The sequence below is a fragment of the Trachurus japonicus genome, chromosome 8 (genome assembly GCF_045865225.1).
Source record: "Trachurus japonicus isolate A0001 chromosome 8, Traja_1.0".
Lineage (NCBI taxonomy): Eukaryota > Metazoa > Chordata > Actinopteri > Carangiformes > Carangidae > Trachurus > Trachurus japonicus.
Genome location: NC_140914.1, coordinates 19,578,401 through 19,643,905, shown reverse-complemented (window position 1 = coordinate 19,643,905; position 65,505 = coordinate 19,578,401). Strand labels below are relative to the sequence as shown.

Sequence of the window (65,505 nt, the reverse complement as noted above, 5' to 3'; positions counted from 1 at the left end):
AGCCCTCTCTTCCTGTCCTGGTCCCCCTTTCCTAGCCACACCTCCACATCAATTTCTGTATCCATCAGGAAAGATTATACAAAGATCCTGAGAGGGATAACCCTTGGGAGGCATTCACACCCGTTCACTCCTCCACATCACATCCTCGGCCATAGCACAGTGCGCTCTCTCTCAGCCTACCAGCTGTTGCAGTGCTCTGTGCAATCAATACGACAGTCATGTTTCACAACAACCTTCATTCCTTCACTGCTAGGAAACCTGTAGGAGGTCCCCTTGGGCAAGAGGCTGAGACAAAGCAGACAAGTGATTTGCTGACAGAAAGTTTCAGAAATGTAACGGCAATGACAGGTTTGAGAATTCCAGATACAGTTTCACGCGTTGTATTTTTGTGTGGTAATGGGTGTGGTACTGTAGTTTTGACAGTGGGAAACCACAAAGTGAAGACAGACAGAGGCAAGGAAACAGGAGAAGGAGAATAATAAGAGGAAAAATCATGCAAATAAAAGAAACAAAAATATTACAGTGTATAGGAAAGAAGAAATGCAATAAATAGGGATAATGAAAAGTTAGTGAACCTTCAGCACCAACTCAATGCCTTAAATGACAAGGAGTGTAGTTTGAAGGTTCAGGCATGTCTCATACCTGTCGGCTTGACTATAATGGAGAAGAGTGATGGAAAATCTGTAGAAACTAGTGTAATTCAGTGTTTTCAGCCCAATTTTGAGCATAACATACCATGGAGTAGAATGGCATGAGCCAAATATGAGCTGCCTGAATTCAGCAGGAGTCTAACTTTGTGAACAATTCTCTTGTCACTTCAGAGCCCCACTTGGATGTAGGAAAAATAGTCAGCCGGCAATGTGGGGGTTGACAGCTTTATGGAAAGACTGTGTTCAGGAAACCCACAGCAGTCTACAGTTTACAGTAAGTCAAGGCCAGTCATCCAATGAGATTGTGTTCTTTCTCTACTGTTAATAGATTCACAGCTCTGTGCTTTATGGCTATAATTGAAGTGACAAAGTGGTGCAATGTGATATTGACACAATGTTTTTGATGGGGGGAAGCTGTTAAGCAGAAAGAGACGGGCAGAGTGATGCGTGCCTGTTGGTAGGAAGGTGTTGCTTCTCCTCTAGTGACATGTTGTAGAAACGTGCTTTGATGTGTTCATGGACGTCCACGTTAGTGCAGAAAGTCATGCATGAAAATCTGTGGTATGTGTAATTAGCCACTAACAAATGCATACAGGATAGACACTTGACAGACTTGTTAACCAAGTCTGGAATACATAGAAGGCTTACTTGATTTCTTTTGGACAACTTGCTTTGAGTATTTGGAGAAGAACCACACAGTTTTGCACTTTGTCAGCACTGTACTACACATCAGACCTCCCAAATTTTCTGGCCCAAACATTAGACTGATTGGGTTGACTGAGGTGTGACTCACTGACTGACTAAGTTATCCCTTTCTGTTCTTTTAAAATGACCTGATTGGTTGTGTCTAGATTAACTGACTTACAGACTTTTATGCAGTAAAAGCATCTATAGTGGCACATTTATAGCAACTGTGTGGACAAACTACTTTTACAACTAACTACCAGCTACTCCACATAGAAGAGTCACCTATTGCACAGCAGTTGACATCAATTAGCATCAGTTTCTGTCAATATACAAAATCACAGCACATCTTTGGTTAGGTGCAATTCTAATTCTGTCAGACAATGTTTTGATCATAAAATCAGAATTTTGGCTGCAGCTTGGAAATGGTTTGGAAGTGAACATGTAGTTAGGATGGGTTGTATTTCACTCGCCATTTCGAACTTGGTTGTTTGGCAACAGAAACAGAAAAATGTGTTAAAAAGGAGGATCTTAATTGGCCAGCTGCATTAAAGTGCTGTATATGAGCTCAGAGAGTAGGAGAGTAGCTAGTGGACTGAAGCCTCCTGACCAGGTTTTTACCTAGTCTTGTTAAAAGCCTTGTCGCAACTTCACTTTTCAGTAAAACCTCAGTTGTTAATGGTTTTGTGATCCCATAAGCCACTTCTCGCTCTCTGGAGGGGGTACACACTGCTGCAGGATTGCTTTTGATGCTCCAGGTACCGCAAACCAGGATTTGAAACAGACACTGAACAACTGGCCTCTTACACTCATAAAAATACATACCATTTACATACCAGTTTCACTGGGACCTTGAATGCCCCCCCCCTCAATTTGCATGTTGGACATATCAAATCATGTTGGACAGTATCAAACCAATGTCCTGAGAACTTCCAAGCAGTGCTCTCAAATCATTTCGTCTGAGACACCTATATGTAAGGTCCAGAGTCCTAAATTTCAAAACTGTCCTGTTTTAAACCCAATTTACATACATTTGCATATACTAATGTAAAAAGCTGATAACATAATTGAACTGATGGAACTGTAAGGCCAAAATGTGTTTATGAGGCCTAATTTGGTAACATCTTGTTTCTAAAAAGCTGCTTGTTTTGCATGACTGAAACACAACCTAAAAACTGTCAACTTCAATGTGATTTTTTTTGGTTTTTTTTGTTTTATATTTTTTGGCCCTTTTCTGTAAAAATGTCATCTTTGATAACCACCAGTAGGATAGCATTTTATAGCCAGAAAGATAACGGTAACAAAGACTGCCGCTGATGCAGCAAAAAAGAAAACATGAAACGAGAGTGAGAGAAAGCTGGCTCAGATTAAACAATAGCTGAGTAGTCTGTTGTGGATCCTCATGACAATAATCCTAACTCAGAGTACATTTATTTATTAAAGGAAAAAAAAGAAAAAAAAGGTGATCTATACAAATGTTTAAGTGTTCAGAACCTTAAAATGGTCCTGTGCATGGGCTGGTGAGTGGCGCGTGTCTTTCATTTTTCCTGTCATGTGATGAGTTTGTTATGACCGCAAGAAAATGTCACAGCTGAGAAGATTCAATAAAGCATCAAATGATTTTATCTACAAATAATTTCAAAACAAATCTAAAATCAAGAGAAAGTCAGAACAAAAGGATAGAGAGAGTCTGGGCTGCAGGACAAAACCAACAAAACAAAAAACAAAAACTGGACTAACAGACCTCCACCATCAGAAAACAAAAGAACAGCAGGTAGGCTAGTTGGTTGGCTGCAATGCCTGAGTGAGAGAGAAAGGGCTCCCTCTCCTCCAGCCTCTGTTAAATAGGCTATATGGTGGGCAGGGCGATTCACTCACTACATATTGGGAGCACCTGAGGAGAGGAAAGAGGGAGTGCATAACAGAGCCTAATAAAGATCGAACCCATGTCCTCAAAACTTCCAAGGACTCCTCTAACACCCTGAGCGAGTTATAAAAAGACACTTCACCAATATTCTCTGTCTCTTTAAGCTGTTTGATTAGGACTCAATGTTTGAGCAGTGTTTGTCAGACCTGTTGTGCCTGTCGCACCTCGAAAGTCACTCGTTTACATTAGAAGTGAACCCACAGCACTGACAGATAGAAAGATTATTATTATGCCATGGAAAATAATGAGTGGCTTACATACTTGCTGCAACATAGGTGGAATAGTTTTGTAGGAGTGAGTATTTGTGTACAGTGTATATATATATATATAGTAATGTACATGTCTGTATTGGCCCTACACCGTGCTGACACAGTGCCACTGCTGATGCAGACACGGGGGCCTGCATCGGCGGTGCTACTCTGTTGCACTACAACATAGATGGAGCTTTGTATTTATGTGACGCTACAAAAGAAGGAAAATTAATTCAACTACTCTGATCTTCAATGAAGCTGAGCGTTTGGACGCATTTTCGGATTTAATAATCTCCCGAGGAAGAAGGAGCTTGACATGACTCATACAATATGCAGCTGTTACTGTTAGGGGTGCTATTTTCAGACTCTTACTGCAGTGAACTATGCACTAATACTGAGTGGATTTACTCGTATTTTCAGTGAACTGTAATATGAAATAGTTAACACTGATTTGAGTTGTGTTAGTTAAACAATCAGACAAATAAAGCAAATACAAATCTTTTTTTCTTTTCTTTTTTTTATTCTTATGTTGTTTAGATACAAATTTCTTAAATTGGTATGTATTTTTACGATGAGTCAAATGTACTCAGGACACGGTAATTCATTATACATTAAAGTGGTGGCAGCTTGTTTACTGTAATTTGGAAGCAAACACAAGTCAGATTCATCAAATGTATCTAGTACAGTGCATTGCATGTTACTTATTTGCTTATTTTCCCTGTAGAAGGGTGCATCTGTTTAGTTAGCATTTACTGTGAGTACTGTATGTGTGTTAAGTAAGGGCACCATCTGCCATCATCTTTGCTTGGTGCCAACCCCCCACCCCTATTAACCCACGCCCATGCTCTCACACGCACACACACACACACAATCCTCCAGTCTGAGGTCTGATGAAGAAAAGAGATATTTTGCTGAGAATGAGAGAGATAGACACTGAGATAGAGAGAAAGAGAGAGAGAGAGAGAGCTGGCGGAGGGGATGGTGTGATGGTGAGAGTACTGTAATTGTTAAAGGCTGATGAATAGAAAAAGGAAAGTTGCAGCATTTCTACTTGAAATACTTACATTTCAGCCTCTGGCATGTTACATTCACATTAGATGAATGCTTACACATTTACTTGTACTTCACATATACACACCCATGCACATTACACACACTCACACAAATATAGAAATACAATTACACACACATACTTGAACACACGTACAAAGTGGATTTTGGAATAATGCCTTGTTTTTTTCTGAACTGCCCTAGATTCATTTGGCATCTGTGCTGCACACTCATCTCTCTCTCTCTCTCTTTCCCTCTCCGTTGTTATCACTCTGCTTCTCACACACACACACACATTGACACTTTCCATTGCCCTCTTTCTTGTACCCTGCCTCTCGTCTTGGATCTCTCCATCTTCCCCTTTCTTTATCCATCTTTCTCTCCATCTCTCTCCCCCTCTCTTTGTACAGGCCGTGAAGATCTGGGTATAAATATTTTAGCTCTGTCACCCACTCTGCATCTGCAGTTTCACAGAGATACAGTATCTCTATTCCCTCTGTGTATGTGCCAGTGTGTGTATGTGTGTACGTCTAGGCACACTTTACTTGGACGAGTATGTGGCGGCATGTTCTACTGAAGCATCTGTTTGCAGTCTAATTTGTGCCATGGCTTACAGAAACTGCATGTTTTAAGGGCTTGGCTTGCAAAATGTGCCCAAAATCTGATTTTGGATTTATTGTCATTCCTCCACAAATGTGGATTTCAAATAACATCCTTCAAAGCCTTAATTTAAGCATAATACAAGCAGTTAACAGATCAAACAACACAATAAACATTTTCTAAACCTAATAGTCAATACATGTGGATTACACAGCGGGTCTTTATGGAGATAATGATAATGTCTGGCTGCTACATTGAGTGAAGGATGTTGACACAATGGTCACATGTACCATTTGTTGTTACATATTAAATTACTGTAAAGAGGCCACAGCTTTATTGGCTAGAAAGTTGAATATTTCATTTGTTTGATAGTCTCAGATCTGTATCTGTGAAGAATGTCTTGTCGGTCACTACTCAGGATTGAAATGAGCGGGCTCTTTATGGGAGTTTGTGCATGTGTATCTGTGTGTGTGAGAGAGAGTGAGAGAGTAGGATTCACATTGTAGTGAACATCACAGTCATTTTGATGTTACTTTGCCCATATCAAGTACCCAAGGCAGTCTTATAATATCATGTTATAAAATTGACATTTACATTTTCTCTAATTTGTCTGGGGTCCATCTCTGGTTCTCTGGAGCTGATGATTTGGTTGTATTTTTCTGATGCACTAAAAGCAGGCATGTTTTTTGAAAAAGATCCCTTGTCTTGCTTTCCTAATTAAGTGTTTTTGATGGTGGGAAGAGTAAGAAAGTGTCCATTTTTGTTTCTTACTATGAACTTTTGAATTGTCATTGATATCAGGCCAGGAATGTCCACCACATCATTGTTAGTCATTGTGACTGAATTAACATGTGAATTACTGAAAGGTTCTTCCATAATTGTATTTCACTGATCTTTAACTTCTTACTCAGAGAGGGATGGGTTCAGTTTACACTTTAAAGATATAACCACCCCCATTCAGTGTATTAGAGTTGTCATTCCTTTTACTCTGATGTCTATCCTCTAATCTATTTTTAGAATGTATAATACTGCAGATTCACTAATTCACAAAGCTTGCCTGGCTGTGATGCAAAAGGACTCATGTTTGAATGAGAGATAGAAACAAAAAGCAAAACAGAAAATCCTGGAAGCCCCCCTGAGCTCTGAAAGCTTTTTTTCCCAAAGCTATTGTATCTCAAAATAGAGTGTTTTTTTCTGTCTGATTCATCCATTCTGTCTGTCTGTCCTCTCAATTTTAGATGAATTCTGCTTTGGTTGCAAGTTGCAGATATTAATTGAAAATGATAAACTGAGAGGAAAAGGAAAAGAGAGAAGGATGCATGGTTTAGTCAAGTGCAAGCAGGATGGGAAAGACAGGAGGAAAACCAATGCACACACACACAGCTCAGCAGGCTGACTGAAAATGCAGGCCAGAAGCATTGGGTACACAGACAGACAGGTGTTTAGAGGGCAGAATAATTCTAGTTTATTCCAGGGGATTAGAGATTAGAAACGCATCTCTCACCCTAACCTGGAGCCTGCAGAAACACATCTGCACTCAGAAGCTGCTTTTAGTATGCCCACTGATTCCTCAATATGAACTGACTAAACCATGACAGTGTGAAAATGTGTGTACTCACATTCTTGTCCAAAAAATATATAAATATTCCATATTCAGATTCCTTCAGATGCTCTGTGATGCTGCTTAGTCAACTTCTCAGACAGAGAGTCTGGAGTCACACAGGATAAAATGTAGAAAAGAGTTGCTTGAAGTAATCAATAGTCAAACAAATGCTACCTCTCCCCTTGGTCAATAATAATATTGATTGCTGCAGATCCTCTGTTAAAACAAGCCAAGGGAACTTTATTTGTTCTTCTTTTTCATTTTCTAGTCTCTTTTAAAGTATTTTACTTCACTTTCACTGATGTATAGTCACGGCAGAATTGAATCATGCAGACAGAAGGCCCAAAACACAAGCAGACATACGCTGGTAAAATGTGCACAAACCTAAGCCCAACGCACACCACACACCACACGGCACACAGCAGCAACACACACATACATATGTATGCATACACACACTGTGTCTGCCTACACTCCTCTCTGCACCCCTAGGGGTTCAAATGATTTCACAAATGCTCACACTTAATCCACTAGCCAGGCGACAAAAGCTTAGACAAGTGTGTGAAAATGTGTGTGTGTATGTGGCACTACTGGGCTGTGGTTCATACGCAAAAAAAAGCGTGTGTGTGCTGGGGTCGACTTTATTTACTTATCTGTAGTGTACCTTTAACTGAAGATCTCACAAAATAAAAATGGTAATTGTGGAGGTTTCACAGTCAAGACACTCTTGGAATCTTTTTTTATTTCACAGTCCTCTACTAGAGTGATTGTTAGCAGTTCTGAGTGTTCTTGTTTTTTTCTTGTTTTTGTTTTTTTTTGTCCCCATAAACAATCCACTGCATGCATGAGTTGGTGAGGATAATGAGCACATATCTGTTGCCTGAAAAAAAGAATCCATCATTCTGTCTGCTACTCAGTTTACATATCTGAAACCCCTTTAGCCTATGTAGTGCTGTACGTGACAGCTTTAATTCAGTGGATAACCCGACCACTGAATGCATCAGCAAACCACCCACACTGTAAAAATAGTTGAAGTCGCACATTAAATTAATGTTGGCACAAGATACATTTTTAGACTTATTATGGCCAATTTAAGTGGTTTTATTTTTTGCGATGTCCGCTAAATCGATTTATCTACTTAAGTGGACCAAATATATCTTTCTTCTTCTGTGCATCTTGCACTGTAATCTATTTACCTGCTGTCTGATTGGTCAGCTGCAATTGAGGTATAGATTTAAACAAAAACATGCAGATCAAGCTGAATGCTATCATTAACAAGCATAGTTGGCTTCAGAAAGACTTTGCTGCCATGCTTGTTTATGATGATGATGAATCTGAATTTAATTCAATTTAATGTGCATAGTTCCTTAAAGGAGATATGTTATGCCCCTTTTCCACTAATTAAAATAGTTCCAAGGTGTCTTAAAGACATGTCTGTGACATGCCTCAATCAAAATCAAACATCACAGCTCTTTTTTCATTCGCTCAAAACAGCCCTGTTCAGAACAGCTTGTTTCAGTGCCCTTTAAAGGAACATTGCAGAGTTTATCAGCCTTAAAATAATGTTTCCAGACTCATTGCAATGGTAGAAAAATGGTTAATAGTGGTGGTGCCGCTGCAGCCTGAGCCGGGTCGCGTCGGCTGAAACTGCACTATGTAACTTCCCTGTGCGGGTAGGATCACAGCCGCCCCCCCCCCACACACACACACACACAGATAAGCAATTTCTAAAAGACTTACAACATAGGTCTGTGAGGGTGAAAAATCATTTAGTGTAAAACTGATATAAGTTTCCCAGCAACATAGACAATTGTATGCTTGCAAAAATATAGCACACGTTTAATCTATTTTTTCCTGCGTTCTGGTTTGAAACAATAACTAGAAAAACAATGAAACGTTGTCATGACAGTGCCCATTATTCTGACGGCATCCCCACCCCACAGAGAGTTGTCATTCACAGAGAGAGAGAGAGAGAGAGAGAAAGAGAAAGAGAAAGAGAAAGAGAGAGAGAGAGAGATTATCAAAGTCCCCATTCTCCCTCTAATCCACACTGTTCTACCAGTGAGAGAGGCAACTCAAACAGTCACTCCAAAACCTAAACCTTTCTGCTAAAGGTTTGGTTAAAACATCAGCCTTTTACTGTGGCTGCTGACAGGCGTAGTCAACCATCATGAAAGGTTACAGCTTATTTCTGCTGCTTGGATACTGGAGTGAGCTTATGCTGAAAGTGGATGATTGAACTTGGTTTACCTTATGAATTATTATATTTATTATTGATGATGGGCTGAAAATACCAATTTACTCCACATGGCACTGACAAAATAGCAACATGTTGAAATGAGACAAGGCCAAAGAGCTGACACGGATATCTCCACAGGGGAAATAGCTCATCAGGGATTACACTCCTAGTCTGTGTGTCAGTGTGTATGTAAGTGAGCAGTAAATATGTGTGTCACATGTAAATCTGGCTGCTATAGAAGGTGAAATCGTGCCCTCTATGTACCAAAATATCCCAGCATGCAATGCACCTCAGCTGCCTTAGCCCGGCAGAATTAAACACGTGGTTGCACATACATGCACATCAACGTTGACACATGCTCTATTTTTCTTTTCTTCCTTGTACCATCAACTCTAAAGTCTGACGCAAAACCTTCAAAGGTTATCTCATGAATCACGCTCATGATTCATCATACTACCTTGAGGACAGGTTCCTGCAAAAACACACACACACACACACACACACACACACACACACACACACACACACACACACACATAAATGCACAAAGCCAGGGAGTCTGTGACAAGCATTCAAAAGAAAAACAAAAAAAACAAAACAAGGTCTATAGGCAAGTTTTTAAAAAATCTTTTGTCTAACTTCTATCACCAATGCGCTCGTCCTCCTATTCTCACTCTGTCTGTCTCTGCCACTCCGTCTCTCTCACTCTCTCCGTCTCACCCGCCTCAGGGTCTGCAAGTTAGGAGCCTTGGTGGCAGATTTTGCCTGGCAGTACTAAGGACACATGAGCCTTGAAGGAAAGACAGAAAGACAGATGGGTGGGCAATGGAGATAGACAGTGTTTGTTAGAAGCTCAATTTCAGTCCTCCCTCCTTTGCAATCCTCACGCTCCGTCAGTGGTGTAGTGAAGTAGGACCGAGTGGGCATACTGTCAGTTTCACCAGCAGCCTACTCCCGAATTCTAATTAAGTGGGGAAACTTCCTTTGAGGGTTAGCTCATTTTCTGGTGTTGCAGTGTTGTTTAATGGGGATCTTGAGATTGGTGCTCTGTTCCACTAACACCAGTCATACAGACTCTTTTCTGAGGTTTCCTATGACCAAATTTTATTTCAGTTTTACTTGAATTTAAAGGGTTGAGTTTGTTTTATGCTCACTTCAGCCTCTGGCAATGTGATCTAACCAACAGTGACACATTTACCAGATGTGGGCTCCTTCTCGAGCTCAATCACCCTGGTTTTTGACTCACACACCTGCTCTCCTCAGATTATTAAACCTGAGCTGGCAGCCTCAGTTTCTCGCCTCACAGGGTGTTTATTAAAACATTTAAGATGTGTGTGGTGTTTTTGCATCACAGCTGCTAGTTATAATCCTGGGTGTGTGTACACACAATGACTGATAAAACTTGTTGAGCTGGAAGAGTGTATTTCTTATTTTTCAAGTCATTTTATGCCTTGGCTTGATAGGACAGTGAAGAGAGACAGGAAGAGACAGGGGAATGACAAGCAGTAAGGACCATCTTGGTCCGGAGTCGAATAGGCGATCACTGCTTCGGGGTATGCCACATGGAATGTGCTCTAATGATTCAACCATGAGCACTCCGGTCGGAGCTGGTAGAATGTATTTCTGACATGTGGAACCATAGTTAGATATAAGCTGTGTACCAATTTAGGGGCTAATTCCTTCGAAGGCTGTGCTTGAAGACTGTGGCTTCACACCGTCCTGAATCTGAGGCTCCAACAAATGCAGCCTTCTTTTCCTGGATAACAAAGGAAAAGGTGGATCCTTCACAACCCAAACTGTCCAAGATTCATTTCGCACCTGAAATGAAAGCAACAACACGGACAGAGATCTAGTATAAGTGTTTTAATCCAAGGGTTTTTGTGAAAAAGTCTGTAGACCACCAGACTCTAATTTTCACACCTTTGCAGACCATGTTCACCAATGGATGCAGTCCCTGAACTGGGCCACAGTTGTTGTCAGGTTTCTTGGGGAACACTGCAAGGAATCATGTGGCATTGTGGATTCGTGGCATCATGAAATGTATAAACTAAACTGCTTTTGCTAAATAGTATGTGTTTATTTTCCTTGCATAATATCCTAATGTCCTCTGTGGTAGTCTGGGATAATAATGCACAGTAGTTTGCTAACCACCAAGAAGAAGAAGATTTACTGTCAAAAGAGAGACATCATGTTCCTACAGTAATTTACAGTGTCAACTCATTTGATTTGAGTTTATAAAAAGCACAATTATATATGACTTCTCTCGATTTAGTTATAGCTGGGCACATGGGAGATCTAATGTATAGGCATAGAGCCAGTGAATTCAGGCGTTCATGACATGTTCTAATAAGAAGCATATACAAAATGGTTCAAATATATGATTCAGTCTGAACTGGCTTCTTAATGATCTCATAAAGATCATGCAGCGTGAGGCATGATAATTGGATGTTTGCATAATCAAATTACGAATGGGATTTGTCCAGATGAACACCACACAACTGACTGATTTGGTTATTTATTTAAAGGAGTTTTCCTCGAGCATTATTTGCTTGTCGAGTATGAATGGTATTGTAAATGTGTATGTATGAAAGCACTAGAAATCATTTCAAGCATAATTAGATATCCTTTATTGCTCTTTCAACGCACCAAGGAATCTCATACAGTGCGATCACCAGCCTGAATATAGCTCTCATCATATAGGTATTGTATCAAGATAATTATGTTTTCATACGAAGATACAGAAGGGGGGTCAAGACATTCTCATGCTCAAGAGCTTATTTGTCTTAAATTAGAAACTTGAGTGCAGTAAAGCTTAACATACAGAAAACAATAGGTTGAAAACCCATACATGCAGGCTGGGAAGGAAAGGACTCGCTGCAAAGAAAACCTGCTAACATTTCATGGATGAAACTTTAAATCATTGTGAATTTACAAGCACAGAGGCCTTTCACTACTTAACATTTTACAATCCCTTCATGTTCATTGTACTGTAATACGGAGGCACATGGGAAGTCAGACACAAGTAATGCTTGTAAGACTTAGGCCTAATGACCATTGTGTAACCATTTACAGAGAGAAATACTGGCACTGCTAGTGATGTTAGCGGCTGGTTATAGAGGAACTGTAACAGCAGAACCTGGAGTACACTAGTGCTCAATTTTGGAGACACTTTTGTAATTAAGACTCTGCAGAGTGAATTGGAGGGGATGGGAGTTTTCACTAGCTCAACTCCGACTCACCCCCAAGATGGTGCATTAGAATAAAATTAAAGTAGACAAGCAGATGCCTACTTTTTTTTACATTTATTTTTATATTAATCCAATCACCCTAGTCGTGCAAAGTACATCTCTAAGACTCACACACACTTCAAGTGATGAATATCGGTCGGCCTTGACACCACACACCAACTACAACAGTGCATTGACTCAATTCCACTGGATGTTGTACAGTACAAAAAGCATATGTCCTGAATCTGACCTTCACTATTTCAAATCTTTTTTCTTTTCTTCTGATCTACCTGCATTGACCTGTTCCCCCCTTTCCTAGTTTGCTTTCTGGTTCTTCATCACCCTTCGCCCCCTTCCTTCATCTCGTCTCTCTCCATTCCTGTGCTTGTGGTTAGTTCCCACTGAATGCCTTGATGAAATGGTTTAGGTAAAAGTATGAAATAACTCATGTGCAAAACACAGCCACCTCCACACATGAGATTCTGTAACCCATTTGTGTAACCCACCCATGGACCCATGAGAGAGTGCGGAAGCTATAAAAATGCTGACTGTATCTATGAGTGTGTGTGTTTGTGTGTGTATGTAGCTGAACAGAAGAAAAATGACTGATTCATTTCCAACCCTCTCATTGTGTCAACAGCTGCTTCTCTTTGATGTGAATATGAGTGGGAGAGGTAGAGAAAGATTGAGAGGGAGTGAGAGAGTGAAGTTCTGTAGGAAAGAGACATAAGAAGGCAGAACATTAACAGGTATCACCTCTGAACATGTTAGCAACTAACAGTCAACCACCCTCAGGCCCCGTGGGTGCCATCCATGTGTTTCTGATGCTAGTGTTGGACTCAAAGTGTATATGTGGTGTGTTTTGGTGACTTTCAGAAATGATTTGCCCACATCATTTTAGGCCGTTCTATATACGAAGCTTAAAGGGGAACTATGCAAGTCCAGTCGCTTTCCACTGTTTTGCTAACCCTCCTTCCGGCCATGTGTATTTGTTTTCAACAGAGCCAGCGAGAAAGCAATCCATGCAGAGGTGGATAATGTTACATGTCATATACATGTTACGATGTGCATATACAGTATGTGTAGTCTTATCTGTCATAAACAAGAGATTACGGGTTACAGGGCGTGTTTGTGTCACGGTGCCGCCGAGACAAGCGCTGGAGGCTCTGATCTTGCATGGTTGGTTTTCATCCAAGAGTCACTAGGTTGAAGGGAGAGAGCCTCCATTTTCCCTGGAACAAGTTACAGGTCATTTATTTAACAATCAGAATTACTCTGAAGCTGTTTAATTAAGGTAAAAATGTTGCATAGTTAAAGTGAAAAACCTTCCTCTTTAAACTGGGAGCTTAGAGAGTGTTCACAGTTTCAACTTATAGTAAGATTGCTCTTGCCCTCACAAGTAGTCCCAACCTGCAGCACACTGTACTGTCCTTCACATATGAGTAATGTCTACAGCACACACCTCTCCTCGCTCTTCTTCTGTCCACTACAAACAGTGACGCACCCTCTTGTTGCATGACTAGTCCTATTCAAACAAGCAAGGGATTGTTTAACCTTAATTTAAATTTGCCATGTACATACTGTAGTCCGATCCTAACCTCTTCTTGCTGTGGTGCAAATGCTAATAATTAAATTAAATGTTGAGCACACTTCCATGAGTAAGCCCATTGTGGTTGTGGTTAAAAAACTTGTGAGCTGAGGAGGAGACAATCACCGGGACTTCAGAAGTGTTTATTGTAAGCCTGGCAGCACAGAGCCAGCATGTGAATCAGAGTAGTACTATTTCAATTTCTTAGGATGTCTTGTCCAGCAGGGCAAACATAATCCAGATGTCACATGTTATTATCTAACTGTCGTTATGTGCATCTTTCCTTTTGTTTGTCCTCACTCACAACTGTCTGGAACTGGATTTGGGTAGACTCCTCTTAGATACGCTTCTAGTTACCCATCTAGACACTTTCACTCATAGAAGCTAAAGAGAAACATTTTCTTAGCTCTTGCGAAATGAGAAAATAACAAAGAGAAAAAAAAACACAAGAAGGAAGAAAATTCCCATAGGTCATCCTCTTTCATTATATCTAAGAGTATTTAAGGATTCCTTCACAACACAATATGACAGTGATTGTGTAATTATTGGTCCCCCAAGGCCTAATCTGAGGGATTGTGGAAAAACAACCCTAATGAATTTGATCTTCTGCTATAGAGCAATAATAAAATAATGATCTGGGTATCATCATTGCTTACGCTTGCACGCTTATCTCAGAAACACAAAACTGACTTTCCCTGCACTTCATTTATTCCGGATGTCGAACTATTGCAGGATTATTTCAAGAGGTCGTTCTTCAAACATTCACCTTTTTTTTAAAAGAAAAAAGTCCTTTGTTACCCCCCTCTTCTCAGCTCTGTTTAAGGAAAGGGATGAAGCCTGGTCATTAGCCAGAGTCGTACAGGGATCAAATCCATTGGATGTCATTTAGACGAGTAAGAAACAATTGTGCAGCTGCAGTTAGGGCTGCCAAGTCAACACACTATTTGGACTTAATTACAAACCTGCCAAATGGACCCTACCAAATTCTGGAAGACAGTCAAAATGAACAAAGCCACTACTCCTCTTGCCCCAAATCTGGCAGTTACTTAGTGTCAGAACCAAATTATGTCTGTTCAGCTTTTAAACATTTGGCTGCTCTTCTTCTGATTTGAGGAATAGACCTATATCGACATTTTCACAATGAATGATTGTGTGCATATGGGCAGCGCAGATTACTCTCCATTTAGCTTTTCCATATTGATCTTGTTCAAGCTACAGTCATAACAGGGAGTCAGTTAGTTATATTGTGGATCCTTTTTCGTATGTCTTTTTTTTAACCACTTATTAAGGAATACATTGTATACTGTATATATCAGTCTTCCTCATCCAGCAGACCAGTGTATGGAAATTGGGCTATGTGGCCCATGGGCAAAAAGGTGGTGATAGTATTTATTTTATCTGACAGGTGTCATTCATGTGTGAGAATGGATGGGGAGCCCAGAGTGGATTCCTGATGGTTACAATGGTCTTGCTGCGGATATCCTGTCCTGTTCACCCTTTATATTGATGAAATCATCCATTCCTTGGGCATTTTTGCCTTTATTAGATAGGACAGTGGAAGTAGGACAGGAAACGGGGAGAAAGAACACAGTAAATGATCAGCCCAGTCAGGAGACGAACGGGCGATCTCCTGCATAAGGGCCAGAGCCCATATGGGACCTGCTCTCTATCCACTCACCCACCCACTGGCAATATAACTTTGAACTGCTGACTCCCTTCAGTCATCAAGAAACTACCACTCTCCCTTTGTGCATTGCCACATTCCTTAACGTAATACAAATAAAATGAAATTCATGGTTTTCTTTAGACCCCAAAACACAGACCACTTCCATACAAATCTCCTCTGTCAATTGTTAAAATCTAACATCTCTAGATGTAAGTATCTTGGCATCTGACGTGACAACAAATTTGCATTTAAATAACACATAAGGAACCTTTTTGGCAAACTACAACAAAAGGCTGGCTCTTTTTGTACAGATACTAAAGCAGCTTTCCTTTGATCTGTTGGAAGAAGAGTGGTGAATAGATTTTTTCTACCAGTTCTGGACTATGGGGATAAGATTTACAGATGCACTGACGTCTACTCACTTAGGTCCTGAAATACTGTGTTTACCATTCAGTCCTGAAGAACCCTGGTCCGCTTTCAACTCTCTCCAGCGGTTGGCTGGTACCTTGTGCCAGGACTAGTCTTGGAGTGACTGCTTTTATGGTAATGTTACTGCAGCAGAACCAAGAAATCTCTTGCAACATGACCTACAATTGAACACTCTTGTACTTAATTAGCTGCCTATGGCTGGTTTTGTGTTCAACTACATTGGCATTGTTGTAAAGGAGGGGCTTTTAATGATTTCTCCAAGAATATAAAATAAAGGACAGAGATGGAATAGGCAGACTAACACTCTTCACTGGAGAAATACATGATATCCACCCACTGCCGGATTAGTTTGGACTATTTGGTTTTTGGCCCCTGTCACATCACACACTCAACCTCAATTAAGCTGTTTGATGTGACAATTTCTGATATTATCTAAACTTTTTACATAGCAAGTCGCAGAATTTGCTGGTAGGTTGTCTAATGGGGAAAAAAAGGAAAAAAATGGACTGGACTGAATGAACAACATAGCAATTATTTTTTTCTGTTCTTAGAGCTGTATCACAGGGGTTTAAATATTTAAGTTTATCCTGAATCAAAGCAGAGTGTCTTCGGAGCCTCTGGAGTCTTTTGAGTACACGCTCAGTAAAGGTTTTGCAGATTTCTTGTACACAGCTGGAAATTGCTGCCTCGACATGAAAAGTCAGAGGGTTCACCCAGAGAACCCATCCTCAGGGACTATAAATATCTTCAGTAAATTTAATGGAAATTTTGCTATTAGTTTTTGACATCTTGGGCAGAAAGTTGACAATTTGACCTGCGGGTATCCCGAGAGGAAAACTCTTCAAGTTCCCAAAATTGAAATGCTTCAAGCATGAATATACAGTACATCTAGGCAATGTCTCCTCTGAGCCCAAGTGACAGTCCTAGTATGGCCCTTTACAGTGAGACTAAATTCCCCTCTGAGATTTTGACCCCTGTTATGTAAAAACAGAGCAGGCCAACTAGGAAAAAAAAACTGTCCCAAAACATGACATTTAAGGAGGATTATGGAGCTATGCAAAATTTTAGGGATTAGATTAGTTTTGTATATTTATAGCATGAAACTGGGAAGACTTCAATACTTCATAAGAAAATAATTTTTCTGAGCAAGAACACAACATTGGAACATGCACATTTTTAATGAGATCTGTTTTTCAGTCCTCTTTAGTTTGAATCTTTCTGTGAGAGGAGACTCTTTGAATACCTTGTGTGTCTTCTTCACTGTATGTGCATATGTGTTTGTTTTAGTGTGTGTGGGCTGCATGCAAATGATATAGGATGTGTGTTTTCCTCTGGGTGTGTGTTTTAGTTTTGTTGTGGGACCTGTTCTCTTGTCTTCTCACATGCACCTGCCCGCACAATGTGCCTAGTTATGATCATATGTAATTCTTTGCTCTGTCTCCATTTAAACTTGCAAGAGGAGGAGCGGGATTATTGCCCAGTATTACTGCTGAAAATGAGATGTCACGCTCAGCTCACTTTCAGGCAGCCGGCTGGACTCTTGCTAACTGATTTAGACTTTCTGTGTGGGTACGTGTGTGCACGTGTGCGTGTGTGTGTGTGTGTCAGGGTGAGGGTGAAAAGTGCCGGCGGGAGAGAGATAGGGAGAGAAAGAGGGAAAAAGACAGATAAAGAGAGTCGGAGAGGAAAGTGAGAAACCAAAAGAGAAAGAGAGTGCCAAAAAAAGGGGGGGGGGCATGTGTGTCAGTTTCTCTGACAGTTATTTGCACAAATTATTCATAGATATTCAGTGTGCTGTGTGCTGAAGGCTTGAGGTGTGTTGTGACAGGTGTCCTGCTCTGTGACTGAAACAGGAAGATAGGTAGCATCTCATTATATATATAGCACCACTTACAGATCGAGCCATCTGTCACCTCGTACCCTTCTGATGCATCATCAGCCATTATTGTCATCATTATTGTTATAGTGCTTGTCTGCCACAGTGGAGTTAATTTAAGTGAACTACGGCAGCTGAAACAAAGGGAGAGACAGTGGGCAGGATAGATAGATAGATAGATAGATAGATAGATAGATAGATAGATAGATAGATAGATAGATAGATAGATAGATAGATAGATAGATAGATAGATAGATAGATAGATAGATAGATAGATAGATAGATAGATAGATAGATAGATAGATAGATAGATAGATAGATAGATAGATAGATAGATAGACTGCACACCGTCAGGGTCTGGATGTAGAGGAAAATCTGTATGCTTCTAAAAAACCCTCCCCTCCTCTCATCGCTGTTCCTTTCTCACCTTTTTCGCTCGGCCTGTATTCTCACTTCACGTCTTTTATTCCACATCGTCACTCTGCCATTCCATTTTCTTTTGAAATCTTTTAGTGCTGAATGATGCATTATTTACTGTTATTTTTTTCTCCCCTGTTCTTCTCCATTAAAGATTGATACATTTTGCCAGACGGCATGTCTTTGTAACACTAAATATGCTGTTCTCATCCTTAGAAGTCTGAGCAGCATGCTGGATGTTATTATTAGCATGGCTGACATGTAAATGAAACTTGAATTCCATTTAGTAACACTCACTTTGCTAATGAAGAAATTGCACGTCAATGAAATAAAGTGACTGCACTTTAAATGGATTTAAATTGCCGCCGTACAAGTGATTTGAAATGCAAGCTACTGTAAACAGTAGGGACTGTTTTGAAGGGTATTTATTTTCATTGCAAAATACCCAGTGATGTTTAATTCTTTCAAATCTTTTTCACTCCAACTTTTCAGACTAACTTTTGTCTCCTGGAACATCGGGAAGAACCGTTTAGGACCCGCAACAAATCCAAGAGGAGCAAAAGAACCAGCTGATTTTGGTGTACAACATCAACCACCTGCCATCCAGGGCAACAGCTTCCCTCACTGGAAAGTCTTCATAAAGGATAGGATACATGGTGCTTTTTCATCTTAATAGAAACAACTGAGGATTGAGAGGCAGCAAGTAAGAGAGAAAACAGGTATGTTATTCCTACTTTTGTCAGAAATTCCTGTTATGTGTCAAGCAAAATTGATTCCTTTGATTGATTGATACACAGCAACACACATTGAAACAGCCTCAGTCATTACAATAGCCTGTATCTTCTCGTCAGTGTGTGTGTGTGTGTGTCTTTGTGGACATTGCGAGTTCAAATGGTTGTCTGACTTGGTGTCAGGGTTAGGCATTTAGTTCTGAAAGTAAATGTTAGGTTAAGAGGCTAGGGAGTGCATAATGTCAAGGACGGGTCTTCACACAGACAAGTGTGCACGTGCATATGTGTCATGCGTGTTACTTTACACAATAGTGTGTGCAGTGCACGAGTGTGTGTGTGTGTGAGAGACATTTGGCATAGTTTAACACTGGGGTGAAAGCATTAGTTAATGTCTTCACAGGCATATATTATACCATCTTCTCTGCTTTTATTGCACTTACTTTACTTGCAACACTGTCATTAGTGCTGACAGTGCTTCACTTGCCACAGCTATTATATTGTGTGTGTGTGTGTGTGTGTGTGTGTGTGTGTGTGTGTGTGTGTGTGTGTGTGTGTGTGTGTGTGTGTGTGTGTGTGTGTGCGCGCGCGTGTGTGTGTGTGTCAGCCAGAGATAAAGTAAAAGAAGTAATTGTTGTAATTATTTCTCGGCTTCCCGCCTGCTGTGCTCGTGCTGAAAAAAATCTCAGTATGTAATGTCACTCAGTCCTCCTTCATACACATGAAATTATGTTTCTGCATCATTTTATTGTGATCCTATGTCATTATGTCAATTATTATTATGGAATAGACTTGTTGTTCCACTAAGAGGGATGGTACGCATGTAATCGTCGTAGTGGAATTGATTTCTACCAATCAAAGGTACACAAGGAGAATGATCAGTGGTTCAAGTGGGCATGAAAAATAAAATCACACCAACAATACCACATACAAGCACTGACAATATAAAAATCTTGTTGAGACTGCAGTGTAAAATTCATTGAAGAGCATCTATGTTTGTTCAATGTAATATGAAAAATGACTTATCACCTGTATGGAGGTTGAACATTTGTTACAAAACTAAACACATGGAAATAAAGGGAGGGGAAACAAAGACATGAGGCAAAGATAAGTAGGTGGGAAAGGGCGCCGCTATTTACACAAATAATCAGTATGAAAACAGTACACTCAGATGAAAACAGATCTCTAGCGTATATTGTACGTGATAATTTCTTATGCTGACTGTAACTCACACCGCATTGCTGCTGACCTACAATTATATTCGTGACAATAATTACCCAAAACAGTAAATGCCAGCACAATAAAGTGTAAAAAGTGCTTTTTTCTATCAGTCTGTTTTAATATTGTGTGTGCGTTTATGTACATTAGCCTCTTCAGCATAATAAATACTGTTTTGCAATCTGAAGTATAAAAAGCAATTACCGTATTCATGCAGGGCTGGGTTTGAATTTTATCTTCCTTTTCTTGGAAATAATAATTTAAAAAAAAAGATCTTCATTTGCTCTCACTGCTCAGCCTGCTCTCTTTTGGGCTCAATTCCCAATCAATGAATGAGACATACAGCATGAGCACTAGATGTATTTTGTGGAAGGTGGCTGCAAAAGAAACATGATTTTCTTCAGTGTAATTTAGACATTTAGCTTCTCAACCTGTTTATTTTTGTTGCGCAGAGGAAATTTCAAAAACATAATGATGTGTGCACACGATGATCTCTTCTTCAATGCCAGACATGGTTTCAAGCAAAGACAGTGCGTGGTGTTCTTTGGTTTTCAGCGTACACTCTCTGTCTCCGTGGGCAAGACTACAGCGTCCTCACATGCACCACCAGTCAGTGTGCGCTTCAGCCTCTCGGTTGGACCCAGTGTCTCATCGCAGGGAAGACCCTTGAAATCTCAGCAGCCACAGCCCGTTCTTCTCTCGTTTGAACAGTCCTCAGCAGTGGATGCAATGAGTTCACTAACTAAAGAGGCCACCTGGCTACTCTGTGCTCCCACTTAACAAAACAGTACAGTCATAAGTGAAAAGGAAAACCCAAAACTGGCACCAGCCTTGACATTTTAATTTTAAAAATTAAAGCGACATGACAGTGACGTTGTGAAAGCCACACCCAGAGAGACAGAAATAAAACAAGCAGCCTTCATGAAGAAATTCAATGTTTCTGAGTAAACATGGATGTGCAATGTCGTGTGCATGCTTGTTTCTTATATAATCAGCTGTGACCTGCTTAATCAGTAGCTGTAACCCTGTGAAAGTTCATATGGTTGGTCGCACAGTTACATCCGTCAGCGATATAATCGCCTATATGAGTAAATCTCCTTTCCTTTTATGTTTGAAAGGCCTTTTACCCCACAACTCTCAGTGGACTCTGAGGATGGCATTGTCAGTTAGTCACTCATTTCAAATCAGTTTGGTCCACTTGGTTATAAAAGCAGAATGGCCTCAAGAGACCCCTTACAGGGCTTTCTGAGTCTGACAAGGAAAGTAATAAAACTTGGTGGTGCGTTTGTGGAGTTAAAGTACAGTACAACAAAACATAAAAAAGACTCTGATACACAAACCAACAACAGTGGGTGGAAATTCAAAGCAGAGCTGCCAAGAAAAAAAAGTTCTGAATTTTAAATTAGGTTATTAGTTTCAACTTTCGTAAAGAACTGATCTCGTTTGCACACTTCACAGCATAAGAACATTCTTTAGAAAAGCCTAAATCATTGTACTTCCCATAAAGGTGGTATGGGGGAATGAAAGAGATATGTTTTATTACAGGAAAGACTGAAGTGAGCAAAATGAGGTCATTGTTAGTTTATTTAAAGAGAATGGGGGGAAAATTTAAGTCTGCCACTTGATGATCTCAGTCATTATCTTAAGTTAAAATTCTGTTAACACCTCAGGTGTTCGCATCGGCTCCATCCAGTCACTCTTTTGGCTGTGCCTCTGGGCCGATGTGCCAATTTTCTATTGACACGGCAGGAAATTGAGGAGGCTGGGAGAAAGTTTTGAATGTTGCAGGCTGTCACTTGTTGAAGGTGCTATCGATGAAAACATTTTAATAGACAGCAATGTCTGAACAGATGGAAAGGATATGGAGAGGCATATATATATATATATATAGAAGAAAGAAATCTGCACATGTCAAGTGATGAGGTCTTTAGGTTTAGCCACGAATAATGAGTCCATTACAAAACTGATGGAACTCATACACATACATGATGTAACACCTTGGTCACTGGCTGCTGTTGATTTCTGTTCCTGTGTACCATTGTTTTTGACTTGTTTTGACTTTTCACCATGTTCTTTTTGAACCAAGAAAGAAAGATGATAATTGTAAACCTTGTAACCCTCAAGTAGATACATATCATCCATGATGACTGCAACATATCCTAATTTTTGTGCACTAACAAACATAACAATCTATGATACCACACTTGGCAAACAAGTACAGATACAGTTATTCCTGTATTGTGGTTGCCATCGGTGTAAATGCCAATGACAGCAAGGTTGTTACAACAGCAGCCTGAGGAAACTGCTGTACTGGGACACAATGTAGCACACAATACTCACATGATAGACTTATTATCCTAAGGGCTGTCCAGGATAACCACACTAAGCCAATTAGTTATTAGGGGAAAGCTGCATTTGGGTTTTAGGCAAATTCAAACAATCAAATGTATACAGAGCTAGTTAAGTAATTATATGAAGAGGATGAACTTTCTTTGTGCACACACTCAAATTGTGTGCACTCTGTGCAAGTCATGTGTGTAATGGTGTGTGCACTTGTGAAACTATTGTTGGCCCAAGTACTTTGACAGCCAAGCTTGTGACCCTTGTTCATGTAGTCTTTTTCATTGAAACCGGATACTGAGGCACCCTTCTTCACTACAAAACATCTTCACACTGTTGACGTGAAGAGGGATGCCACGAGTGAGGGACAGAGAGAAAGGGAGAACAAGAAAGGCAAATTTTAAACCGGTGTCTAGGGGTGGATGCTTTCACGTAATGTTTTCATACGTGCCACAGCCCAAGTGTCTGCTCACATTCTGATCCACCCCATTTAATCATCAATCTAGCAAATCCCGCTTTAATTATGAGCCAGTCCTCCTCCTCCACCCAGACTCAATCAGAACAAATAAAAGAGCCTTTTCAGCTATAATGGGATTATCGATTGGGTGGCAGCCTAGAACTGAGACTTTGTGTATGTTTGCGTCTGGCTGTGTGTGTGTGTGTGTGTGTGTGTCTGTGACACATCTATGCTCTGGGTGCATGTATTTTTGTGTGTGCGTGAGTGTAGAGCAGTCCGGAAGTGATAAATGGACTTGTGGTTTCTGTGTGTGTGTGTATGCATGTGCATGCCCATATGTGTTCAGCCATTGTCTTGAGTCTTATCTGTGTATGTGGGTGTTTTTGCCAGTAAGGAGGCTGAAGGAACGAAGCATTAAATTACTTCACAGTTTGAGTCTCATCAAGTGTGTGACATGTTTCACTGATGAGTTCTGAGCTTATTTTGACTCATAACCACAGAGAGTTTCATTACTTAGCTTTACCCATTATCTCAGACTTCAAAGTGTCTGTAAATTGTCTTTTGTTGTTGACTTGAAAAAGCAGATGGGTAAGACATACTGCATATAGCTTTAGACTTTATTGCTGCCAGTAAAATTGTAAAAACACACTCCAGGTAGCCAGAAAAGACAATGGTAGCTGTCAATTAATATTTTGATACCGAGTTTATTTTGTGTCTCTTTGTTTTCCATATAATTTGCATACAGAGATTTGTGTTCTTTTTTGAGAGCTTTGTGACAGTCTCGCAATTTTTCTGACAAAGCAAACCGATGATGAATAATGTCAGACCATTAAAATGTGCTCCCCTTATTTGAGAGCTTTAAAAGATTGTATCTAATTGCAGTGTGAGCAGCCTGTGTGTTGCCCACTGGGGCTGCAATTTACACATAGCAGAGCAACAAGTGCACAAAATGTTTTTTTAATAAACATGGGCAATCTAGATTCAGTTTACTGTCCTGCATTCGCTCATGCTCAATATGTATTTGTCACTCTGTACATATATGAGCAATGTGTGATACTCATGTTGATGAGTAAGATGCTGTTGTCTCTTTGTTTTTTAAGATATATTTAAACTTTTAAAAAAAATGATATCACAGTGTGAGAGACAGGAAATCAGGGGAGAGAGAGTGACAGCGGTGACATGCTGCGAGTTGGAATCAAACCCAGGCCGATGCGCTTTGAACAAAGCCTGTGGGATGCACTCTGCAGGGTGAGCCATCGGAGCGTCCAGGATGCTGTTGTCTCTGTTGCCACTGTCACTTTGAACATTTTAAATCATGACGTGATTCATCAGTTATAAGCCCATGTGTTAAGCCCATTTGCTGCCCATGAAGTGTCATGGACGGTGGTGATATTATTAGACCTTGGCAGAGTTCTGCACTTCTCGTTGTCTGTTTGTCAGAATTTGCAAAATGTATTTTCCCATCTCATTGCCCCTGTCTGCTGCTCTCCTCTCTCATTCGCTATCTACACATGCTGGTAGGTCTGATTAAGTCCACAGTAATGGAGGAGAACAAGATAAAGAGCAGAAAACATACAGAAACATCTACTCTGTCTGACATATTCTAAACATGACATTTTTATCCTGCATTTATTTTTACTCTCCTACACCTGATCTTTTATTTCACACAAAATATAATCTGTTAAATACTGTTTTCACTCCCTCCGTCTCTCTCTCTCGCACACACTTTGTCTCACTTATTACACATTCTGTCTTACTGTTACTGCATCATCCTCTCTTTTTTCTTTTTTTTTAAAACCGTGACAGTCAGTGTGCCAGTATGCCATGTCTAGCATTTACTAATTCTGCTCACATTTGGTTACATCACTGCCCTTTTCCCATGTTGGAAGAGTATTTACACCATATCCTGTTTTATAATGCAGAGAGAGGGAAAGTTAAATGATCCAAATACTCTGTTGGTATGTCGTTTCGTTCTCGTCTCTTTCAGTCCTGTTGCACCGTTTCTGCATCTATAGCTTCTCTCATGCTGCAGCACATTCATTCTTGCATGGGTGCATTCAAAAACACAGAACAGACGGTACACAGATGCATGCATATACAGATCTGCCCAGTGAAACAGAGGCTAAAGGCACACACACACATACACAATGCAAGTTTAATGAAAGAGGTAAAGAGAAGGTCTGATGAAGTGGTGCATACAGCACATTCCTCATATGCCATGTTATGTCATGGTTTAACCTAGTTCTCTCTCTCCTGCAACTAACTCAACTTTTTTAACATTACCTCATATTTTCCTTTCCTGCCGTCCTCCTCCCTTATTCTTTCTTTGAAGTGTTAATCTGCTCGCCAGGTCTGTTTCCTAATGAAGCTCCAACCTTGAAGTAATTATCAGTGCCTCCTGTGTGTAAGAGTGCCAGTGACACACAAAGAACTGCAATTTGATGAAAATGGCAATTATAACTGCAATTATCCTTCTGTGTATAGTTACTGTTTGTGTGTGTGTGTGAGGGAGAGAGACAGTCAAATGTGGTTCTTAAGTTATAGTATCCTGAGTATACTTTGTCCGTTGTAGCATATCCTCAATTACAGAGGAGAAGAAAAGGAAAGGGAAAGGAACGCAATGGAAAGGAAAGGGGGTGGGGAGAGGGAGGAATTAGGACGATCTGAGAGGAGAGAGAGGAGACACCACCTTGGCAGCATCGTATTGTTCATGGCATACAAATGGGAAACAGTTAAGTTTGAGGAAAAGCGAGCAAGACAATGTGTCTTGTCTTGGAGAGGCATAGGAAACCACATGGTCCTCCTTTCATCCAGACTAATCTATGCTGACACTCACATTATGGCTCTTTTCTAGTCAGAGGTGCATATAGAAAATGGTCTTTGGTGAATTATTATCTTTTTGTTAGTTTGTTACAATACAATACAATACAATAGATTTTCTTCAGGCTACTTAGAGTAACTGTCCACCTATTCTGTTTATTTTGACCAGGGGGATCTTACAGTATTTTATTATTGAATTGTACGTCATTATTGTATTCTCTATTGCTGCTGTGTTTTTTGCCTGACAGGCTGAAGCAGACACAGCAGGTTGTTTGTAATTGAAAAAAAAAAAACATAATATAAATATTTCTTTTGTCCAAAAAAACAATTAACAAAGGGACAATAGAACCATTTTTAAAATAACTAAACAAGGCTAAGTCCTATAATTAACAGTAGGAGGAGAACACAGGAGAAGCAACAGTGTGAGCGAGAAAGAAACGAATCCTCCATATACAGCTAACCATACATGTTGCATAAGCTGACCTATCTAGTGCTATAATCAGATCAGTATGCTTGCAAAAAAAAAAAAACCCTAATCCAGAAGCGACTGCTTAACAACAGCAGTCGGGCTAAAAAACATAATGACTGACAGGCAGCGGTTGAGGCAGAGAAAGACAGAAATATGATCAAAGGAAGAGTGAAGCATCACTCAGACAATTCTCCCATGACGACTGTGTGCATCCACACCCAGCTCCAGCTTTCCTTTGAGTGCGTTTGTTTCATGGGCAGGACGCAGCAGGGAACAGCGCCTCGCGCGCGAGCGAGTCTTTTTACAGTGTATATACCATGTATATTTTATGACTGCTATGATATTGCTTGGTCCGTGTAATCTCTAATGTTCACTGTTCTCAAAGAAAGAGGGAGGTAAGCGGGGGAGGGGGCGGCGTCCGCTTGGAGATCAGAGAACGACCATATACATATATAACCGCTAGCGCCTTGTTCTCGCTGAATGCGGACTGCAGGCATCACAGGATTTCGCAGAATGGTTGCAGGGGTGTTCAGACCAGCAGCTTCCATGACACATAAATCCATTATAAGGATGAGAACCCCTTGAAAATCCAGCTGTACAGCAAGCGTCTTCTATTCCAGTGATATCTTCACTTTCTCCAGACAGTCTTGGGCGCCGTGTATCACTGCACCAAACCCAAAGGACCAGCATCTGTACAGAAGATAAATGTGTATTAGAGTGGAGAGACGAGGCCACTTTAAATAGTCCATTATTAACTGCCCTGTGGAAGGATGTGAAACCTGTCTGAAATTAATCAAATACGTGGGTATTAATAAGATATCAACTGAGAGGCCACTTTCAGTCTGCTTCAAACTGCTGCTGCAATAAAAAGGCAGTTTGCAGGGAGGAGTAACACTGATAACTGCAAAAGAAACCGAATGCTTTAAAGTCTGTGGACGCTGCAGTTTTAGAAACCCTCCAACATTAAACAAGCAACTTTGACATCACTCCAAATTCCTTCATCCACCCATAAACGCTCTTCTCCATCATCCATATTCACCCTTATCTGCTCCTCTCAGTGCAATGACAGCAGTGGCACTGTGGCATCATGACACTGCAGTTGAAGCGGTTCCGTTCCAACAACACATTTGTTGTATTTTGTATTTGTTTGGCCCGGTCGCACTCTGGGATTTGATTATGCATGTGTTTGAACAGAAGCCACTGTGTGTTGTCACAGGGAGTTGTTTTTTCTTTCTTTCTTCATCCTGTTTATAAAACAAGTGACAGGAAATAAGAGAGTGAGACTTCAATCTCAGATGTATAGTATTTAGTTTTTATTTATTCATGTTATTTCATTTTGATCCCATCTGTCCATACAAATAAACAGCAGCTTTGTCCATAATTCACAATGCGATTAGTTTTTCACAACCAGTTGTAGCCTACAGTACATGAGCGGAGAGAACTCCTTTGAACCACTGGATGTCTGATCACATTATTTCTGTAAAGGATTACACTTGATACTTGCATGATATTAAATAATACAAGATGCAGGCCTGCTGTACTGATGTGTTTAGTAAACAAACAAGTGAGTCAGCTTAGTGTACACATTTCAGATTCATGGATGTTGATAAGAAAATCTGTGAAGAGCTGAACTGAGGCGCCACTTTTTGATTTCGAGTTCAGCCCTTGAGCGATTCCGCATTTCATCCAGCCTTTTGCTTCGTGCTGTTTTTCATGTCACTCTCGGTCGCAGCCTGAACTCAAATAAGCAAATGTGCTATTAAAAAGTTTGGGTATACAATATTTTTTTAGCATAGTTACAGGAACTTACTGGGCCATAATGTGTGTCTGTGTGTATGTGTGTGTGCGCATCTTAAGTGAGACATGCACACACACAAACCTAATGACCATCACACACACATACATTGCCAAGAAGATGAAACTGGGGCACTAAATGAGGAACAGTGTCGTCTGAGACCTAGCCCTGTGTTATTTTAAACCTGGGAAGCATGTCAGGGTTATACTATCTAGGTAGCCTAGAATGAGACTGACCTGTTAGCCCATGCTGCACATTGTATGGATTGTAACAGGTGTGAAGCAGTAAAGGTTGCTTCAAAGACAACCCAGTGAAAAAACTATAACTAAAAAGAAAAACCTAAAAAAAAAAAAAAAGTTATTAAAATAATTCTCAATAACAATCTATTACATTGAAAGTGTCATATTTTACTCTTTTGTCAGTTCTGGGTGGCTTCATTAGCATCAGTTCCGAGGCCTGCACTTACATTAAGAGTATATTATTTTTATTATAGACTGATCGGCCCTAATATCATTCTCCAGTTAATTTTGATGTCCCTGATAGTATAAAATGAGGCTTTCACTGTCTTACTTCCTGAATGGATGTGTCAAAGACTGTACTGATGGTTTCTTTAGTGTGCAAGCATCAACTGTTGCTGGCACTATGCACAATGTTAAATGAACAGAGCAATGCTCTTTCTTCACCCTGGTATAGCTTCTCTTTCATTCATACGGTCAAAATCCATTATTAGCATTGGCCTGATTGTGCTGTTTTCTTTAAAGATACTGTTTATGGTGGGATGACTGGGTCAGCAACATATAGTCATTATGGTACTGAGTATTTACTGTATAAAGCTTTGAGTTTTAGAAAGAGAGATAACTCTGGTGCTGATGCAACTCAATGCTGCCTCTGAATTTGTGTTGCGCTTCAGGAAAAATCACTCTCCTCCTTGTCCCACAGTCAGTGTTCAGTTTGTGTGATGATAGTTTTATACTATCTCCTTTATGTAACTCCACTTTGTTGTTTTTGTATGTATAATGACAGTTGGTGATGCCTTGTCTTTGTGACTCATCAGGGGTCAACAAAGTCATAGTTTTCTGCCCTTGGGCTAATTAACCTCCGCAAGATCACATCTTATTCAAATTAAAGGCAAAATATTTCGCACTGCAGGTTTCCTACAGTACATATTGAGAAATGCATCAACGTTAATTATGCCAAACGTGCTCCTTGTCGTTGCTGTGTGGTTTTAACTAAAACTGTGAACCGCAGATCTATTTCTGAGCGTGCAACCGAGGCAGACTTGGCTCCAGAACAGCAAGAATGTGGCAGCAATCATTAGTGTTGCACTCAGTGGTGTAAGAAACCATTGTTATCACAACCGAAAGCCATTGTTCTTCCAATCTTCTGTTTCTGTATGATCACAGGCAATATGTTGATATGCCTACATACACGTATCAAGAAATACTGTCGCCCACGGACAGAGGTATAGAGGAAGAGTGAGAAGAGGAAACATTTATGAGAGTATAGTCGTACAAGGCTGTCAATACGAGAGAGAGAGAGAGAGAGAGAGGGGGAGATTGTGAATAGCAGGTAAACTGATAATGATGAAGCCCCTGGGGGGAGATACAAGTTTACTTTCCCTAACATTGTTCTTTGTCGTCTCTGTCCCCCTCACTCCCTGTTCCTCCATCTCTTTTCCTCTTTCTCACTTCCTCGGCCAATCTCTGTCTCTGTTTTTTCCTCTAGCGCCTTTTTTTTCCCTAATCACAGGTTTTTTACTTCACTCCCACATTTGTTTAACCGTTCGCTATCTGTTCTCTTTCACTGCTTCCTCTCTAGGTTCTTCCCCACCCACTCACTTTTGGCCAGCTAACCTGATCATCTCAGTGATGCAAGGTCTTCAACTACCTTCCATCCACTTTTGATCTATAATTCATTTCAACACCCTTTCTGTAGGTGTTCGCACTTGAACACAGCATCGCTGCTGCCCTTCATTCTCTGACCCTTCCTTTCATACTTTCTTTGAGTCAAAGAAGACTGACCAACATCTGAGGGGAAAAAAAGAAAAGGAAATGAGAAGGATAGACCATCCTCTAAATGTAACTTTTGATGGGCAAAGAAAATGTCACAAAAAGTTTCAAACATGGTTTAAGAATCCAGTGCTATACATCTCCATTAACAGGGATGATTGTACTACGCGAACTGTCAGATTCTAAATAGATTCTCCTCATTGGTCTTCTCCTCTTGTCAGGTATCTTTATATAATAATACTGTCCCACATGGACTAAAGGGTGGATATACAACCCTAACCCAACAGGTTACGCCAGGTTCAAACAAGCATTTAGAAATCATGTTTGGGATCAGGTTGTTTGGTTGTTGACGGTCATGCAGGTCACGCATATGTCAGAGTAAATGGAGTTTTTCTCAGTCTATGTGAGGGTCTAAGAGCAGAGGATGTTGTTATGATGCTATGTAAAGCCCTTTGAGACAAACTGTTTGTAAAAATGGGCTATACAAATAAAATTGCCTTGCCTCGCCTAAACAGACAAACTGGGACCAGTAACCTAACTAACTACAACACAGGATAACTTGAATGCAGTGCTTTAGCTTACATGAACTTTGTTAAACTTGTATCAGGTATCATGCGTACAGTAGAACTACTCTTTCCATGAGTAGGGATTGGACAGAAATACAGTATGCCACTTGAGCCTCACTCTGATCTGGACCAGAGTCTTCAAGGCATTTCTGGGTATATCTTACTCAATTTCAGAAAAGGTGCACATATTAGCCTGAGCTTATGTGACTTCAAAGTGCTGGCCCTCATAAACTCATTGGGATTGTGTCAATCTGACATGGGGACCTGTGAGTAACTGGAGGTGGATCAACGTGTCTCACAGGGTTGAGACACTGGTTTGATCCAAAAACTCTTCCTGCCCACATGTCAAAACGCCCTCAGGCAGGACACTGAACCCCAAATTGCTCCCTGGTCAGACCATCACCTTGCACCGCTGCCACCTGAGAAAGAAGGAAATTATGAAGACCTTTCAATAAAAAAAAATCTAGAAAATCTGTACTGTTGACCTGTCTCCATGTCTTTATGCCTCCATGCTAGTGACAGCCAGATCCAGGTGCATATTGTTTTCAGGTTGTCTGTTCGTCCCATTCTCATGGACAACCTCAGTAGTGCCTTGAACTTCTACAAATTTGCCATAATCATTCACTTGGCCTCAAGGATGTACTGCTTAGATTAAAGGGAGTTAAGGGAGGACGGATGTATCAGAGAGTGGAATTGAGGAGGTAGGGAATAGAGGAGTGTGAATAAAAACACTGGAGAAATGTTTTACTGCACAAACAGAGGAGTGAGTGAACAGCAGACTGGGGCGAGGGAGTCACAGGACGGGGGTGAAATGATAATAAATCTTGTGAATCTAGTCACAGGCTCAAGTATTTGCTTAACTCAACCCTTGGAGCGAAGACAGCAGGGTGAATATTGGCACTTTCTTCTAAAACTGGTTAATGCTTGTAGGTTTGGCTTGTTTCATAAAAACTGCTATAAATCTGTAAGCACAAGAATAGAATATGGAAGACTAAGAACCATGAATACTCAGAGAGCAAAATCAATATTTCCATTCTCACTGCTCCTAATCCTATTGATATATATTTGCAATTTAAACTTAGGGTCATTGGGTCAGTCTTAGTAGGAATGTAGAGATATAACATAAACACAGTGAAATGGAAGTGAAGGGCTGAATAGTTTTAAAGTGTAAGCAGTAACTGAGTTTACGAAGAATTTGTCTTCATTAAAAAAAACAAGACAGAAGTAAGAGGAGAAATAAGCAGAGTTGAGCAAGGAGAATTATGTGTTCCCATTTTGACTTAAACCCAGGGACCCACTTAGAGGCAAGTAGGCCTACTGCAGCTAACGGCTGCAAGGTTGTGGTTTCAAATAGAGACAGTTTGTATAGCACAAGTACTGTAATTACCAGTGACTTCCATCTGAGGTAAAAGAAGAAAAAACTATCAACTAAGTAACTTCACACATACAGTTAGTGTTAAATGAATTATGGTAATTACCTGATGTAACTCCATCAAATATATGACTCATTGATGCACTGAACTGGGAGTCCACTTAGATGATAATAAGGGTATACTGTACTGTATGTTTTGATTTACTGGTTATGAAGGTTTTGCCACTCACTTGTGATGCCTTCTCTCTTGACCTACACTCTTGAGACCAGCAGGACAACATGATGTGTTTATATGCATGTGACCGTATACAAGATGTACAGTAAATAAGTCTGCCTAAGTTTAAGGTAATAACACAGCACCCAAAATGAGAACTCAGACTAAAAGCAACAGAGGCAATGCAGGCAGGGTTGTGATTCACTGATCTGACAGCAGAGCGGGTATGTGGCTGGAACCTAGAGGAAACTCTGGAGACAAATGAGGGAAAGCAGCAGACAGAGCAGGAAAGCAGGAGGCAGTGGACCTGAGGCCTGTACTGTGATTCGAGGTTGTTTGGGTAATTTCAAGTTTAACTCTGGGTTTTTAAGTTCTACGACGGTGGCAATTGGGTAAATCATCTGGATAAATGGCCATGGTAATCAACATCAATCTCCTAACGTGCTCTGGAGCAGGTTCAGAGGAGCAGCTCAAAAAGTTGTTTAAAAGAACAATTCTGAACAAATCTGCTGCATTTTGACAGGTAACATTGTAGCCTATTATAATTTAAGTAAAGCGTGAAATTGTGAAGTTTTTAATTGATATTTGAGTTCATTCACGTCTGTTTAATGTGTAGTTGCAACTTTGATTTTATACCTTATCAGACATGCCAACATTTTTTATAACCCCATAAATCTCCAGGCAGGCTCACAAAAGACACATTTTCCTTGATACTCTTGTTCTTGTCACAGATTACTGACACAGAAGATAACTGAGTTGGTTAAATAGATAGTCGGCAGACAATCAGCATGTACTGAGGGGGATAGATGTAAACCTTAAGGGCTACGAATGTGCAATAGATCACAAACATTACATGAAGCACGATATGCAATCTGTGCTATGGAAAGCCATTATGATAATAATTCCCTTGATCTACGTCTTCTTTCATAAATATTAAAAGCCTTGGGATGTGCCAACTTGACCTGTGCTCGGTTCTTCTGTCACATTAGATGTCTGTCCAGAATGTGATGCTTATATCAAGGGAGGGATAAAATAAATCATTAACTTGTGCAAAACTACCAACAGAATTAAATATTGTCGAAGCTCATACAAGGTGTAAGATGTGGTCAGATGAAACTTTAATGAGGCCCGTGGGGAAAGTAGATGGTGACAGCAGCAAGTAGCAACACGAGAGCAACGCGAACGAATAGAGGGAGAGGGGGGGGGGAGAGAGAGACGTTCAGTGGAGATCCTGAGCACTTCCAATGAGGAGAGATCAAATGTCAGAGGTGAGTAGTTGGCAGAAGGGCATCGGAGAGCACAATACCCACCGGACCTTTTAGTCAAGACGCGGCAGTGGGAGCAGTGCATGTCAGGATTAGTTGCCGTCAGCTCGCCGTAACAAGAAGAGGTATAGCTATAATCACTGTAATTAGACAGACAGAGAAAGACAAACATTGTGGTCTGATAACTTGCAGTTTCTGTTGTGACTGAAATGCCCTTTACATATTTGCTGACTTACAAAAGCCATATAAATTGTTTTCAAATGGAACTGGCAAAAAATGCAAACCATGCATTTCTTTTTTTTTCTTTTTTTTTGTTGGTTGTTTTTATTTATGTGCCATGCAAACGAATGGTTTGAGCTTCCCGGCACAATTCGACTGAGGCTGAGATCGGATGAGAAGAAAGTGTTGAGCAGACTTGGCTCTTGACATGAGAGAGCAAATGAAGCACTGCTTGTTGTTCCTTGGGGGGAGACAGGTGCTAAAAGAGCACTGATGCATGTAGAGTCTCAGATACGTCTAATCTTGGCCTCGTTCCAGTCCATGCCTGCAATCTTCCGAGGACTGCAATTGTGGTTGACAAATCTTGTCGTTTTACGAATGCTAATTGGGGGAAGTGGCAGTTAGTTAAAACTCCCAGTGTGCGATAATACACTTCACGGTAGGTGGTAGTGTAGGGTGGGGTGGGGGTGGTTCTTCAGGGACATCAGGAAAGACAGCGGGAGGAGGAAGAGCGAGCTGGGATTCAGGGTTTGGGAGAGAAAGATGGTGTGTGTGTAACTTTTAAGAGGTAGCTGTGACACAAAGTGTTCTCACCTTCATGGATGGATGAAACTGGTTATGTTACACGTAATACCTGCAACACAATACTTTATGTCCAACAAATCCTTCAAACTAGAAGACTATGAAAGTCCTTTCCCTATGATATAACCCTTAGGGGCATCTCCTGAAATATTGCAGCAGGTATGCAGTACCTTTATCATCATGATAACTCATGTATCAAACTTCTGTATTTTGTTGAGCCTCCAATCCTCCTCCTCCCACTCCCACTCTACATCGCCTATCTTCCTCCTTCGCTGACCTAATAATTACTGTGGCCACTAAAGGTCACCTACTGATAAAGCATACTGTAGCTCTGTAATAAACTGATAGCATAGGACAGCCTATTTGTGTGCTATATCCTGGATGACATACTGAGTTTCCTGGAGAGTTATGGGGCCATAATCTGGCTCACCAGATGTAGGCTGTACTGTAGGTACAAGGCATCATTTGTCTTCCTCTCCACCACCACCACCCTGTTTGCTACCATTCAGGAAGTGACAACCTCGAACACACTGACTTGATGAAGATCTGGATCATAAGTGTGTGTGTGTGTGTGTGCTGTTGTTTATTTGTGGCCTTTTTGCTTGCAGGGGAATCAGGCATTTGAAAGACCATGTTCCCCTCCACACTAGTAAATAATCCACAGAGACATGTTACCCTCTGACTCTGTTTTGCAAGGGCACCTTTTCCCCAATGCAGCCAGTCCATTCTCCACAGCATTGTGTCAGTGCTGCTGTGAGACTGTGGGGCCGGCTACAGAGCCCACTGTGTCACTGATTTCAAACATGTCATCCAGAGTTTGTCTTGCACAACTGGTTATGCAGGTGTGTAACAGTTGTTAAAGAGATAGTTCACTCAAAATTGAAATTTCTCTATCTACTCACCCTCGTGTCGACTAAGGGTTGGGAGAAGAGTCCTCCGTGCCTTATCGGAGTTACAGGGGGGCTCGGCGCAGCACTGCATGTCCATGGTAGCAAACGGAGCTCACTTTTCTTCGTCCAAAAAGACACACCAAAAAACATCCAAATACCTCCATAGTGCTCGTCTGTAATGTCCCTCTTGTATTGAAGCCCCAACAGGAGATATCCCAGTGTTGCTCTGCCGGAATCTTGCGCGATTTGCGGAGCCGTGAACCGGGTGTCAATGCAAATCGCGCAAGATTTGCACTGACACAGGCAAAGCATTGAACTGAGACCCTGGGAGCTTCCGCTACAAACAAGCTTAAAATATAGACTTATTTAATTTTTTTCAGAATGTTGGGGCTTCAATGCAATGGGGACATTACAGACGAGCACTCTGAAGGTATTTGGATGTTTTTTGGTGTGTCTTTTTGGACGAAGAAAAGTGAGCCCCGTTTACTACCGTCATATGGACATGCAGTGCTGCGCCGAGCCCCCCTGTAACTCAGAGAAGGCACGGAGGACTCTGAAACTTCTCCCAACCCTTAGTCGACATGAGGGTGGGTAGATAATGAGTGAAATTTCAATTTTACGACACAGTTTCAACAGGAACAAATAACACGAGAAAAAAAAACAGACACAAGACATGCTACATTTTTGATATCACAAACAAATCAATAAATCTTTTGCCACCTTTGTTGAAATCATTATAGAGTCCTGAGTCCACACAGCTCAGGTTGCCACCCAGGATGATTTACTCACAGGTTCAGGTGAGAATGTCGTTGATGGTGCCTGGTTGCTTGTGAAAACCTTTCGCACACTGCACAAGGTGTTTTCAGTCTGCGTGCATGCGTGTGAAACTTGAAAATGTATTTGCGTGCTACTGAAGAACACACTGTTCCCTTTTTTGCTTGGATGGAAATAGGATAGTGTTGCATACGTCTAATTTCTCTACTCTCTTTTTTTCCCTTTCTTCTTTTTCCAAAAATGTTTGTAAATGACTGTGTGTGTGGTTGTGAATCAGGCTGTTTGTGCGACTTTGACATCAGCTGTCACCAGAGTCGGGCCAGTACTACATCTAAAAGCGCCAACACACCTCCTGCAATTAGCTCTGACTATCAATGTGACTCTTGCGTCTGCATCTCTCTCCAGATTTATTGCGCTCTCTCTCTATATTTCATCTCATGCATCCGTTTCTTCTCTTCCCTCTCTGTTTCCACTCCTCTTTGCTTTCTTTGTTTTTTTATCTGTTAACCTCGTTTTCTCCACCTCCCTTGCTAATTGCAACTCTTTTTTTGCTGTCCTCTGTCCCTGTAGTTTTTGCTCCCTCTGTCTTTTCTTCTCTACCTGAGTCTCCACATCCTCCATTTCCCCTTTCTTCATCACTTTCACTCTCTGCTGCGTTTCCTCTCCTTGTTGCCTCGCCCCTTCTAAGCCTTCTAAGGGAACCCAACAATGAAAGAAGTTGAGTTTAGGAGCTGCCATGAGGGAGAAGATGAAAAAAACTCTCTCTTATCTTTCCATTCTGACAAACTCTAGTCCTTACATTTTCTCTACTCACTTTTTTGTCTCTCTCTGTCATCTTTTTCTTGTATACCTTTTTTTTTTTTTTTAATTCAATTTGCCTGTTTGTCTCTTTCTGACTTTTTCTTTTTTTTTTTTTTTTTTAGCTTGCATTGTTTTAGTCTCTGGGTTGTTCTTGACCTCAGACTAGAAAGCTGTTTCTCGCTGTCTATCTCTCTGGCAAGGCTGTCATTCTGTCTTTCACTCTTTCTCTCTTTCAGTGTTTCACACGCATTCACTGTCACTGAGATGTAACAGGCAAGTGAGAGTTTCATAACATGCTTGTCTTACATCTGATGTCAAACCCTTTCTTCTCTCTATCTGCCTTGTTCCTCACTTCCCATGTCCCTGTTTTTGTTTTCCCTGCCTCCATTTTCTCCCTCTTTATATTCTTTCACATTCCCATCTCTACAACATTCATGTTGATATAAATAACTTCAAATCTCTCACACAGTTGATACCATGCAATACAGATACAACAAAAAAAAGTCTGATAACTTCAGGACAACTTAGTACTGTACCATGAGCACAATAGCCTAATTTAGCATAAAAGGATAATAGCACAAAAATGAGCGATCAATTTAGAATAAATTATTTTTGATTAAAAAATCTTACATATGACTTTTACAGCAAAAGAAATGATTTTCAGATGTTTATTAACAATGAAAATAATGCTGTTCCATGTCCATCTACTATTTATCATTCAGTAATAAAATATTTCAAGCTGATGAAAACTAAAACGTAAAAAAAAGAAGAAGAAAAAACTGGCAAAATCCAAGAATGATGTCTGAGTCATTAGTAGCTACCATGCTGGGTATCACACAGTGATACTCATGTTTGCAAATCTGGCCCTCAAAGACTGTAACCAAAGGAAGCGTACACATAAATGATGGGTTCCCCCTCAATTGTCTTCACCACAAAGCAGAAGAAATGAGCCAGGGATTGAAAAAGTGGTAATGAACAACGTCTCCCTACTGACAGAAGCACTTGCAGAAAAAAATAGCAGCTGTGGAAAAAGCAAATCTCAATAGTCTCAATAGAACTGAAAATATATTTACTCCATAAATATGGAGTTGTTTAGGTAAATGCTAATCATATGAAAAGTACAAATTGCCTGCCATACATTGGACATTCACTCGAATGATTTCACTCGAAGATTTCACTCGAAGAAAAGCTTGAAACTTGTCTGAAGTTTGAATGCTCTCCCTGTGCCTGGGTGGCTTTCCTTTGGGTGCTCTGTCTTCCTCCCAAAATCCAAAGACATGCAGGTTAAGTTTATTGGTATTGATAAAAAATGAAAATAAAATCTGTTATACTGCTGTAACACAAAACACTAATTTCATTAGTGTCAGGGACCCTAATTAAGGCTTTATGGTGAATCTGAATGACTAACAAGAAACAATAGATGTTGGATGAGGCTGAAAGCCTCTTAGGCCTCTTAGCATTAAGATCATTACATATCAGACTCTTTGACACTGAGCTGATGGTCTTAAGTCTGAGCAGCTTACAAGTACAAACAACAAAGTACCATGGCATGCTTTTTTCAGCAAAGTCTATCTATCTATCTATCTATCTATCTATCTATCTATCTATCTATCTATCTATCTATCTATCTATCTATCTATCTATCTATCTATCTATCTATCTATCTATCTATCTATCTATCTATCTATCTATCTATCTATCATCTTCATTACCTAAGTTATGTAATGTCTTCATTACCTAAATTATGTAATTTCTTCATTATCTCTTTTTCTCCTCTCCCTCTCATTTTCCCCACTTCACTCCTCTTCTCTGTCTCTCTATTTTTTTTTTTTTTTTTGGCCGGCAGCGAGGCAGTGCCCTAGTTTGGCAGTGCAGAAGGTTTGTTAGTATCATCCCCCCAAACAAAATAATAATAATGTGGAATCAAGGGAGAACACAAAATCAAACCGTATGCATGTTGACATACACACATGCACGTAGGTGGACACCTACATTTCATACATGCCTACATGCAAGTGCAGGCGCAGATGCTCAGCTGTTCACATGTACTGTTTAAGTGTATCGTAGAAGTGCATGCACAAAAACAAGCTCTACACACCCACACACACACGTATACACACTGCTTTGCTTGCATTGCTGCGTGACTGCCAATTTAATCTCTCTGGAGCATATAATTTTTTGCTTTGAGGAAAGCACACCTGCTCCCTGACAGAGAGGATGCGGTTTGTTCCAGCTCATACTCATACTGTATATTTGCTTTTAAGGACATTTATGGGGGTAATTTATACATATCCTCACCATCACCTCTTTGCAATATGTTGATCCCATCATATTTTTCACAGTCAGCTATAGTGTAATACATTACTTTCTGTCTTAATGAGTAAGCACTTGGTATGACAGCAATCACACTCGAGCATATTTTGTGTATTGAAATTAGTTGCACTGAAGTGAACTGAATTAAATCAAAGGAAAGTGAAACATAGGCAAGCAGACAGTCTGAAAAAAGGACGCACATTTGATACGCAGCCATTGTAGCAATACTTAAAATTCAATTAGTAAATTCTAAGTAAAGACACAACACTTAAAGGAAGGAAGCAAAATAGGGAAAATGTATTTTTTGGTTCATCGTCTCATCACACAGTCCACATCTATCTGAATTATTCTACTCCCATCAGAATAAGACTGGGAGTATTTTGAGCCAAATCAAAGATGAGGATATAAATAAAGAGAGAAACAAAAACGGAGAAAACAAAGTAAGGAAACTAAAATGGGTGTCAGTATGTGTGTACTATTACACAAAGATGGGAAGTCACATGTGTTAACATGAGTCACTCAATTGTCTGAAGCAGTGATGAATTTCAGTTGACCCACATCATGGCGGTTACAGTGAGTGTAGGGTGCTGGCCCGCAGGCAACTGTATGGGGAGCCATTCATCCGAGACCCCAGACACTCATCGCCATTTCTGTTATTGTTTCTGTAACCATGACTCATCGCCCGGCTTTGCTATTGACTCATAGTTAATACAATTAATCTATATACTGTACAAAATAACTTATAACATTGCCTGTTGAAGAGGATAAAATAATAATCTGCTCACAGTAGCTAGTGTATCACCAACATAAACACTATCATTCCTTTGAAAGAGATACTATCAAAAGTCAACCATTCACATTTTCAAAAAGCTTAATGACAGCTAATAAAACTGTCATGGTCTTTTTTCCATCCTGACAGAAATTGAATGCTGTATAAAAAAATAAAAAAATAAAATGAAGTTGTTTACCAAGGTCTCTCCTTTCCTAAACAACTGTTTTGTTAGAATGAACCAGCCGTCATTGAGTAAACCCAGTCCTTCCCTGCCTGCAAGGGCACATTACTCACAGAGTCGCATCTTGGATGAAGAATGAAACATCATTGAGTAAACAACAACCAAATTCAGTTGCCCTCTGTTCAACCCTTCTTGGATAACCATGACCTGCATGACTGTGATTTTGAGAGGAAAAAATAAAATGACTCATTGTTAGCAGTCGAACAACACTGATAAACTGTGGATGACCACAGGGGACACATCAATTAGAAAGAGGAATTTCAAAAAAGGATGAGAAAAAGCAACTTTAAAACAGTAATTTAAAACACCAAATCCGCGTATCATTCGTTCTTTCTATTTTCGATTGGAAATCCCGGGCCTCCAGATGCACTTATAAGGAATAAAAAACTACTATTCATCAGCATTAGGGTGAGTCACTAATGACTGAATTTCATTTTTTGGTGAACTATTCCTTTAAGGGTCTCTGATGTCAAATGGGAGAATTAATAATAATGACTTTCTCTTTTATAATTTGAAGGAAAATAAAGGCTGCAATAAAAGAGAGCCTTTGGAAAATGTGCACATAGTAGGCTAATAGTCCTTAATTTCCTGCCTTTTCATCTTTTTGTTCTCAATTTCACATTTTAAGGGTCTCAATCATTTTTATGATAGACAATCTCAACACATCTTATAAATTGAACACATTTAATAGCCTCATTTCACTTTCTATCCCTCATGATAGTAACCTCACATTCCCCAATTATTTCTCCAGCTATTTCTCTCATTTTTCTCTCCTTGGTATGTGTCTCACTCACTCCCTTGAATGACATTGATTGGTTGGGTAGCCGCAAGTGACCAGTGCTGTAAATGCTGAAAGAAAAAAACAACAACAAAATGAAACATTAAATTACTCTCAATAATTTATAAATTATAGATCATGGTCTAATTGGACGGCGTCTGGTTCCGTTTCGAACTGTGCTCCACCATAAGTGACCTCAGTCGTACAGTAGAATTTTAGTTACAGTAACACAGAGGCTGAGGTTGGTGGTTGGGCACCTGTAATGATAAATTAACCAGGAAATGAAGATGCTGGACTCTCCATCAGTGAACCATTCCTGGTCAGCAGTTTGCCCTTGAAGAGACCCCTGATTGGCTTAAATGCTTTACAGCTGATCAAGTGATAACCTGAACGATTAATTCCCACCCTCATTAATCTGCTTGGTAACACTGTTACTGTCCCCAGTGTCTCCAGACAAATAGAAGCAATTGCAACCTGTCTTCACACCACAAGATAAAGGAGACAACAAGGACACCTGTAAACAGGCACAAACAACACCATTATCCCACCTGTAGTAGTGCAGGTTAAAGTGCATCAGGGAGCTGAACCTCAGATTGGTATGGTTTTTGTTTTGACATTGACTTTTGTTCTCAGTTGGTTAAACCATACCTACAGTATAATTTGAGGACAGTACCAAACATGACTATCTTTGATGCTTTTCCCAATTGTTGCAAGTCACTGAGGTTCATACACTCCTCCATCTCCTGAGCAGTTTCTCCATCTCTGGTAATCACCCACTGACCTCAGCCACCTACCAAAGGATCAATGAGAGACTGCTGCAAGGACACCATGTAAGGATTCCACTGCCTTTATGAGAGATCCCGATGACATGGGCTGTATCCTTCAAATGATGATAAACCTAAAGGGTGATGTCTCTGTGTAGAGAGCTTACAGCTTCATCCTAAAGCAGCTCTTAAGAGAGGTGAAAGATTATATCCACCACCTGCTTCTGAAGGGATGGATTGTGAAATCAAAGTCCTTCTATTCCACCCCCGTGGCATGTGTGCAGAGGAATGATGGCACACTACACTTGTGCATAGACTATCATCTTTTAAATCAAAAGACAGTCCCAGGTAGCAGCCCACTGCCCATAATCCAGCACTGTAAGTACATAGAGGCCATAAGGGTACTGTACAACATACCTGGTGTAATGCACCTCTGTACTGGTACCTTAACCCCTTCACTCTGTCAGAGCTTCTCTCCAAAGTTGGAACTTTGTAGAGTTGTGTGCAGGGTCACCTCATGTCTTTTCAACTGTAATTTTTGTAGCTACATTTGAAGAGTTGATGTTTTGAAAGACGGCATTGTCCACTAATCTTTTACTCTGAATCCCTTGGCAATATTTCCTGCAACCATGGTGTTGATCTCTTGCTCATGTAATAACTGCTCCTTTCTGTTCCTGCACCATGGAATTTCCAAATAGCCTAGATAATATTAATAGGTACAGTACTGTAATGCAGAATCCTGTGTTTACTGTATGCCTGCTATAGCCTAGTTGCTACTTGCAACATGAGTGTCAGACACCCACTGACTTTTGTTCTGGCTTTTATTGATTTTACATAATTCTACTATACAGATTTACTTTTATTCTCGGCCTGTTATGATATAACTCGAATACTGTGGCATGTGGATGTGGAAAAAAATAGATAACAATGACATTCACATATGCTGTACAGATTTTGACATTTGAATTGACTGAGCAGTGACTGGAACATCTGTATCCTCTGAGAGTTCCCATATCAACCAGCCAACTGAAAGGCATGTTGAAAAATCACTGCAGAGAATCTGCGAGAGCAAATGTACTCTTTGCAAGCTCAAGAGCAGCATCTTAGAGTTATTCCATTGTAGTCTGATTTTTTTCAATTAGGTTACATTTTCATTATAGCCTGTTGATCATGCACCCCTTCTTGTTTCACTGGCTCAGACAATGGCCCTCTCATCACAGCCACAGTAAATACCCATGAGGCCCCCTTGTGGTGTATTTTCAATACATACTCGGCTTTACAAGGGCCAGTCAGCTTATAATCCAAATCCAACACACTCTCACCTGCACTCTTGCATGCTCCAAAAATGCATTGCTTGGGAATGTTGAAAGACTCAGAGGCAGATCAACACTTTGTCCCATTCAAATGAAAAGACAGTAGGAACGCACAAGATAAGCTAGCTCTTGTTGTGTATGCAAGTGTATGCATGCCATCTCACTGCTACCAGTATTCATTTTCTCTAAGCTCTAAGGAGACAGTCCTGCCTTGTTGCTGTGCTACAGCAAGATTTATGTCCAAAGACCAAACCCAAACTATATTCAAAAGTTTCCCACAGGAAAACTGATGTTTCCTACATCACATTTTTGAGTTGTACTTTATTCGGATTCTGCCAGCATACCATTGCTCTCCATGGATAAAGAAAAGGTATCTTCCATCAGGTATGCCTTTGGATGAGAAAAATCATCACTGCATTTCATAAGCAATGAGATGCTGCTAGAGAAGGAGCCTTTTTAAGGCAAGTTTTCCAAGGACAAGTTATAGATTAACCTTTTTGAAGAGATCTGGTATAATGTAGAAGGTGGTGACATTGTCCATATTGGAGTCCCCCCTTTTATAGCAGCAGTCATTCAGCCAGATGTGCAGTGTCCATGACCAGGAATGCCTTTACATTGGCAAAGAGGAAGAGGGAGTTAGACCAGGTCGGTTAGAGTTTGAGATACTGTGAACTGCGAGTAGGGAAGATGAATTCTTTTGGGGCATGGAGTTTGTAATGTCTGAACAAGAGCACCTGGTTGGCAAGAGATGAGGTACCTGTTGATATGTATGTGTTGGACATGGATGACTAGAGAACAGATGGCATTGTACGGAAAAATGGTGCAACATACTTTTCAAATGCTCAACATTGTGTTCAATACAGTTTGAGCTGCTTGATGGTTTGAGTGCAGATACCTTCCGAATGGCCTTCAAAAGATTTTCCTCTCTCAAAGGAAACCCTTTGATCTCCTCTATAACTATGGGACTCATTTCAGAACAGGAGAGACAGAGCTTTGCAATGCCCCCCAGCTTCCAGGCCATGGCACCAGACTCACACAAGTGAACATCCAATTCAATCCTACATCTGCCCTACATTTTGGTTGAAGCTGGAAAGAAGAGGAAATCAATCCAGCTGGCCATCCATGTTGCACAAGGACACCCACCCAGACAAACTAGTGTAAGCTCCACGCCCAGAGAGAGAGAGAGAGAGAGAGGGAAAAAGGAAAAACTGGAGAATTCTTACATCTAAACCTGCAAATTAGGTAAAGATGGGAAACTTTGGATTCAGGTTTGGCGGTGGTAGCATCCTCAATTTTCTCAAACATCTATCAGAAGAAAGAAGAGATGGAAAGGTTTGCAGTGCCTTTCCACAAGGCGGTACCAAGTGGCCCAAAGACTACAACTAATGTCTCTCTACAATGGGAAGGAAGCTTGGTATATCTCAAGATGTAACTCTTGGAAGACGCATGATGCTGTTGAGGAGCCTTAACATACAGTAAAGTAAAAAGAAAATCTCAAAACAACTAACCCTCAGGGTCCATAAAAGAGACATATGCTCATTCATTTGTTGCTACCTCTAAATTCTATTTAAAGGTGTTCAGAAATGGCCGTTTGTCCTGTTTGTCGCGCCTCCTTCTGAGTTTCCCCTAGTTGCCGCCTGAGTTTACCCGAGTAAGGAAAACAAATTTGGTCGTTATCGAGCGGGCGGGATATTCAATGTTTGGGGCGAGACCGAGCTTGGTGTGTGTGTGTGTGTGTCTCAGACGTTTGATTGACGGATGACGGATCCAATATCAGTGGCTGATGAATCGTGAGCAACGTGACGCATAATTCGTGTGCCTGCATTATCCAATGCGAAAAAAAACTACCCCACTTTCATCCCGGATTTACTCGAAAATAGAATTTTGCACAAAGTTTGGGCTACATCGTCTGATAGATGAGTTATTTATGACCTATAGTGGAATCTAATTCATTTTTCTTTTCTGTACACCTTTATGACAAAGTCCGAAACTGTTATTCAGCTGTACCACATTGTATGCTATTGGTATTCTGCTTTGTGTCAGCTGATTTTAGTCATATGTTTGATTGTACTCGTGTGCAGTATTTTAACACCAAAATTCAAAATAAAGCTGTTCTCAGAGGGGTACTTAAGGCGGAAATCTGAAATGAAAAATAGTGAAGGTTAGTCCGAAATTTAATATAGCTTTGTTACAAAGTGTTTTGTTTAGCTGTTATCTGTAGTTGCTTTCCACAATCTCTTTCTAACCTCCGTTGATCCTGGCCGGTGGTCTATATCTCCACACTTGCTGCCTACTGATGCAGGAATATGCAATGATCATTGACAGAAACCCCTCGGCCTCTGCTTACCCCACCGGCAAAGGCCGAAAGAAAGCGCAAGTCTGCCACTGAAAAGGCAGAGACGAAGAGGAGATGCGACAAAACTAAAGTAAACATTGTTTGACCGATGGAGAAAGCTCCGTCAAGATATGAGCCTGAAAAGTGACTTGGAGGGGAGGGATGTGTGTCTGAGTGTGTGTGTGTGTGAGGGGGGGGGGCTTTTTTCAAATCTTTCTCATCGTCTTTCACAACGTCAACCATAGCTTTAAGTAATATAGCGTAATTGTATGGATACTTTCTTTCATTTTAGGAGGATAAAATGTGGTAACTTTTCTCAGTATTTGTAAAGTCAAGCTTTATTAGCCTGTGTAGTTTTCAAACATGATCAGAAAATAGGATTGAAATGTTTAGTTAAGGATGTGAAGGATATGTTTTCATACTTACTTGGCCAACCGTTTGTGTTATGTTACCACTCAGTCACTCTGTCAATAGAACTGACCACACTGTTGTAGTCCAACTAAAAAAGAGTAAATTCTATGCTGTGTGCCATTTGATGAATGTACTAACTAGACCATTAAACATAGAAAATTCCAACCCTTGGCAATGCCAGAGATATTCTTTTACTTCACATAGCTAGACAAGTCAACCCAGTAATTCACATCTGCAAAAGTGAGCAAGAGGAAAGGTGAAGTTGTTAAAACCTTTTCAAGCAAGGCACATCCTTTTCATTTGTTGAAAGTGTATTCTTTACCAGCTTTTTCTCGCACTCTCTCCCTCTCAGAGTTAAGCATGATGGTTTACCTTCAGGCTTGCCGAGGGAAATCCTCAACACTGTGGGATGCAGTTAGGCATCTAGAATATTCATGACTCACACATAAATAGTCAGCACTGCTCATCGCTCTCCCAAGTGGGTTTGTAGGTCCGCCTTCATGGAAATGTGCACACATACAGAGAAAAATTAAAGCACAAGCCTCATAGTTTAACATCCCAAAAGACAACAAGTGCAAGTGATTGTGTCTCCCCTAAGGCCTAATAGTACCACTCCTGCTATTAACTATTTATCTGTCAATCCCTCAATTTTAATCCTGTCCAGAAAACATTGGATGTGAAGCTGGGCACAGCCTGGGTAGGTCACCAGCTTAATACAGGGAAGAAAAAACTAATCAAAATATAATATCATAAGTTATTGAACCCATTATCCCTGGCACTGCATCCTCACACTCTGTGCCGCGCCATTCCTCTCCAGCCATATTGAGTCTGCCATGGAAAAGTGCTGGCCAACTGATTACTAAATCAATCTCAAGGTTGTAATGATCATCACAAAAAGAGATATAAATATGATTGCAATACTGCTATTTTGTGAGCACAGCAGTTCACTGCAGCGCAGTGTGCAGGTTACTGCTGATTCATCATTGTCAGCACTATCATTCTTTACTTTCTCTTGTCATACCCTCTGTGTCTCCCTCTCCTCACCCCTTGTCCCCCTGCTTATTATCCATTCTCTTTTTCACACATTCACGTCTCCAGTGGCATTTTTGCTCTCTATACCATTCCCTTTCTTTCAGTGACTCAATTTCTTCTTCAAAAAGCTTTTTCAACTTGCATCTCGATCTAGCCTCCATAGTTCAATCTCTCCCCCTTTGCCTCTTCCGTGTTTTATGCATCATTGGTTCCCATGCTTCTCTGTGATTAAGAAGGGATTGAGCGTTCGTGCCTCCAGCATTGATAGATTGTTGCTATGACAGCACTGGTGCAAGTGGGTTGGCCGGAGGATAACAGCATTGATAGCGGCAGATGTACTGTGCTTTGATCACGAGCGTGGTTTAACTTGTGGGTCTTGTATGTCAGAATCTGTAAATGTTAAACCCACGGCTGCCCCTACAATGAACTGCACAGTATGCATGTGCGTTTGCATGTGGCAGGGGAGATCTGGATTTTTGATTGAGTGTGTTTGCCAGAGTTCATGATGGCAAATGTGAATCTATTAAGATTCTGTAAATGAAAAAACCCTCATGACATTCTAGCCAGAGGAAAATCAATATACTCTCTAACTTGCAGTATAATCTATCAAGGTGTGAGATGCCTGGAAGCTTTGAAAGAAACCAAAGGAACCATGACATTAATCACCACACACTTCAGCACAGGTAGTCTTAAACAAGCTTTAGGTCTCAGTTAGCAAACCACCATTCACTGTAGTACAAATGTGTTGTTGTTGTTGTTACTGTCACATTCTTGTGACATCATACAGTACATGCAGTACTACTACTTGCCTGGTATGTTCAAAGACATAAGTACATACCGCTACAAAACATATTGTGATATGTCAGCACATTTTGTGATTGACGGACAATTTAAAACAGTATTTCATAGATGGAAAAGGTAAACAGATGCACTTCTCTTATTGTTGAACACTGTTTTTTTCATACCTTGCACTATCTTGTGATTGATACAGCAGACTTCCTGAAGGTGATAAGTAAAATATGCCTGATTCATAGAGGTTAGATCCACAGCGTCTTTTCTGTGATTGTGTGAAAACACTGCAGCAGTGTCACAGAGGAATTTGTAATTGTCCAAAATGTTCACATATCAACTGATCAAAGACAGAGGAATTTATTTTTAAGCTTGCAGAGACCATTTCTCCCTGTGCAAACATAATAACTGCAACTACCCACAACGCGCAAATTGGCAAATTCATAAAACTGCCATATCAAAAAATGAGCTTAACAAACCAGGTGGGTTATGAAAAAAAAATATCTGTAAGGTTGTTGGCAACTTGGCAATAAAATCAATTGGACTGATGCTTGTAAACAAGAGAAGGAGAAGAAAGTCACACACAGTATGCACTTCTGTGGGACAGAAAAGACTGATCTGCCCATGCAATATTGAAATCATTCATTCTCCCCTGTGGGGAACTAAATCCTGTCTGATTGGGGCTTTGCTTTATCCACTGCACAGTCATTTTCATTAGCTGCAACCAGACCTGTAATTTAAGTCACACCCACTGTCTCAGCTGCTTTTTCATTTGCTGATTCAGAAATTTTATTAACTGTCGGTTTGAATCAGTTCTTTCAAGCCTCTATATCTATTTGCAACTTCAGCTGCATGGCTATTTGTTGATTATCTATAAAGTATCTGTTCATTGAAACAACACTACTGTATGTGCTGCCTCTATGCACTCAAGATATTTCTGTCAGTTCAGCAAATCATCACTCGATTGCCTGATTGTTTTGTGATTATCTATCTTTCTCAGTCGCGCTGTAAGGAAGTGATGACTTGTTTGACATCTTGGAGGCTTCAGATGGGTCCCCTGATTAGACCTACTTCTGTTCAGAGACCTCATGTCGGAACATTTCAGACTTATTGAGCCTTTCATCTCCTGGAAGCAATGTGGGGACTCTAAACAGAGCAGCTGATGGCAGATTGTGTTTCCAGGGAACAGCCGGGGCAGTACAAGACGGTTAAATTTCTAGGTGTGGATGTCAAAAATATACTTCCAGCAGTGGGCCTTGTGTTGGCCTTCGATGACATTTTAGGTGTCATCTTTATGTCAGACTTTGTTTGTTACCTAACTATGGTTTTTAAGGTTTTGGAAGATATGAATCCACAGGAGACAGGTTTACTTCTTACTTACTCAACACTGAAGAGGCTGCTCTACCATACTCCACGTGTGTTGTGGCTTGTGAAGGTACATGTAGCAATAGTAGAGATCTTCTTGATATTTTCCTGTATGTATTTTCCTGCTCTCCACCGCATTATTGTTGCATTATTGCCCAGACTGCAATCTCTGACATTTCACTGACCTCAATCAACAAGTTATCCTCACTGGCCTTTGTAGTTCACATCATCCAATTTCTGTCTCCCCTGCATGGCTGGGGTCCAAGCCACATGTCCCGCTTCTGTATGCTGCAATTCCCCAAATCCTGCCCTGGCTTCTAGCAAAAACAATCTGCTTTTTTTCCACATGGTTGCCATTACTGCTCTTGAGTTCCAACCCCCGACTCTCTCTGGCTTTAACCCCAACTCTGTGTTGTATTTACCCTGGTTCTCTGCTAGAATCCCTCCAGCTGCCCCGTCACCTCACAGGCTCAAGCACCACCATGGAGCCACGTGCCCTGGCCTTGCGCCCTATCATTTTGGGGTGAAAATGAAACAATGGTAGCAATAGTGATATAGTGGTCAGTGGGGAGGCTTAGGTGCTGCGCTCCATTTAGCCCCAGACCCTCCGGCCCTCTTCCGTCATGCTCCATTGCATCACTTCTTCTTCCTGTGAGGCATCGAGGAAATGGATATGATGTCATGCATGAGCAGCCACAGATGACAGTGGTCTAAACGTCAGACACTGGCAAATAGATACAGACACAAACACACAGAGAGAAGGTCAGAATGGACAGAGGAAAAGTGAGACAGGCGTGACAAAAAAAAAAAAGGTTGAAAAGATCTTCTCGAGGCTTATACGTGAAGATAAAATATGAATAATAGATCAAACCTGAGAGATCAAACCTTCCATTCCTTTTGCCCCCTCTGCCTCATTCTTTCTCGCTTGCACTGGTACCTCACTCTCCAAAGTTGGGCGTTTTGCAGCCTGGATCATCCCCGTAATAATACAGTGCATCCAATGTGATTTGTGTTTCAGCGTATGATTTTGTCTCCGTTCTTTGCAGCTGTGGAAAAGCAGATTGTGGAGGAATCGAAGATCAAACGCAGCGCCTCATCAGTTCTGTCTCAGCTGTCTTTTCTACTGCCCACTCTCCCTTTCTCTCCTCCCTCTCTCTTTTTTTCTGCTTTCCCCTTCTTATCTTCCTCATTTGTTTATATCTTCCTACATTTTTCTATCCTACTTAAGTAACAAATAGCTGCTCAAGACATTGAAATAAAAGCGGGATGATCCACACATTAATTTCTCTACATTTCTCTGCATATATACAGACAAAGACTGTAAGATGTACTGTATATACAGTACAGACATAAACAGTGTGTACACACTTGGATACAAATGTGTGTCCTTAAACACAACCAAGGATCAACAAGCAACATTTTGTTCCATAGTGCTTAACAAAGTGGCGCTGCTTTTAGCAGGTTCCTCTCATGGCCACTGAGAAATGGTCTCCTCCACTCACACATACACAGGGTGAAGCTCGCAGAGGAGCTTCATCTGTCTGTAGTTGTGTTTGTCTCATCTCTAAGCCCTGTGTGAAGTGGAGAGGAAACAGCGTTCTGCTCACAGCCCCACACACTATAGCGACTGTACTCCGGGGAACCGGCCCTGGACGAGAGGGGAAGAAAAACAACAGTGCAGAGGAGAGAGAGAGAGCAAGAGAGATACGGAGAGAGGTGAAAAGAAGACAAACTGTGGGAAATTAAGAGGAACAGGGGGGAATATAAAAGCTTGTGGAGAGACTGGAGAAGTTGAGAGGCAACAAAAGGGGAAGATTGGAGATCTTGAAGGAGGCAGATAAAGCCGGCGTAGACAAACTCAGAGTTTATGGAAATTCTTGTCTCTTGTGGAGGTTATTTGTGACGAACAGTTTATCAGGCAAATCCCAGGGAGGCAAACTTGTCACTATGTCACAGTGAACACACACACACACACACACACACATGCTTTCTACAGTGTGACACAAGATTTTTCGGGGGTGTAATTTAAGTCCCTCCAATACAGCTCCTAGCAGTGGCTTGAGTCACCATGTACTAGTACAGTACGTGTCTTTCTGTGTGTGTGCCACCACATATTTCTAGCTTACATTACACTATACAACCAGAGCATGAAGACCTGAACAGGAAATTCTGGTTCGTTTTGGTGGATAGCCGGGGCTTAGACACAGTGAATTGGTGAGTGTGTGTGTATATGTGTGTGTGCAGACAGGTGACTGACAGCTACAGCGTGCTGTATTTTTTTTCTGTCATGAAAATCACTGAACCATCAGCTAAACACCCCATCATGCCACACAGTTACCATAGTGACCTAAGTCTGGCCCAAATTCAGTATAGTGAATAAAAATAGGATCCATTCAAGGTCGTGACATCAGCCGGAGGATACTCAGATGGGTTGTCGGTTCAAACCTCTTTTAACTTCACCTGTTTGAAAAATATGAGCTTCAGCCTTCAAATGGAATCACACTAAGAACATATTTGTTTCATAAGCCCATAGAGACTTAAAGCAGATATCAGTGGAATGTTTTTGTTAATATAAGTCCTAAATAGTCCTATTTTCCGTCAGCAATCACTTACATGAAGTATTTCAGCCTAAACACGAGTCTCTCCGTCACTCTGCTCTGCTGTAACCCGAGGAGAAAATTTTCCTTGTGGGATACAAGTGTTATCCAATGAGGGGAGAGAACGGCATGAAGGGCTGTGTGTGCAGCCAAGGGATGCGCGTGAATGTGGTGACGTAGCACGAGGACCAATTGATGCCTGACAAGGGCGGGGGCTGCTAACTCATGGTGCGTTCAAGGAAACTCGTACTTTGTGTTTTTCCTTCCTGTGAAGTCATACCAGTTCGATCTGGTACGAGTTCACGGGTCGGAAGTTACGAGTGGCCGTTATAGGGAACTTTCACAGACAACAGGACGGTAAAAACACGAGCTACGGGTTACCTGGAACGCTACCAAGTCGTAGTTGTGACTTGAAGCTGTAACTTACGGTTTCAAAAGCCTGCCTTGAACACAGCATTAGCCGAAACGGCCGTGCCACTGATATCTGCTTTAACCTTTAAGTCTGTCTTCAGTCTTGTAAATGATGGTTGAATGAATCACATCAATTCAGTTTCTGGCATCATGATGAACTGAGAGTAATTGTGGAGGGTCAATCAGTATTTCCTTGGGAAAAAACATGTTTTGGCAAAACATAATAAATATAAAAAACATTTATTCAACAGAAACTGTGCTATGCTGTGTATGAGGTCTCATTCACTTGTTGGGGGAACAGTTGTTTTGATCAGGCGTCAAAAGAGAATGAGTAATGAGTGTTGACAGTGAGAGTTCTCAGCACCTTCCAAAATAATCCTGTGTTTGGAGTATTGACAGTTATCAGCAGCCATTCAGACTGCAACAGATATCTTGTTGTCATATTGTTCAATGAGACTGTTGAACCTTATCTGATGCCCTTTGGCGTGCCTGGCAGGAAACCTAAATGGTAGCAGCTGTATTCAAGAGTCACTAAGTGGCTTAGTGGCCTGTTTAGCAACAGGTGTTAAGATCTCCTGTCCTTCCTCTCTTCATTTCTTTTGTTTGTTTTCATTACTTACAGCGTTCTGACTGTTTATTCTTTCATATTTTGTTATTTTTAAAATCAAACACCAGCAAGGGGGAAACTCTTGGCTGCTTGTGCCTGGGGAAATGTCATTGTGCTGCATGAACACTCGCAAATAAAACATGAAATCACGTCATTCTCCAAAAAACCTAAAATATGTCGTCAGGAAATTTGGGAAATATTTTTTATTGAAATTATGTTTGATGTAATGTTACATCAGGGTTCAAAATGAAAATCCTCTCCTGACATTAAAGCAGAAGTAAGTGATATATTTGTGTTAATATAAGTCTTAAATAGTTATATCTTCCGACAGCAATCACTTACATAGAGTGTTTGGACTGAAACACGGGTCTCTCAGTCCCTCTGCTCTGCTCTGAAAACATTTATCGTATCCTACAGTTTTTATCCAATGAGGAGAGAGAACGGCATGCAGGGCTGTGTGTGCAGCCAAGGAATGCCGTGAATGTGGTGACATAGCGACGAGGACTGTTATGGTGCGTTCAAGGAAACTCGTATTTTTCCGACCGTGAAGTCGTACCAGTTCGATCTGGTAGTTCACCGGTCGGAAGTTACGAGTGGCCGTTATAGTGACTTTCACCGGTAAAACAGGTCGGAAAAACACGAGTGGGTTGCCTGAAACGCTACAAAGTCGTAAGTTGTGACTTGAAGCTGTAATTTACGATTTCAAAAGCCTGCCTGGAACGCAGCATTAGCGAAAACGACCGGACCACTTACTTCTGCTTTAAGTCTGACATGGGCATCCTAACATTTCTAAAAACTCCACTGTCTGACACTCCCACTCCCACTACATTAGTTACAACTCTCTTTATGAATGAGCATTATCATTATTATAATTTAACCAACAGTGATGTTAATGTTTTAAAATCCCATTATCTTCTGTCCTTGCTGGTCCCAGATAAATTTGTAATGTTCTTCTTCACTCTCACAATGCACCTAAAAGGCAGAAGTTTCTTGTCCAGTTGCCTAATGAGCTGCTGCCTGAGTGCAGCAGATGCTAATTACGAACAGATTGTGAGCTGCAAATTGAATGAAAGGTGCAGTGCATAATATTTTCCCCACACTCTCATGTGTGTGAATCTACCTCTTTATTTTGACATGTCACTTAAGTGGGTACATAAGGCCTATTATTGCAGGTGACAAAATTCAAAATGACAGCGTCATATGCAGCCGGCAGCGCAGAGGGGTTCCAGTAAATAAATTTACATTTAGACTGACGGTGGCCTAGCTCCAAGAGTCATGTTGGTAATAGAAGAGATATGGACCCTCTCCAATTCCAACACCTGTCACAGTCGATGTTCATTGGATGCTATTGGAATTCAGGAAGGGGAGTTTCATCATTGTGGCTAATGAAGCGAAGAGACACACTGATTTGATGTGAATGCCAACAAGATCCTATTCTGTTAGCATTAGGCTTAATTGGTGCTGTCAATCATAAGTGTGTCTCCGTGGCAACAGTGAGGATCAATATGAGTCTGTATATTGAGTAACCTAGATCTGTACTCCATGAGTGGATGGGTTTGATGAAGCGTGATATAGTGAGTGCATGTTTTCTATGTGTGCATTCAAAATCTATCTCTTCTTGAATATGTTTGGGAAAATGCTCATTTTAATGCACATGGTGCACATTTTACTATGTTTTTAAGTTCCAGAGCAGAAAGAATGAATTTGTTTCATCCAGGTTCAGTCCTGCTTTAGTTTGCAAACTACTTTCAGTCAGTGGTTAACGTGTTGCTGCCAAATGACGTTCAATTAACTCCATTTGTATCCCCTTCACGGTAATAATTCAGTTGCAAGATAGGGCTTTCAAAAAACAGGTTTTGTGTGTTTTCTGAAAAAGGTGAAAGTAGGACAGACACCTGCGGCTACTCATGGGCCACCTGTTCACCTGTTAGTTACCTTGATTTGAACCATCTCTGCTGCTGTGACCTGCTGAGATGAGATGTCTGTAGTTGCTCCACAGGTGCAGGCGGAAAAAAAAAATCATGTTGCGAACAGACGCCGCAAAATGTGCACACTAGTTTCCCTCTGCTTCATACGTTTTCTACACACAATGCATTATTACAAAATGCTGATAACTGTTGGATGTGGAAAATATTTTATGCTTCCAACAAAAATGAAAGTTGTATCTTTTATGGAGGTAAACCTAACAACACGCAGCAGCAGTCTGCAGCAGTGCAGCAAAAAGTTTTATCTTATGTCCTACATTGTCGCACTTACAAGTGGATCAGTGTTATGAGTCATGCTCTTTCCCTTTGAGACAGGTGTTCTGCATGTCCCATATTCCTAATTATGTAATATCCCTACACACGCACACATGCAGACTCACTGTGGCTCCTGCCTCCCTTGTGTGAACCCTCTGGGTGTCACTATGTGGAGCACAAAATGAGATCACGTCTCATGCGGAGGGGATAAACCTCAGACAATGGAGAGAGAGCAAGACAATCAATTGGAAGGGGGTGTCACAAGACATGCAGGTGAAGTAGTAATCTGAATGGAGATTACTACAGGAGCAGGAGAACAAATCAAGGGACAAATACACAGTCTATAATGTATGGGGAGGGTTTGCAAGTTCTGGGGCGAATATTTCTGAATAACTTAGTCACAAGTGTTTGGGCTTTTTTTTTTTTTTGTCAACACAAATGACTGAATATAGTGTGTGGCATAATTTCACATGCTTTATTTTATCTCACCCAGGCTGGATGCAGTTATTTTGAAGAAAATAGACTGATAAAAGATGCTAGCCTATTGTGTTTATCGTTGAAATATTCAGGACTGGAGACAACGGATGCCTCCCAGAAGAAGAGTAGAGATTGGTTATTTTGTCGTATTCTATACATGTTATGTGGTTTAGCAAGCACTATATGAATGTTAAGTTTCTGTGCATTTTTCATTCATCTGTGACCATGCCCTAGACTTAAAGAAATGTTATGACAATTCATATGAAAAACAGAACTGCAACATGTAGTGGGCCTAGTGTATCGCAGCAGCATCATTAATACGTATGTTGTTGGCACCTTTGTCATATTTGTATTGATTCAAATGTATTTATTCATTTATGTTTGTCAGTTGCATTTTAGTTCATTTAACACACTGTTTGTAAATCAGTGATCTGCTATTAAGAGATCATACATCCAGTCACATTCAGCTCTGTCATTTTGACAGACAAACACTGTCACAACAAAACCACATAGGAAATCACATTTGTTGGTCCTCCTTTTTGCCCTGTTTATACCAAAAAAAGAGCAGCTGCCTATATAGGGTCATTATATCTGCATGATATTTGACTATTTCACACATGCTTAAGGTATTACAGGTTTCTGCAGTAGTAAATAGATTGAAAAATAGGATGGACCTGATTCTCAGCTCGCACCTCTGGGGAGCTTGGACCAGAATAGACTGGAATGAGTTCAATTCTCTGTCGGAATTAGAAAGAAGTCTGAATTTGGAGCACAAGGCAGAAAGAGAGAGATTTTCCCTTGTTGTTGATGATGGAAATGAGGTGAATGTAAAACAGAAATGTGAGATGAAGCCGCACATGGGCAAAGTATTATGTAGGAATCGTATCATCAGTGTGTTGTTCAGAATCCATCTTGATTGCCTGCCTGTACCAACACTTGTGCGCGCACACACATGACGATGTGTGTTTGACTGCGTATGTCCACACATGCACCTGTTGGTCTGAGGGCATGTGTCCGCGATAGCGTCCATGTTTGTGCAATGTGTGTAATTATAAGTGTGTTCTCCCCTGCTGCTGAGGCGGCAAGAGGACAATGCTTGTCATGATGCAACAGGCAGCTAATCCTCTCCTTATGTAAACGCTTGACTGCTATTCAAATGACATGCAGATGGGATAGAGAGCTTAGGTTTTGGCAGCACAGTGTCATAACAAGGAGTGTCTGTGGAGACAATGTGCCGTCAGCATTTGGGTGATTAATGCTCCACTTTGTGTTTTGGAAAAAGAAATCCCTTTGAGGCCTGAGGAGAGATTAATAAGTGAACATAGGAATCAGTCGAAGCTTGATGACCTCTTAGCCTTACGAGGTGGGAAACCAAGAGAAAAGGGGACCTGTTGAGATAATGCAATATGCATATTTTACCATGTTGAGACAGAAAATCAGCTTCAGAGGAAAACATGTGGGGCATGCCTGGAGGAACAGTGAGATTGATTTTGGGATGCCTGCAGTGTCAGAGTAATTCAGAGACGATGAAATGTTTCAGGAACTTGGTGGGTTATGAATAGAATTACCTTTTGTATTTTATTTTATTTTTATTATTAATTTACCAAGATTCAACGCTACATTTGTGGAGGTTAGATTGCCAAAGTAAAAGATATTAAAAATTAGTCTGTGCAACCAGGTAGATACCCACTTCATTATACTGTTGTTTTTCTCAAGGTTCTTTTCTTATCTCCTCTACAGATTATTCCAAGAGTCCATCCATTTGGGTCTACAGAGAGAGTATGAGGACAAGCTGTCTCACCCCACACTGCAGCCCAACAAGATATGACATAACATGGGTCCCCTGCTAATCACCATGATGACCATAAAGCTGTGACTGGCATTGTGAAGCCTTCACCCCTCTTCAAAACACAACCCCGGAGCCTTCTCCTCTTTGGAAATCCTTCCTAGCAACCTCTGTTGCTTCCCTTTCTCCTACAAACACAACCGTCCCCCCTCCCTGCCCACCCCCTATTTGCCCTTAATAATCATAAATTCCCCTCTTTCTCATTTTCTGTCTTCAGCATCATGCAGAGTACAGCCACATCTATTCTCCTTCTTACCCTTCCCTCCCTCTTGTTCCTCTCCCACTTCCCCAGTCTGGTCAATGGGGACTGCTGGCTTATTGAGGGGGACAAAGGCTATGTGTGGCTGGCTATCTGCAGTCAGAACCAGCCGCCATACGAGACGATACCCCAGCACATCAACAACACAGTCCATGACTTGCGATTGAATGAGAACAAGCTGAAAGCTGTCCTCTTTAGCTCCATGTACCGCTTCACCAATCTGACTGACCTCAACCTCACCAAGAATGAAATCAGCTATATTGAGGATGGAGCCTTTGCAGGACAAGCCAATTTACAGGTGATGGATGCTAAAAGCTTTGAGCTTGACTCCGATTTTGATTTATTTTACAAAAATTACACTGGTATGCTTTATTTTTGCACTAGACTGGAGCACAATTCAGTGGAACTTCTATATTTTATTTCATCACCAAGTAAATGCATGAGACACGCATCAGGGAGACCTAAATTAGTTAAACAGCATTATGTAACTGTGTTCATTATTTTTGTTTTTTCAGTACTCAGCTGCAGGGATAACATCACAAACAACTCAGACATGGAGGTGACTGTACTGATCATTCAGATATAGTCCCCCAGTGAAAGCAATTACTACACATACATAAACAGAAATGTATTAAACTTTCCCAGTCGATTACTTACATTAAGTCAATTATTTGTTTGCATTACAAGTCTCTGAAATGTTACGTTAAATGTGCAAATGAGGCAACATCCAATTAAATATGTGCTAATTCGCACACATTTGCAGAGGGGAAACCTGTTAGAGAAAGCCAGGTTCAACTTTGTTTTCATTCATTTTTTTGTGGATATATTTTATTTTAATTTTTTATCAATGTGTAAATTATGAAAAGTCACTAGGCTATAAACGATAATTGGATGTTATAAGAAAACTGCAAATTTGCATAGGCCAATTTTACAATATTGTACAGTCTCTGTGAATATGCACTGCAGATATGAACACAACTAGTGTCCTGACCCCTGCAAATGTTTTTAAAATGCTGCAGCTTAACCAAAGTTAAATTTAATTCCATTAACAGTTGTGCTTCCGATGACTAAGTAAGCCTACAATGGAAAAAAGAACTAAAAGCGATCTAATGCTCTTTCTTTTGTGTTTTACTCAGGTTTTACAGCTGGGCTACAACAAGTTGACAAACTTAACTGAGGGTATGATGAGAGGGCTCGGCCGCATGCAATGCCTGTTCCTCCAGCACAACCTCATTGAGGTCATCTCCAACAATGCATTCTGGGAGTGCCCCAGCCTCAGCAGCATTGACCTGTCATCCAACAAACTTGCCCGCATTGATCCATCCACATTCACAGTTCTTGCTCGGTTGATGGTGTGTGAACTGGCAGCAAATCCATTCCACTGTGGCTGTGATCTTTACAGCTTCTTAACCTGGCTGGAGTCCTTCAACAACGTGACGCACACCTACGATCGCCTTCAGTGTGAGACGCCCCGGGAGATGTTTGGCTACCCCTTACTGAGTCCTGTTGCTGCGGGACATGGTGGTCGGAATGCCAAAAACATCTTGTACCATCACTGCCGAGATGGAGTGATGATTCCTGGGATGACCTCTCTCCCACCAGATCTGGACGGTTCCTCTGGGATGGGACCGGAGATGTTTGGTGGTGTGGGGCCGTACAACCAGCCCACCACCTCATCATCATCTACTGAACTCGTCACCCCCAGCATCAAGCTCCATCACGTCACTTTGTCGTCAGCCTCTCTCCTTGTGCAGATTCCAAGGCCCTACAGCAAAATGTATATTTTAACACAGTACAACAACACATTTGTGTCTGATGTCATGAATTTGAAGAACAAGAAGGAGATGATCACCCTCAACAAGCTGAAGCCACACAATAATTACACTTTCTGTGTCGGATCCATCCGCAACTCTCAACGTTACAACCACACCTGCCTCCAGTTTTCTACCCGGCCTCAGAATCAAGATGACATTCTCCCCACACCCTCCACCACTACTCACTACATAATGACCATTGTGGGCTGCCTTTTTGGCATGCTCATTGTTTTAGGCTTTGTCTACTATTGTCTACGTAAGAAACGGATGCATGATGAAAAGAAGAAATCCATCTGTGTCAAAAAAACAATACTGGAAATGCGCTACGGACCCGAGGTGGCAGCAGCAGTGGCAAATGATCCATCGGCAGTCCATAAGCTTCAGGAGCAGTCCAGAGAACATCACCAGTATCAGCACCACCATGGGGGTAAACTCCCCATGTCCACCTCCTCTAGCTCTGGAATGCTCCATTCAGCCAACACCAGTTCTTCCAGACTTTCCTCTATCCCACAAGTGGAAAAAATGGCCACTGCCTTTTCAGAGGCCATGACTACGAGTAAAGGAAACTATATGGATATCAGGACTGGAGGGGCAGGCATGGAGAGGATGGGAGATGGTGGGCATGGAGGGATGAGGGGGGAGGACTTGAGGGACGATGATGGTACTGACATTGGGGATGACTCAGATGATGATGGGCATGGCTCTGCATCAGAGATTTCGACCATTGCCATGGAGGTAGACAAAGTTAACCAGATCATTAACAACTGCATCGATGCACTGAAATTGGATGCAGCAGCAGTTGCTGCTTCTGGGGCCTCTACTAACCCTACAGCCTCCTCCAATCCCACCTCCCCTCCCCCCACCAGCGCATCCTCCCTTACTCGTGGTCTAATCCCACTCTCCCAAGGGGTGACAGAGACTTGCCAAGTCATTGCTCCCAACAAAATACCCCCTCCACCTCCGCTCCCTGCCTTGAGCGCCCCTCTCTCAGAGCGCCCAGGGATCAGCGGCGGTGGTTTCGTGGTCTCTCCCCCCTACAGGCCCCCTCCACCAGCCACCGCTGTACGCCCCATTCAGCGGCAAATGAGCGCAGATGCAGCTGTGGTTATTGTAAATGCTGTCAAGAAACAGTGCAGCACCACCTCCTGTGGCTCCATGGGTCGGGACAGGGAACGTGGAGGAGCCAGGGTGTATAGCCTGGATGTTCCTGAGCCAAGGAGCCCAGACGGCTGTAATCAGCAGCAGCAGTATGCAGACAGGGCCAGTCCCGTGGGCTGCGGGGAGCCCCTAGAGAGGCTGCCTTTGGTGGGTAGCGGGAGCTGTGGTGGAGGGGGTGGCGGTGGTTGCGACAGTGGTGGTGTTGGTGCCCAACATCAGGACAGCCAGAAGCAACACCATTACCATCAACAGCAACAGATGCAACAGCAGCAGCAGCAGCAGCAGCAGCAGCAGCTGGAGGTGCAGCAGGACTACCACTGTTCGGAGCACCGCCACTCTGTCCCAGCTCTCTACTATGAAAGCTCCCACCAGGGCTCCCCGGCCCAGAGAGTTTCCTTCCTAAAGCCTCTGACGCGCTCCCGCAGGGATGCAGCCTCTTACTCCCAGCTTTCACCTGCCCGCCACCATTCAAGTTACTCTGGCTACTCCTCCAGCCCAGAGTACTCCTCAGAGAGCTCGCTGAGGATCTGGGAGCGCTTTCGTCCTTACCGGAAAGGCCAGCGCGACGAGGCCTGTTATGTTACAGCTGGAAATGCCCTACGAAAAAAGGTGCAGTTCGCAAAAGGCGAGGACCTGCATGACATCCTTGATTACTGGAAGGGTGTGTCAGCACAACAGAAGCTGTGACTATAGGACCAGAGTTAGGCATTGTGGGAAAAAGAGTTTGGATTCTTCTTTTCCTGAGCGGCCCGTGGGCCAAGAAACCATCTCAAGTTTATGGGGAGAAAAATGTACAACAAAATTTTGCCTTTGGGTTTTTTGGCATGCTGTATAGAGTATTGTGCTAATAGCAAGGACTGTGAAACTGTGCCTGGGATTTGAGAGTAATTATGGTGTTTTATTTTACACTGCATTGTAGCCCCATTTCTGGATCATTCTCATTTAGTGTTTGTGGGTTTTATTTATAGCACAGGGAGCAAATGCCGACTGTGTAATTTAGTACTCTCTGAGTGGTCACATTGTGTGATCTTATGGACGATCTTTATCAGTGCCATGTTTCATATGGGTTATCACAGATGGTAAATGTTGATACCCTTCACTTTAAGCTTGTGTGATCCAAGATGTTTCTTACTTTCTTTTGAGTGCTATATCAATTTGCAGTGTGTATTTGGATATGTTTAGGCTCTTAAGTGAGGATAGACTATGACAGGGTGGGAACTGCACTCTTTTATGAGTGACAACTTGATGATCAGCGAACAGATTTGTCAAATGCAGGCCCTATCTCTCTCCCGTGAGATCTGTCATGCAGCTGGGGTATTTGCATTTCAATAGAATCTGTCACACAGAAAAGAAAGGAGAAATTGGAAAGAAATGAACAAATGAACAATGAAAAGACAGTCAAGTGGGCTCAGAGGTCCTGCAGCATAAGGAAATCATGAGAGAGAGATTAAAGTGGAACCCTAACTTAAAATAGAGCTGTGATTGCACCCTGAGGTGTTTCGCACATCTTTCCAACTAACACTCTTGCATGGTTCATTGGGTGATGTAAAGAATCTTGTCCCACAGACATTCACAAACTGTTCCAAACAGCATTTTTCCCAAAGTAATGATCAAAATGAGTGTGATTCGAAAGAGTAAAAAAGGACAAAGTAAGGTTCCCTTTATGAAGGTAATTATATGCTACCCTGACATTAACTAAGTGACAGATGAGTAATCCCCTCACAAAAAACTCGACAGAATCAACCCATATGTACTGTAATAGAGAGTAAGAGGGGTATGAAAGCAAAAAAAGAAGAAGAAAATGATATAAGAAATTGTATGCATCCACTGTGAATGTAAGTAGATTACAGGCAGGTTAATGGAAAATCTCTTTGCATCATTCAATGAGAGCACCACAGTACATTCCAAATCCTTTCTCGAACATTAACGCTGAATGAGGCACAGAGGGAAAGGACACTTCTAATTACTGCCAACGTGTCTGCTCTGTTCTGGAAATTAATATTCTTGTTGTCTATTGATAACTTAATTAGCCAACTTGTGACAGGCATGTTTGCTCGCACTTTACGCCTCATGATTGTGTGTGGCTGTGTGGTACACAGTAGTCAGTGTAAGTGGGGTTTTTTCGGCATGCCTTGTCAGATTATATTGTATATGCCCAAACTGACTTAAATGAATAGTTGTCAATATCTTGCCCAGTGGCTGGTTGTCTGAGTCTAAACAATACTAGAATATAAATGGCATGGACACGTGTACAAATATCAATAACAATGTGAAATGTCTTCTTCCCAGACACATCACATGAACGTGATGCTCAGATATACCACAGTAGCGTAGTGCCTCTTGCTAACAGGGCCGTAATCTAATCTCCGTTCATGTACAGTGTGATCGAGTGTCATTTCGCCTGGCATTATGACAGAGGGCATCCTGGTGTGTAGATGTTTAACATAGGCTTAATCAGCTAACAAACACAATCTGAGACAACCTACCCTTAAAATGTGAAAACTGAATCAGTGCTCCACACTTTTTGTTCGATGGTATATTCCCTAGAAAAGCAGTTAAAGTTACAGGTTTAATTTCAGGAAGGTTTTTATCCTCACTTGTTTACTGTATTGATGTTAATTTGGCTCATCCTCCCAGATGTCATTGGCCCGATGGGATATAGATTTGGCATGAGCAGGGTCCTGAAATGACATGATCTGTGATACTAAATCAGAAAGGTTAGAATTGCTTTTTTTTTTTTCAAATAGGACCTGCACATATCAAAGCTGTTTTGCTTCATTTTGTTTCCTTTGAAGAGTTGGCTCTAAGCATGCTGTTGACTTGTCTCCATAAATGCAGTTTGAACAGAGCTGAGGATGCAACTGAAAAAGGGCGGTGTTTAATCTCCACATTGATCTGTGTATGGCTTCCTATCTGTTGGTTTTCATGAAACATCTATCTCTGTCCCCTGCTCCCGCTTTTAATACGATGTGTGTATACAGTCAGGGTCAAAGGTCATATCCCTTGAAGTCAGTGATGTGCTGTGTTTGCTATTAACTGGACCACATACGATCAAGGGCCTCACTGTCGTCTTTTAGTAACAACATGTCTGAGATGCATCACCTCATCAGCCTTCTTTCTTTATATGATAAAGCACCATATGATGAACATGCAGTCTTGGAAGTTTATCATCTGAGACAACAACAGTTTCTAAAAGAACATGTTGCTGTGATTGACTCAGACTTTTATCAAATCAGAGGAATCCCACAGAAGGAAACTTGCTGTGTTTGACTCCCCCAGATCCTCGACACGACTGCCATAACAAGTTTACAGAAATGGACACTGAGGGTAAATGAAGTGCAACAGCAAAGTCAGAAATGTTCGGTGATATCAGGATTGTGCAGTTGCAGTTGAAGTTCATCTACTGTACCTGACAAAATATAATGTGAAGGAAAAGCATAATTATTGCTGTTTTCATGGATAACTTTTAATTTCATACATTTTAATTAACACACTTTACACTAATGTATTTTTCAGGAAATTGATTTTCATGCGACAGATCAGCTTGCTCTTCTGCTCAGAAACCTCCCTGGTGATGCATTATTACTGGCCCCAATGAGAACACTTTTGGTGCTAGTGTGAAAAGTGTCAAGCTTTCTAATGACTTCTAAAACTGTGTTTTTACCGTGGCTTAAATGAGTGTTATTTCCAGAGTTGAAGGGGATATTGTGTTTCTCATCATCAATAATTACTCGAAAAGCCTGCTGCCAAAACAACCACATTCCTAGTATCATGGAAATGGAGACTCTTTTCAATTTGAAATTTTCCGCAAAGCCTCAAAAAAGACATATTAATTTAATTTTTGTGGTCAGTGCTGCACTCCCAAATCAACCTCTGCACTTTATAATCTTTGCTTAATTTTTCCAGTAATTGGTGATTCAGACCAAACAATAGCATCATTTATCTTTGCTTTTAGTTATTAGCATGGAACAGAGGGAATTTACTTTCAGCAGAGTACACTCTTGGACAATAGCCAGTTCAAATAATTTACCAGCTGAATTATTTAAACCTTAAGGACTGGGACCATAAATATTTTCTCAAAACATTAGCAGTGTCATTATACCTGCTTTTCTTCTTCTTCAGCAGCACCAAACCAATTCTCTTATTTCTCAGTTTATATCCTCACTGATCCCCTGGAGGGTGGCTCACTCGGAGATCGATGGTCCTTTTTGTAGCACCATCCCTGTTGTTTGTCTCAGAGCCACAGCAAAGCCAGGCGTGAGAAAGCCATCTAATGTGCTATTAATGTTTAATCCTTTTGTAGGAGGCTGGCTCGGGTTGCTACCCCTATCTCTGCGTAAGCCCGGAAAATCATAGAAGCTTTCAGTTTCTAACATGTTAATCCTTTGATGCTGTCTCATATTAAAAGCCTGCCCCAATTAAAACTAAACTCTAGTTTCTTAAATAATGAATCACAGTTCAAAATGGGGTGTGGATTTATGTCTAATCAGTTTCTAAATTACTAAAGGAGTTAAATGCTTCTATTAGTAAAACGTTTCAGTCTTCCCATGACACAGTGAACTTTTTTACCCATTCTATCCATCCTTGAAGCACTCTCACTCCAAGTGAGACATTGCTCTAATGAGTGATCATCATCATTTAATGGCAATCTGATGATATAATATTAATACTAATTAGAAATACATAAAATTCAGAATAATCCCCAATTCATTCTTTTGTTTGATCTTTCACCTTCTCATAATGATGAGAATTTGTTTTTATTACACATCTGTCATTTTTAATTCATCAACTTTATACTATGAGTTCCAGTAACTACAATATGTAACAAGATTGACTGATGACACTGGACGAGTCTCTTCATATAGACCTGTTAAGATCAAGGTGGTAGATAAAGACTCAGTCAACAAGAGAGAGATATAAGCAGGATGAGCAATTGAATAAACCAGAGTAATATAATCTAAAGGAAAACAAACATATTAAATTGTCAACTTGTTGTTACTTATACTTCACACATGTTATTATTTTCCTGTTATGCGGCATATTGGAGTGATCTTTTAAAAGAAGATTGTCCTCCACTCCCCTCCCCAAGTCACGTACACAACCAGAACAAAAATGGAACATAAAGACGTGAGTCAGAATGAGTCACAGTCTGACTAAACTAAAACAACTCTTCTCCTGAAAGCCAGGTAATGGGCAAAGTCTCCAAAGAGAACGATAAAAGAAAGGTTTTTGTTTTTTTTGGCTAAATGCAAGCAGA

The 65,505-nt window shown here is 41.0% G+C and overlaps 1 protein-coding gene across 1 annotated transcript; it reads left to right on the top strand.

Moving 5' to 3' along the window:
• The first annotated feature begins 56,911 nt into the window (after positions 1-56,911).
• Positions 56,912-64,054, top strand: elfn2b (extracellular leucine-rich repeat and fibronectin type III domain containing 2b). Its single transcript, XM_085784511.1, has 2 exons — positions 56,912-57,574; positions 58,413-64,054. The coding sequence occupies exons 1-2, from the start codon at positions 57,239-57,241 to the stop codon at positions 60,933-60,935; spliced, it is 2,859 nt and encodes a 952-aa protein (XP_085640637.1). The 5' UTR covers positions 56,912-57,238; the 3' UTR covers positions 60,936-64,054.
• The last annotated feature ends 1,451 nt before the right edge of the window (positions 64,055-65,505 follow it).

Excerpts from the sequence above, each read along its gene's own strand:
- elfn2b (XM_085784511.1), top strand. The coding sequence starts at position 57,239 with ATGCAGAGTACAGCCACATCTATTCTCCTTCTTACCCTTCCCTCCCTC. Across the intron at positions 57,575-58,412 it reads CAGGACAAGCCAATTTACAG|GTTTTACAGCTGGGCTACAA; the intron begins GTGATGGATGCT and ends TGTTTTACTCAG.